We start from the raw sequence: 72089 nt of genomic DNA, 5'->3' as shown, positions 1-72089 counted from the left end.
TTTCAGCCCGGCAGTCTTCGTACTTAAGATAATTGGTTCTCAAACTTTTTCATGTCAAGGACCCCCAAATTGAGCACTTTGGTCAGACGTCGGCTGTTTTTAAATGTGCTTTATAAATAAAATTGACTTGACTTGACTTGAATAACTACAGCCCTAATGCTGCCATTACATAGCAGCAGGCTCAATGTATGGCAATAACTACAGCCCTAATGCTGCCATTACATACGTAGCAGCAGGCTCAATGTATGGCAGTATCTTTTGGTTTCTATAGCAGTCAATAGCAGATCTATAAACTCACAACATGTCAACATTGTGACCCGAGCTTGTAGATCAGTTAGGATTAAGTCATGGTTTTAACTGGTCACTTGCACAATTGCACTGACCTGATTACTGATTTACTACTGATGCCGGTCTTCTATCATTTTACAATGTTGTTTTCAGTGTGATTTTATGTGTTATAGGATATTTTGAGGCCTATGCAGAATATATTGTGTGTACTCTGCGGTATTTGAGACGTGTGTCTGGTGATAAACCACGCGCCATGGGACACTGTCTGTGTCATTCTATGCACATTGCATAGGATGCACATTGTTGGGCTCACACGTCCATCCGCGCAGGTCGGAGAATGGGACCGTGCTCAGGTATGGGTTTCCAGTACCCAGTTACCAAGGGGGGACTCGTTCGATAGCAGATATTTTTTTGGTATTGTGGGAAGGACATGCAAATTCATGATTCTCTAGAACCTAATTGGACCGGCGTGTGCGCACCTGTCATGGTCACCGGTCCGTTGTCAGTTCTGGTTTTGAGTACGAACTCGACTAGGCTTAGGAGGACGGCGGGTGATGAAGGTGGTGTACCGGACCTACTATACACTTGATGCAGCTGTGGAACTGGGCCCATTTGGTCCTATGAACATTCCATCTGAACATAGAGCTATGGCAGAGGAGGGGTTGCAGTTCAATCCTCTCTTCTATCCAGAAACAAATGGCCGCTGGATTAATTATTTGTGGTATAACCAGCAACGATTTATCAATTTCACTATTTCGGCCTTTCATTTTGTTAAGGAGCAGCTGCATGCCACATCCACATCCACTACAGAACAGGTATCTCCTAGATACGGTCTTTGCTGAGGAACAAGGGGCTTGCATGAGGATAGGTCCAGATTGCTGTACAGTGATTCCGATGCATACTGGTCCTGGTGGGAACATATCTCAGGCTATTCAAATGTTGAAGTCACTTGGGGCTGAGCATGTGGGCAAAACTAATCAGGCGGCGGCTGCTGATTGGCTGGGGTGGCTGCTGTCTACTTCATGGAAGGCTCTGTTAGCCAGGGTTGGGATGATTCTGGGCGTGGTGTTATTGTTGTTTGTGCTGTTGGCATGTTGTGTCGTCCCTCTACTTCAAGTGATGGTTAAACGGATGATGGGGGCGGTAGCCGGGCAACACTTTGTTTTGGCACCGCCTGTGCCCATTGGGGAAGTTGAGGGTGAGGGGCAGCACATGTTGGGGCAGGACAGTGACAAGAGGGGCTCTGAGGATGAGGATTCTTTTGCCGTATATATGGATTAATTTCATACTGTGTTGGGGTGTTAGTGCAGTGTTTTCGGATTGTTGAGCACCCTTGTGCTTGCTCCGATAGGACACTGTATATGCTCCAGTCAGTATTGTGGGTGGTTTATGTTTTATCTATGTATGTTTTGATTAACTACTGAGGTCTGGGCTTCACTCACACTTGTACGTCTGGCATGCAACAATGTTGCATGGTAGGTGTATGTTTCGGGCCGTGAGGCTCCCATTGGAAATTAATTTGTATGCTTGCGGTAATCAACAAGTCTTGTGCGTCAACTAGGTGACTTAGGCCATTTATGCCTGAGATTTTCACTACATTTTCGTGATTTTTCAGATCTATAAGCTTGTGTGAGCTTGTAGGTCTGCTGTTTTCAATTGCTAAAGCATAATAGTCCACCAAAAGGGGTTCCTGCCCAGTATGGGTTAGGTTCTGTTGTGACAGTGTGAGTGGAGCCTTGGGTTGAGGGTGTGGTTTGCAATAATGGTGTTATGTGTGTCATGAAATTAAGATTTTACAATGTGTTGTGTTATTTTGTGTGTATTTTGTTTGAACCGTAGATGTGATTTTGGATAAGTTAAGTGCCTAGATATAAGGGGAATCTAAGAGTTTTGTTTTGTTTTTTGTTGTTCATTTTAGTGTCTACGGTTGTCTTACTGTGGGTTGTGTGTATGCGATGAGTGAATGCATTTCCCTGTGTGGGCTAATAAAGTTGATCTGAAGTTTGAAGAGCAACATGCATGGCTGCCAGCTGACGAAGGCCACACAGGCCGAAACGCGTTCATTATCCACGAGGTAAATAAATTCATATAAAAAGGACATACAATGAGTGCTGGCTTTTTCTTCATTTCAACTTGTATATTCGAGCCTTGCACCGTAAGGACTTTATTCTAACCTGGAGTGCTGCGGGTTGTCTGCTTCGGCAGTACTTTCTGACTCAGAGTCATAGCCACTTAGAATATTATGTGGAATTGGGAGATTAATTTTAGGCATTACCTCAATCTTTCAGTAGGCCAAATGTTGGTGGCCTGAATGCCACTGGGAATTGTGTCAACGTCCAAAGTATGTATTGTATGACCTACAGCACATCACACCATCACTGTAGTATATAATAACTACATGACTTATAGGCCAAAAAACATAAAGCTGCCTTGCTGGTATTTGGCCTCCTCTGAAAAAAATGGGGTGGAGTATCTTTCTTGGCCTGCAATGTGCACATAAAGTTTCACACTGGTCGGTCCAGCGGCTTCTGAGACTAGGTGCACAGAGAGAGAGACAGAGAGAGAGAGACAGAGAGAGAGAGAGAGAGAGAGAGAGAGAGAGAGAGAGAGGAGAGAGAGAGAGAGACAGACAGACAGACAGACAGGCAGGCAGGCAGGCAGGCAGGCAGGCAGGCAGGCAGGCAGACAGACAGACAGACAGACAGACAGACAGACAGACAGACAGACAGACAGACAGACAGACAGACAGACAGACAGACAGACAGACAGACAGACAGACAGACAGACAGACAGACAGACAGACAGACAGACAGACAGACAGACAGACAGACAGACAGACAGACAGACAGACAGACAGACAGACAGACAGACAGACAGACAGACAGACAGACAGATTGCTGTATTGTCTAAAAAAGAAAAAGTGGATGAGAGTGGATGGCAGAGTCCACTTTACTCTAATGACGACAGTGATGAACAAATTATCAATTTGAACAACAAACGATCAGAAAAACCGACAGCAGACAGAAAATTCATCAAATTTTAGAGGGCGTCATCGTTCAACACACCTTGTTCACAGAACGTTCACCGGTGTGGATGTTCACACATTCTTTATTTATTAAATGTTTTGCTTCAAACTCTTTTTCAAATTAGTTGGCACCAGTTTGCCCGTTTTTGTCTGAGCCAACTATTTAAAACACTACGACCGGATGTGTAAAAAATAAATACAGCACGCCACTTCAGCTAGCGCACAGGTCTGCTTATTTAGATATTGTCGCTGTCAGGCAGAGACAACTTTTACACCACTTACAGAGTTGAAACAACACTACATTTGACTGTGAAATGGCCTACTTGTTGTAGGCAGTGGGGTTTCTTTTGGGGTTTTTGCCTGTATTTGTCTTTCTTACCAGATGTTGGCACGGCCCGAAACAGTTTGTACAGCATTTTGTTTTTTCTAAGAGGCGTGGTCGTGGCTAAGCTTCCGTTTTATGGCCATCGGATGAGTTGTTGGACTTAAGTGCTCATTTCTACTTAGGTCTTGAGAACTTAACGATGATGACAGGATGAACCACAAGCGAAATCCAATGTTACTCACTGTCATATATAGTCCAGTCCACACACAATAACAACCCATTGTGCACACAGCACTCAATGTATTGAACACAAAAAGTCTGTTTAACACAACCAATGGGACTGCAATGAGAATCAATCAAACTAAATCTCTGGCCTGGCGCAAGACAAAGTTTAAGATTTGTTCATTGTTTTTGTGTGTGTGCACGCGTGAGTGCGCGCGCGCACATGTGTGGTCACAGCCACGGAGAGCATGGAGGCCCATGCAGTCATGGCTTTAAGCCAGATCTAAACCAAGCAGAGAGAGATGGAGATAGGAGAGAGAGGAGAGAGAGAGAGAGAGAGGAGAGGGAGCTGCATGGGGACTTGCGAGGAGAGGTTCCCAGTGTAGTGCGTCAACGGCGGGTCGGCGAAAACTAAACGTATCCCTGCAGCAGCCATGGGCGTGCAGGCCGCACCGCACCACACCGCACCACACCACACCGCGTAACGTCCAAAATATCCACTCAGAGTTCACATTCCAACGGAGCAAATAACACGATGCATGCTGAGCCGGCCTCCCGAGACCACAAACAAAACAGAGCTTTTACATTTCTTACGCATTGTTAAAGCCCAGCGGAAGGAGCAGAATAGTCACTCAAGGCGTATATTTATCCCGGCGCACATTAAAGATAGAAACCTTGACCTACGGTGGCCCTCCGTGATGCCGCACGAACTGGGCGAAAAAGAAAATCCGGGGGCCTGCTGCGTCATTCTGCAGAGTGGTAAACAGAGGAACACTTCCATCACTGGAGGAGAGGCCCCACACAGGAAACGTACTCTATCACTCTCAGCCCGTCGGCAGTGATCTCAGAGCCATGTAATCCCTCACCAGAGAGCCTGTGTGAGGGGAACGCTGCCACGGCGAAGCCTCCCACCCGCGGCCCATGACAAAAGCCAGCTCTGCAGGAGCTGGTGGCGTTCCAGCAGCCGGTGAGACAAACGGAGACATGCAACCGCAAGGTATAATGGGCATTCCACTGAGCTGAGCGAAGAGCAAAGAGGGGCTTTGAAGACGCCATTAGCGCAACAGAGCAGACCTTCGGGGCGTGATCCAATCAGCCTATTTTTCAGAGGAAGAAACTGAACACACACACACACACACGTTTCCCTCCACACAAGACAATAACACCTCCTGTAACGGTCTTGTCGTCTGAATAAATCCTTGATACGTTATAGAATCGCTCACTGAACGTAAATAACGCGATTCGGTTTCAGGACGTGTGGTTTTCATTTGCCCAGACAAAGGATCTGATGTGTGTAGATATCTAAGTGGGGCTGTTTAGTCTGAGCGCCCGGCCGCCATGTGTAGAAACTTGGCTTGGACGTTAGGGAGGAGATGGGCTGGTGAGACGGTATGTCATCTTTTGTCAAACCAGGGCCACAGCTCAATGCTGGTTTGTAAGATTCCATTCTGTCCCATCGTCTGCGCTTGTCTCATCTACATTAACCCTACAAACATACTTCTGGGTATCCCTCCTCTAGCCCATTCTGACCGGGCACCCGTTTTGGTGTCGGCATCATGTTATGCTTTATCTATTGAAAAATAGCAGAACGACTGACATTTTTTAGAATCTGATCTCAGGTCAGAATGGGTTCATCAGACCAGTGTGTGTCCGGCGGAAACCTCGTATGAATCTGATCTCAGGTCAGAATGGGCTAGTCACCATGGCCAAACGACACTAAATATCCCTGTGTGTCTCCAGGATATAACTCCGGGGCGAACATTCGGCGGAAATAGCCAATCTACAGGTTGTAGATTTTTGCTGAAGAGATTTGGTGTAGAGGGTAAAAGGGATGGGTCAACCCAAGAATGAACAAGTGATGTGATAGTGATTAGAACACTAATTAATGGACACTTTGCTTCAATTATGGCTTCTTTGCTGGGATGGGGACTATAGGGTTGACTAAGTGCTAGAATCATGGAATGTTTATGTCAAGCTTGCATACAAATCATTTTCCTGGTATTCCATGGATGTATGCATAATTATGAAATAATAATAATGACATTTTTAAACTTGGCAGACAAAAACAAAGGAAAAAACAACAACATTGAACCCACTGAATGGGTTCCCAGATTGACTCGCGACCTATAAGAATGGGTCCCGGGACCCACTGTTTGGGAAACACTGTTAAAATCCTGAATTCTAGTAGTTTTACAGCTTTGCAGTCCGTAAACTTGTATGCATGTTCTACCTGAGATTGGAACTCGGGGTCTCCCGCACGAGAGGCCGAAATTATCCGTTGCCCCTGTCTTGAAAACAATAACAAAGACGATGTTGTGTTCTTTCAGTTATAGTTCCATGGATATATGTCTGCTTAGCGTCCCTCATGAGAAAATGACCACAGACAGCAGCCCTTGAGTTATTCCGATCATCTGATTTATGATCTGCTGCAACGCCCGCACATTGAGCGTGAGACAATGAAAACGCTCTCGGTCACACGCTGTCACTCCATCACTCGCATTTGTCACACAGAATCACAACTCTTTTGAAATTGCAAGCGTTTTTGCTTTATTCTGTGCAAAAATATATCCACTTGATTACTTGTTTGGACTCTGCTTTTAATTACATTGCCCCAGCAGCAGCAGCAGCATCAACAACAACGCAAGTCTGTTTCGTTATGCTGCTGCAATGTAGACAGTAGACACCCAACTGGTCTTGTCATCATAGACTGCAGAGGCAGGGGTTGGGATATTAGAATATCCCAATTTTCTTTTTCCTGGCTTATTCGTTTGTCTGTGGTAATGGCTTTTTTTTGTAATCTACTGCCCTTAGTTCTTTGGCTATATACGCAGCAACTTGCTACTAGCATTTGAGACGGCTAGAATCTTTGATAAGCCTGCATATATATATATATATATATATATATATATATATATATATATATATAAATCACATACAAATGTTAGCCTACTGTTTTACCACCATTAAGGAAACATCATCACACCTTCTTATGAGTAAATTAGGTTTAACTAGTCTTCTCAGCAACCTGGCGAGTGAAGCCATGGTCCTATAGGAGTGCTTGCAGAGTATTAAAATACACAGCATGTACAGTATATATGCAAACTGGAACACTGCGTATACTACTGTATGTTTCTTGGCTTCTGCCTTTCATAGTCAAGCATACTTGAAGTATACTCAAAAATTTACCAAAACTATTTTACAGACATTTCCCATACTTTTTGGGGTCGGCTTTTGACAACATGCTTTAGAAAGGAGGAGAAAAAAACCTAGATGGCCGACCACTGTCAATCGTTGCAGTATTTGATCAATATATGCATTCAGTTAAACATTTATACAGCATATATACAGTAACATATTATTTGCAGGCCCTGTGACTTGTCAATAATATTGAACAATACAGCTTCATTGCATTACGGTGGGCATGTTTGTCATTAGGCTCAAGCTGTAAAGACATGAATAGAAAGCGTCTCTAAACATTGAAAGTAAACGTGTATTAAAACTCTTTATGTTGCCGGTGCTAAAAATAGAGGCCTTGCCCACCTTTTCCACTTTAACACCTGCGTTGCCTCTGCCCCCACTTGGTTCATTTAGATTAGTTATTTTCATTGGGGAGTATTTATTTATGCGTACATGCTCAGTATGAAAGACATCACTATGTCCCAGTGAGCCAAAGTGACGACCAACGCAGACCACTGTGATAGGTCACAAACTCCCCCAGTCTCGCTGTGCCAGTGCAAAGGGGGCATGGGCAGTCGTGGAAGAGGTAGTCATATTTTTTAACCAAGTAAAATTACAAAGTACAAAAGCATTGGCATCGAAATACACAGTTACAGGACCAGAGTAAAAGTCCTGGCATTCTTCTAAATTTGTCCTACTTTTTGAGATCAGAGCTGTTGGATCATGACACATTGTGAGCAATGTAGATGCAAGTTTTGAATAGCCAAAGTATAACATGGGGCTATAATGCATGTTTTGTATTAAATCAGTCAGGCACAAAAGGATATACATGCCATATATGAGAAAGTACTGGTGATATCAGGGATCTCCATATATGGCTGACAGATACAGCGATACAAAACATATGTAGTGGAGTAGAAGTTTAAGTAGAGAAAGTAGAGAAAATGTACCTCAACCATTGTCAGTAAAAAAAGTGCAGTACTTGAGTAAATGTACTGAGTAAAGTTACTTCCCACCACTGGGTTTGGGTCTAGCGAAGCGGCTCTAGAAGGCATAGTGCATTAATAAGAAGTGAAGGTGTGTTGTGAGCAGCCTATGTGTGTTCCCTGCATGTCCGTCACGGTGTGTGCCCAAGGATGTGTGCAGCCGCCAGACAGTTTGCTAAACATGCTACGGTCTACATGAGCACATCTGATGGGGACGCATTTGGACCCGTCCAGCGTTAAACATCAGGCAGGCGTCATAATAAACAAACATAATCGACATAATCGTCGCTGTCGGGCCAGAAACCTTGTATCTCCGTAAGTTATGTTATTTCTTTTCCCATACATTTGTGCCCTACTTTGTTGCACAAGCGTGTCGCACAGACGTGAAAGTTGTTCATTCTGGCTGTAGGTTTTATGTATATTTAACCAATGGAAAGTATTAACGATGTAAATAATTGGATCATTGGAGCACAGTTAAGGTCATTACACACTGGCGAATTAGCGACGCGATATATTCGTGCGAATAATTCGCATTTAAAAATAAACTATTGAAGTCCATGCAAGCTTCCACATCAGTGGCGAATGTGCGAATGTGCGAAAATGCGACCGTTTTCGCTTTTATTTGTTCGCTCTGGTGTCGTATTTTGCAGAGATTCGCAGGCGAACTGCAACATGCAATATTTCGCATTTTCAGATCGCTTATTCGCATCGCGTCGCTAATTCGCCAGTGTGTAATGACCTTTATTTATTTATTTCATTTCCTGAAAGCTTTCTTCTAAAGAAGGAGGAGAGACCCACACACCGCCACTTGCTGGTTCAAGAGGTTTCTTTTGATAAGAGTCGTAGCAACGTTTCGGCCTTTCGGCCTTCTTCAGGCAGGCTGAAAGCTTTCTGGAATTTCTCCTGTGACACATCAACAGGAAGGAATGTATCCCCATCATCCTCCTCATCATAGCATGTTGCTGATAGCTATGTGTCTTCTGTGTGGAAAGCCAGAGGAGAACAAGGGCTCTGTTTTCGGTTTTACACCGTAATGCTTGAATTGTTATGCAGCAGATTCTTTATAATGGCTGATTTAGTCAATTTCCTGATTTCTAGCTGATTCACTGGCCTTGCATTGGGGTATGACATCGATAAGACCCAACAAGACAGCGTTGCGATGTTTCATAATTGCCGGGTTCCTGCTATTGTTTTTGGTTGTAATGTATACTACGACCAAGCAGTGGTTGTATTTTATTTTTCACTATACGCCTGTAGAATTTGGATTGGCAATACAGTAAAAATGAAATGAAATCAAGATTCATAAATGACGACGTTTGGAACGGAGTTGTACCGTCGGTCATCCTGGAGTGACCTCTCGCTCAGCGTTTCCTGGATGATGCATAGGGTTCCTCCGTCTGCGTGTACTGTGTCAACAACGTTTACCCAGAACTATTTCCATTTTCTTTATAACAGGAAAAATAATAGAAAGTCATAAGTAGGTGCTCCTTCCTTTCAACCGGGGCAACCTGGCCAGCCATCATCTCTGACATCTGTCTGAATTTCATGAGGCGGTTTGAATCCAAGAGCTGTAATTTCAGACCCAGGAAGATGAAACATAATTCTGCGCTCAGCCAGTAGGGCTGTTGGCTGCCAATTAAAAGGTTGTGTTTATTAGCATCGTCTGTTGCCCTTCCTGCAGACCCGATGATATGCACCACGTTATACCAACAGTATATCATTCTGTCTTGGTGACGCGTGTTGCTTTAATGAATAATGTCAGAATAAGCCCTCGGAAATTCAAATGAAGTCTCTATGCCCTAGTAAAGGAGCATTGGCGTATACTGTGGATGTGCCTAAACAGATGGGAATCAAATTGGACTGCGTATAGTTAGAGAACGGTCAGTCAGTTTAGCTTACAGGTGTATTGTCGAATGCGTTTGTGTTTTATGGATGCAGTCAGTGGTCTTTAGCTACAAGCTTGCAACAACACAACAATGGGTTGTGTTGTAGATGAACATAGGTGTGCCTTGAGATACTGGAACAAAAGGTTTGAAAACCACATAGATGTTAGACTGGGAAAAGACAATCCTTTACAGAGAAATAGAAGAGAAAAATTATTCACACCTCTCTGTTAAAGGAAGAGGGAGAGAGAGAGAGAGAGAGAGAGAGAGAGATGGGAATGAATGACACATTCATGCTAAAATTGGACCAGCGCTTTGCCCTCATGCCGTGACGGCCAGAGCATGCATCCGTTGATGTGTAAACCTAAACTGAATCGATATGACAGATCATTGTGCACTGGCACTGGGGAGAGTCGGTCTCGACTCCCCCCACTAGCGTAAACACGCACAGTTGCCAGACTGGGTTTTTTTTCTTTTCAAAACATCAAATGCAAGTGTTTGCAGCCACCAGCGCTTTTTCTCTTAAATGTTTGCATTCCCCTCATAAAATCTGTGAGAGGCGGGCTGTTTGTCCACGACATCAGTCGTTCTGAAAGTGAGGTGCAGGGACCCCGGACCCCTGGGGGTCCTTGAGGGGGTTCCAAGGCCAGGCAAAAGGTTTTTGCGACTGTACTGTAGGTCCGGTCGCAGATTACTATGAAAACCTGTCAGTCTGTCAGTCGATCTGTCACACCACCATGAATGGGTGAATGTAATTGATTGATTGATTGAAATATTTATTAACAGTTTGTAGAATTTACAGTACATTTTAAGCACAAACTCAATACAAAGACTGTCAACTGTGAGTGGACGACCCAATTAAGCATTACACTTGTTTACAACAGGGTCCACATTGTTCAATTCATCAAAACATTTAGAGACATACAAATAGACACTTCTATGTAGCTAAAGAACAGAACAGGAATTCATCATATAGGAAGCAAAAAGGGAAAATATACATATACAGTGAGGGGAAATGGGGTGGGGGGGGGATTCAGATTTTACAGAGGCCAGTTTCGAATTGCAGCCATCCGTAGGTGCCCTATGAGAGCGGTTTTGAAGGAGTCAAGGGATTCACATGTCTTAATGACTGTTGGTAGGGCATTCCACATTTTGGTGGAATAGGAGCGAAAATAATTTAGTCCCTTGTTTGTGCCGAATCTGGGTTGTACATGGTTTGTTGCACTCCCTCTGGTGTTGTGGGTGTGGACTAATTAATTGTAATCTACAGTATGTAAAGTGCTTTGGATAAAAGCAGTATATAAATGCACCATTTACCATTTTACCATTTATATAGGCCTATATGTGAATATTATAAAAGGGTTAGAATTATATCTTCCATTTATGTTCAACAACCAAAATCTTCTTTTATGGGGTTCCACTGCCTAATTTGGATCAAATTGGGATTCTTGACCAAAAATAACAGAACAAGAGGCTCACAACTTGACATGCTTAAGTATATCTATTTTTGGTGTGAGCTTGTAAGACAAAATCAGGCTTAAGAGGTCAAATCTCACACACACACACACACACTCACACACACACACACACACACACACACACACACACACACACACACACACACACACACACACACACACACACACACACACACACACACACACACACACACACACACACACACACACACACACACACTGTTTCCTGCAGGCCTGTAGTGTAGTGATCAAGGTATATACACAGAATTACACACTTGTGTGAAGTGAGGGAAACCTTTTAACATATGACTCATCATGTACTGTATGATGATGAAATCACCCACTTATGTCATTTATCTTCCATTGACTTGGCCATTGACTTTGAGGTAGAGAAGAAATTTCTCATGCTGGTTTAAACGCACATCTTTTTTCATTTTTTAGCATACATTTTAGGCCCGTCCCGGAAGTGTAGCGCCCAGGATTACATTAGACAATTGACACTGGGTGAAGAAAATGGGTTACAAAATCGTGGGATAGAAATAAATAAAAAAGTCTTACCACTCGCCTTCATATTTTAGCATTGGGGGAGTGTCCATATATTAATTAATGGCGCTTTGCACTATCTGCTATTATGCCCCTTGAACTAATAAGACTGTAAATGGCTCAACATGAGTATATTGTCATTGTTATTTATTTTGTACACCATTGTGCGTGGAAAAGAAATAGGCTATATACTTCATGCTTGCACGATATTAAGCAAAGCTGACTTTCAAAGGGAATGGCACCCAAAACACACCCATGACTAAGTCAGGGCAGTTTTACACACACAAATTACCGCACCTAAAAGAGCAAAATGACATTGGTCACGCCTCCATGTCTTAAATTATATATGATATGGCGGAAAATTCCGCCATCAAAATGGAGCCCTTTAGGGGCCCTATTGCGTGTCTTAAGTACCAGGTCTTATGCCTTAACTTAAGACCTGGAGGCGTGGCCAATGCTATTTGGCTGTTTTGAGTGGCCAAACAGCATTGGCCACACCTCCAGGTCTTAAGTTAAGGCATAAGACCGGGTACTTAAGATACGCAAATAGAGCCCTAATGAATTGGTCTCGACTTTGGTGCAGTCGTCGGATGCCTGGAAAACAAAAATGAGAGCATCAGCAGCAACAGCAGCGCGAGGAAGCAACAGTGCTAACGGGAGAGGGAGGCTCTGTTTATGAGAGACTGTGGTCGGACCGCGGTGCGGCTGGAGCCACGGGGAATTCCTAGCCCCTCTCGCACCCAATTGGTTCTCCCTGACTCATCCTGATGAAGTGTAAACTAGTCTAGAACGCTTTTCTTTTCATTCTTTCTTTCTTTTCTTTTTTTACCAGAGCTATTATCAATATTTTCTTTGGGGCAATGTAACAATTATTTGGTAACTTTTTTATTTACAAAACATTGCCATTTTTAGATGTGCATGGTGAACATGCTTTGGGAGTTTCCGCATAATCTGTCATTATTTGCAGAAACTGTTAGTAGGCTTAATGCAGTCTGTTATTATCAAACCTTTTCATGCCACAAACCCCCAAATTGATATGTTTTTGGCCGTGGAACCCCATTAGAAAATATCTTGTGCCATGGACCCCCATAAGAGACGATTTCCGGACCACACTGTGAGAACCCTAGTGATGTAAAGGAATAATGGTGTGCAATCTTGATTTCAGTACCTTGTTGTCAGTGGTCCAGGAATGCTTGAACTCTACTCTACCTTTCTAACCTGCATCATGCATCACCTTTTGCACAATCTGTCTGTCTGTCTGTCTGTCTGTCTGTCTGTCTGTCTGACTGTCTGTCTGTCTGTCTGTCTGTCTGTCTGTCTGTCTGTCTGACCTTGCAAAAACGTTTAAAAAAAAAATACAATGAAATTAGCTGGGGCATACTGCAACTTACATGACTGTGTGTGCGTGCGTGCGTGCGACTGTGCGTGCGACTGTGTGTGCGTGCGACTGTGTGTGCGTGCGACTGTGTGTGCGTGTGTTTGCCTTTTCTGAGTGGGATAAAACTGATGAAATCACTATTGAATGAGAGCTTTAAACTGGGATTACCTTGTCAGTCATGGAATTATTTGTGGAAATACCAGAGATAGTGTACACTCAAAGAAAGTAGGTACTTGATAAAGAAGAAGAGGAAGAAGAAGAAGAAGAAGAAGAAGAAGAAGAAGAAGAAGAAGAAGAAGAAGAAGAAGAAGAAGAAGGAGAAGAAGAAGATGAATCAATAAAGCAGGCTTTGATATTAACCAACCAAATTCACACATGAAGCTCTTTTCACACAGCGTGCATAACAGGAGGGCTCATGGACCACACATGGAGCATACACAGTTCACATTCATACACTGTAATTGAAAACAATCACCCTTCTTCATCTTTTGAATCTGCATGGTATGTGCAATGTTTGGTTTGGGCTCAGTATTAATACCGGTATGCAAATTATTATAGTGTGATCTCAAAGAGGTTGCGCAATTATTTAGACTTTTGGCAGAGAGCTGTAAAAATGTTCTGACTTGCAGTTTTAACTGTGACTGTTTTCTGGCATTGTAGTACTGCGTTCCATCTATGAGCACATGAAACAGATAAACAATCTGCAGGTCATGCTCTTTGATGCTGCTTCATGTGTTGATACTGTGGGGTCTATTAAGCAAGTGCAATAATATTACATATAATATTACAGTTTTAAGAGGTGGAGGCGTGGGCAATGTCATGTCATTACAATTATGGGCATGGTAATAAGCGCTTTCGGCACCCCGTGGCGTGCGCAAAACGGCCTGGAATTAGTCATGCGAGTGTTTAAGGAGTGTTTAAGACGTACCCAATCAACATGTCCGTACTATTCTCTTTACCAGTCAGCTGATGTCACATACGGAATGCGCCCTTTCCTGCGAGTTCTTTTCAACCTAACATCGTGTCTGTAGCATTGTGGACCATGAGAACAAGCTTAATTTATTTTGTGTCTAATCCAGGTTGGCGTTTTTGAATGGTGACACTGTTGTGATATTAAAATTGCCAATAAACTATAGCTACATTCACTGCATTGGGAAGTAAACTCACAATGCCAGGCTGCAGTGCTGTCTGACCAGCACTCTGCAAATCATTACTAGGTTTTTTACAACACACCAATATCAGGATTATTGTATGAGAAAAGAAAAAGATATGTGCTTAAGAGCTCCACCCTGCTGTAGGCTACAGTTATGTTCTTATCAGCTCACACACACACACACACACACACACACACACACACACACACACACACACACACACACACACACACACACACACACACACACACACACACACACACACACACACACACACACACACACACACACACACACACACACACACACACGGCTCAGTAACCCTAACCACTACAGATATTTCTTCCACAAGCATTCCATTACATGTCCTTTTTAAATCACTTTCATCTATCCACCTCTTGCACTGCCTTTTATTTCACCTAGAATTGACCCAGAATAATACATATTTTGCATTAGAATTTATTTAATTCTGATAAAAAATGATTTACTTACAAGTGCAGGTATGTGCAGGTTAACAGACGTATCATTGTAGAACTTTCTAATCCTGCTAAGAACTCTGTTAGTCTAAGCTATGGAGCCACTGTACCTGTATGTGCAGAGACAAGGCTGAATGTCCTGCCTATTTATGTCCACCTTGTTTGTTTGTTTATTGTCTCCACCAGGCCGAAGGCATGGGGAGAGAGTATGTTTTGCACTGTGCGCATGTGTGTGTGTGTCCTTCCTTCCGTCCGTTATCAGCTAATCTCCGGCACCGTTGGCCCGATCCATGCCAAACTGTGCACACACGCTCCCTGGATGCCAACGACAAACCTCTGCCCCAAATATTCCTCATCGGCCTGTTATAGCACCACCATGAGGCCGATTTAGGCAAAACACATTTCTGTAGATAACTCGTACACATTTTATCCATACGTCACACAATTCGGTATACTATACACTATCTCCATAGTCATGTGATCAACACAGATCTGCACAATTCCCCATCTTCCATCCTGATTGGCTAAGATTGGCTTCCAAAGCTCACATGATCCGTTTCGAACAAAACACATCACAAACTCAAGTGTCCAATTTCCATGAAATTATACACGCACATTTCCACTAGGCCGAGGACAACATGCCACTATGTTTTCCCAAAATCAGCCTCACGGTGGCGTTATAACAGGCCAATTCCTGTTTTTACCTATAACTGCATCGACAACTTATGTATGCACACTCCCTAGAGGCCATGGAAAAACATTGTCCCTGCATCCCTCCACATCTGCCGGTTATAGCGCCACCATGAGGCCGATTTCTGCAAAACACATTGTTTATGTTAGTCGCACAGATTTCATCCAAATCTCACGCAAATCGGTACACATGATCAAGACGAACCTGTTGGATTTCTCAGATTCTACACTGATTAGCTAAGATTGCCTTCCAAAGTTTTCAGGAGTAGCCCGTTTTGTACAAAATGCTGCACATGTCCTGCTCATCCAGAATTCTATCCTCAGAGATGCTATGAGTGATCTGGCTCTGCATTTCCTCAACAAAATGAAGAAAACTGTTGCAAGCAACACAAACAAACAAACAAAAAAACATGTTTATATTACTCCTAAACATTTTGCCAAACATCACACACACTCCTATCCTCCTGGTGGAGACCTGTGCCCAGAAGGGCACTTTTTCTAGTTGTATCTCTCTTTGTTTGCTACCCAGGTGAAAATCTGAAAATCATCTATACGAATACAGTCGCCCTTGTTGGGCGGATGGAAGCCGAGCAGGGAGGTTGATCTTTGCCTATCCTGCATGGGCTGGGAATGTTGTACAGGAGGAGTCAGACAGAATGTTGTACAGGAGGAGTCAGACAGAATGTTGTAGAGGAGGAGTCAGACAGAATGTTGTAGAGGAGGAGTCAGACAGAATGTTGTAGAGGAGGAGTCAGACAGAATGTTGTAGAGGAGGAGTCAGACAGAATGTTGTACAGGAGGAGTCAGACAGAATGTTGTAGAGGAGGAGTCAGACAGAATGTTGTAGAGGAGGAGTCAGACAGAATGTTGTAGAGGAGGAGTCAGACAGAATGTTGTAGAGGAGGAGTCAGACAGAATGTTGTAGAGGAGGAGTCAGACAGAATGTTGTACAGGAGGAGTCAGACAGAATGTTGTAGAGGAGGAGTCAGACAGAATGTTGTAGAGGAGGAGTCAGACAGAATGTTGTACAGGAGGAGTCAGACAGAATGTTGTAGAGGAGGAGTCAGACAGAATGTTGTAGAGGAGGAGTCAGACAGAATGTTGTACAGGAGGAGTCAGACAGAATGTTGTAGAGGAGGAGTCAGACAGAATGTTGTACAGGAGGAGTCAGACAGAATGTTGTAGAGGAGGAGTCAGACAGAATGTTGTACAGGAGGAGTCAGACAGAATGTTGTAGAGGAGGAGTCAGACAGAATGTTGTACAGGAGGAGTCAGACAGAAGATCTATTGTATCTCCTCCCGGTGAGGGCTCCTCGATGGCAAGTGAGCCAGCACTAGTAGTGTCGACACAGAAATGGGCGGGGAGGAATAAATTGGCATATATCGACTGTCTAAAGTGGGGCGAAAATAGAAGAGAGAGAGAGTACAGTATTGTTAGATTGATGCGCATGTGTTTGGAGGGTGAATGAGCGTGGAACCAGCTTGACTGAACTATCACGATGCTTTTTTGGTTTCATGTAATATTTGGCAAAAAATGTACACGGAACCCACTGTAGAAAGAGAATATTCCAGCACAGCACACTGTCTTCATGTATACACACATTAAAGCAAAGCTAAATTTCGACAAACTGGCCTTCATTTTGATTTCCAAGAGACTTCATAGTGCTAAATAGTGCAACGATGTATTATCAATGCCACTCTGGACTGACACATTTGAATGTGAATTCCACCTTCATTTGGGCTGTACAGTATTCTAGTTCTATTTCAGTTTGCAGTGTCAATATTTCGGTGAGTACCTGGCCAGGGATGTCTGTTCCCCTCCCTCCCTTTCCCTCTCTTGTCTCTCTGCACTAAATGAACCAACGTCTGCTTTTTAATTTTATAGACCTGGAAGTTATGTGTGTGTGTGTGTGTGTGTGTGTGTGTGTGTGTGTGTGTGTGTGTGTGTGTGTGTGCGTGCGTGCATGCGTGTGTCTGCACGTTAGACTGTGTTTCTTGGTTGTTGTGTTGAAAAAAAGAGTCAATATGACATCACGACGCCGCCCCATACAGTACGTGTGTATCTCCTGCCTATTGTACTCTTATTGGGATGCCTAGGACACATTCACAAAAATATCATACATAACATAGCTGTTGTTGACAGATTGGAAAGATAATCTGGGAGTGTCATCCTTGGCAGCATGCACAAAAGGTTTGGCTCTGAGCCTCTTAACAGTTCCAACCCTAACCCTAAACACACAGACAGACAGACAGACAGACAGACAGACAGACAGACAGACAGACAGACAGACAGACAGACAGACAGACAGACAGACAGAGACAGACAGACAGACAGACAGACAGACAGACAGACAGACAGACAGACAGACAGACAGACAGACAGACAGACAGACAGACAGACAGACAGACAGACAGACAGACAGACGCGCACGCACACGCACACGCACACGCACACGCACACGCACACGCACACGCACATGCACATGCACATGCACATGCACATGCACATGCACATGCACATGCACATGCACATGCACAATACCCAGCCACACATTGCTGTTGGCAGGGTAGTGAGTGAGTATTAAATAATGAACACAGATTAGAAGAAAAAAGCGATCCTACAATATATCACCACTCTCTTTACAGTATACATTCTCACCTCATTAATCTTAGCTCTGAAATTAAGGGTTATGTGAGGTGTATTCTAGGAATCAGGCCAAACAGCCTCTTATGAAGGGACACATTTTGTGTTCACGGTTCAATGCAGAAGAAAGTCCCAAACGCCTTAGTAATGACTTGGCAAGAGTCCTTCGTTTATTAGTTGCATGCCAACAATTTAAAGTGAGCACGCCGTGCTGCCTGCGGTTAACAATTAATCATAATGGACAGTAGGGTTGCTAACAGATACAAATCTGATAACATAAACTATAAAGAGCTCCCTCCACCCGGAGGATCTACAGTACATACGTAGCAAATATCCTGAGTGTGTATTTAACTCAACAGCAGTGGTGTAAAGTGACTAAGTACAGTTACTCAAGTACTGTAAAGTACAAGTTTGAGGTACTTTTACCGAGTATTTCCAATTTTCTGTACATTTACATCTCAGAGGCAAATATTTCCTCCACTGCAATGATTTGAAAACTTTAGTTACTAGTTACTTAGATTTTGATTATTATTACTGTGGTACCTGTTGTATTTGTACCTGGTACAAATCAGACAGGCAGAGAGTGGTTTGCAAGGTGTAAAACAGATGTAACTCGGCAGTGGTTCAGGGGTAGAGTGACCGGATGGCAACCGCAAGGTTCCCAGTTCGAACCCGGGCTCCACCAGAGTTAGTGTTGAAGTGTCTTTGAGCAAGACACTGAACCCCTAATTGCTCCGAATGTGCAGATGCGTGCTTTGCATGGTTTCCTCCAGCATCGGTGTGTGAATGTGTGTGTGTGTGAATGGGTGTTGTTCAAGTTACTTTAAAAAAGTAAAGAGTTATAGTTATAGTTACTTATCTAAAAAAGTAACTAATTACTTTACTAGTTATTAAATTATGAAAGTAACTAGTTACTAGTTACTTTACTTTAAAAAATAATAATTGTTCTGTCGCACAGTAAGAGAAAAGACAACTCCCTCTTATGAAATGTATTGGAACAATAAAACATGTTCAGAAATGTTGACTTTATTGTAGCCTCAACTTGCCTTCAAAACAAATGGTGCTGTGTAATATGCAAATAATAATAATACAATAAAAAATTAGCACACTCTTCTTACACCGTAAAGTTAACAATACTATTTTGGCAGTATTCAAGTAAATCAACTACACTCCTTTGGCAGACTGACATTACAGAAAAATAAGTTCAATCAACTGAAGACATCTTCAACATTGGCAAGCAAACAAACCTCAGCCTCACAAAGAGAAACTATCAGTACAATTATTTACCTCACATCTGGCCATTTTGAACAAAAAAAAGATGGATAAACCAAAGAATAAAGAGAGTGCTTTAATTTATCAAATGTATCATCTTCCATTTTAGAATATTCACTGTTCAGGTATTTGGACATTGGCCCTGCTTTCACTGGTATTGTTCTGACCAGTGCTCTGAAAGGAACAGACTCCACCGTTGAGAGGGGAAGCATTTCCTCAACAACATACCTGGCAATCATTTTGTCAAGTTGACTCATGGTGACATGCTGCTGTGGCGATTTAAAATTGATCTTTGTCTGTTTTGGTGGTGTTGGTCCATCTGACTGTGAGGCACTGCCCGCACCACATAATTTGCATTTCACCTTGATGTTTTTGTCGTCCTTTACCCGCAAGTACTCAAAATAATGCTTGTATTTCCAACCCGCAAAGCATCCGATCTCGCTGTCATCCGCATTTGCCATTGCCGTTGTAATAATGTTCATTCAACCAGCGTTTTCTGTGTATGCGTTACAAGGGTTTGTGTGTCTGTGTTTACCACAGCCATAACAGTAAGACCCGCCCTACTCTGTCAGACTGTCTCTGATTGGCTTACCCTCAAATCTTGAACTACGTTAGCCAATCAATGACCTCTTCTGCGACGTGCTTTGTTCATGTTAGAGTGAGAAGCCATATGGTCTCAGAGGCTTGTATGAGAGCACAAACTGTCAACAGAGTACAACACAGAGAGCGCTCCTCTCTCAGCACAGAGACGAGAGACGTCTGTATGACAGATAGACTCACGGCGCTGCATGGGGAGACTTTTCACTTGGCATCACATAAGTTGACATAACATAATAACGCCATAACGCGGGTAACGCACGCACAATAACTATAAGGCCTTTATGGAATGGGGAAATGTAAAGCGTTACGTTACAAGTTACTGCAAAAAGTAGTTTCGTTAGGTAATGTGATGTAAGGGCGTTAGTTACAACACTGAATGTAATGCACAATCTCTGTAAAGCGCCTTGGATAAAGGCGCTATATAAATGCACCATTTACCGTAACAGGCTCTTTTTATTTTAAACCAAAAAAAAAACAGCTGCAGAGAAATGTAGGGTTATGGAATTCAATATCACATCAACATCATCATCAATTGAGGAGCCTTCAGGTAGGTTGCGTCACTGCAGGAGGAGGAGACAGACTAATAGTGGCAAGGTCACAATAGTGGTGAATCACATCTTGATGATGTCATCAAGATGTGATTCACCATGTTAATGATTTTTTTCAGGCCTCCAGTTCTAGGAAACACAGAATGGGGGGGACTTATTTTTATTATTTCCACACAACAGCTCTAAGGTATATTAATGATATAGTAAAATGTTGAAAATGAGTGGAATGCCACTTTTTAAGTGTGCTTATTTCTAATTATTCTAATGGCTGCCATCATGAGTAAACCCTGCTGTATCATTCTGTGATAAATCATGATGTGAGGGATGAGTTACATCTATTTTTTACTGTTTGGCAGAGGCAATAAAACAATACTAAATAAACTATAGTGTATTTTTTCTATAGACACTGCTCGGGGTGACCCACAATACAATTTCCCAGGTGAGGGCTATGTGGTTGTCACAGTAGCAAGTTTTTCTTTTCACTCACACAGGATTCCAAGCCCCTATAACCTCTACAGTAACAACGCGACAAGATAAAATGTCCCGGGACCCCTTTAAGTGTTGAGCTACTACAAGTTATTTAACAAAGCCTTTGTAATGTTGAGGCACTGATTTATTATTGCAGTCAGCCGCATATGACTGACAGTGATTCTCCCACACTACAACATTAAGCTCCAGCCTGTACACATTTTAACTATCAGGCCCTAGTGTTTCAGGGAGGAAAAGTGAGAGGGGGTATAATTTGAGGGACCTCCATGCTGCCAATTACAAACGTCTGCCAAGCATGTCAACATCCCCATTAATGTGCCAGATGGCTGTGCTTTGATTCAACTTTATGTGCCTCACCTTCCCTGATTATCTCAGAACTTGGCAAGCCTGTCTTCCTGCCTGCCTGTCTCTCTCCATGTCTCCATGAATCTTCTTTGCCTGCATCGTCCTTGCGTCTCCCAGGCCCCCAGCCCCCCTCTCCAGTCCCAACAGCCCCTTACAACAACCCTTACATCTCCACATTGTACGTTTTCTGTTCTTTTGTCATTCATGCATCCAAAACAAAAGAGTAAAAATCAAGTATGCTGAAGTTTAAAGGGTCTGAAAGAGCCCCCTTCCTCTTCATCATAGTCCTGGAATATTCACTCAGGCAGGCCATCAGTGGACGAGAGCAGGATCTTGGCTTCACTCCAACACGTTGAGACGACACCCCACAGTAGTCCTGACAGGTCTGGACTATGCGGACAACATCAGCCTGCCTTCTGACAACATGCAACAAGCACTGGAACTCCGGACCAGAGTGGAGTCAGAGTGTGCCAAGGTGGGCCTTAGGTTAAATGCCAAGAAAACTGAGGTTATCACCTATAACATCTCATCGGAACATCCAGCAACAGTCAACTCAACCCACTTGCACGGAGTGCACTGAACGGCATGGCCAGTGTATGGAACTCCAACCTCTGCCGTCAAATCAAACTCAGCTTCTTCTATGCAACGTAGAGTCTGAGTCTGTTCTTCTGGACCCTGAAGCCAACTCTACAGAAGTCTCTAGACGGGTGTTTCACCAGAATGTTGGTGTAGTAATTAACATCAGCAGGAGTGTACATGTTACCAACAAGACCCTGTATGAGGGAATACCAAGGGTGAGCCAGAAAATAGCAGCCAGGAGAATGAGCAGGTGCACTGCCAAAGACATCAGGAACTGCCAGCCAGCAAATTGGCGCTGTGGGAACCAACACATGGGCATCGATCAAGAGGATCGATCCCACATTAACATATAGTAATGTACTCCAGAAAGACACAGGAGTGCAAAGTACCAACAAACTGGCCAGGTATAGTGTATAATATACAGTTCTCCATATTATGGAGAACTGGGATGATTGGAAGTGAAGATCTGGAAGTGAAGGCTCGTCTGAGGATGACCTAGATAGATACTGTAGCAATGCAACACGTTGTGAGCTTGACGTTTGGCTACTTTTGGTGTAGAGATTCGGTGTAGAGGGGAAAAAGTTTACCAAGTCTAGAGGGTTTACGTGGTTGATAAATCATATTATGACAAATTATGTTGGAACGATATCCATTACAACGACAGTTGGAAATACAGGTCAAATCAAATACTGCCAGCAGTCCATTAACCCTGGATGAAGCTCTGACTTTGATTGCATGAAATTATGTGAAACTAGAAAAAGTGCCCTTCTGGGCACAGGTAATATAAACATGTTTTTTTTGCAACAATTTTCTTCATTTTGTTGAGGAAATGCAGATCCAAATCACTCATAGCATCTCTGAGGATAGAATTCTGGATGAGCAGGACATGTGCAGCATTTTGTACAAAAAGGGCCACACACTAGGGCAATATTAGCCAATCAGTGTAGAATCTGAGAAAGCACATAAGCAATGTGTTTTGCAGAAATCGGCCTCATGGTGGCGCTATAACCAGCAGATGTGGAGGGATGCAGGGAAAATGTTTTTCCATGGCCTCTACGGAGTGCGCATACATAAATGTATACAGATCGATGCAGTTATAGCTAAAAACAGGAATTGGCCTATTATAGCGCCACCATGAGGCTGATTTGGAAAGAAAATAGTGGCATGTTGTCCTCGGCCTAGTGGAAACGTGCGTGTATAATTTCACGGAAATTGCACACTGTGTTTGTGATTTGTGGCATTTTGTTCGAAACGGACCAATCATACGGACCAACATACTCTCTCGTGCCTTCGGCCTGGTGGAGACAAATATCCTAACATCCCGAGATTTGTGATGTGCTGTATTTACCTGTTTATCTTTTATTTATTTTTTGCTGCATCACTTCTGGGGAAATTATTCTTCAAAACATAATTTTGCCAACGTGTGTTTCACTTCAACTATGTTTGTAAACAGGAGAGCGAGTGCACTGTCGTGCGTAACGTGGCACCCCACGTGGGACAAACTCCCACATCAGCACGGGCGTCACTGCCTAGTTGGGTCACTGCCATCTTTCCCTTGATCAAACACTGCAAAGAATGCCACCTTCTTCATAAAGGCCCCTTCCAAAGCGCCGTTGTTCCTTTATTTGCCATCCCAATTTGTTTTGGGGCCACTATGACATGTTTTTTGGTTTGCCTCAGTCGGGGCTGTTAACGCACAGCAGATTTTTACATGCCGTCATTAAAAGTGTACACCCTTTAAAAAGCCCCCTGATTTTATTTTTAGCATGTCTCCATTTAAAACGAAAGGAGGGAGAGAGAGGGAGAGGGGGAGGGAGGGAGGGGGGGGAGAGAGAGAGAGAGAGAGAGAGAGGAAAAGCACGCTTTCAATCCGGACTTGGGCGAACGCCGTCACCGAAACTCACCCCAACCCTCAGAGACACTGCCAGCGACACGAGGCGCAGTGGAGCTCTCTTTGATTGGGTGGATGCAGCGGCGAAGCCAAAACCACCACCTTTAACAGGGCAATCACCCGCTCTGTCTTGTTCCTCAGTCAGTAACGCTAATTTGGGACCACGCACTGCAGGTCGCCCACCCACCTCTCCCCCAGCTACACCCCCCCCCCCCCCCCCCCCCCAAAGTCATTACGAGAAAATGCTCACTAAAGAAAAAAACAAGAACTTAAAGCAGACTCTCTGGCACTGTGCCCCAAACTCCTTAAGGGTTGTGTGTTTTTTGTTTTTTTTGCATGCAGTGCGGCACACTAAGAGGCTCCATCCTGAGCCCTGGAACCAGGGGCAGATCCAGCCTCCAACCCACCCCAGAGCCATCACTCCGACACGCCTAAACTAACATACACACACACTCACAGGGGATCATATGTCATGGGATTAGTGACAAGTCCCTCCATAGACTAATACGCGGTGGAATGAGAATGCTGTTCTGGTGCCACAGGGTGTGTGTGGAGTACAGTTAACATGACAGTGTGTGTGGAGCTGAGCGACACACTGACATAACATGAGCCAAACAATTGCATGTAAAATATGTCTGAACAAACGGTCCCCCTGTGAGCAAAGTTTTCTATCTTTCTTTCATTAAGAGTTATAACAGGCAGTGGTTTTATTATGTTTTTCACCAAAGGGAAAACAAGATGCATGGTTTCCCATAGTTTTGTGTAGTGCGTGTGAGTGTGCAGCATGTGTGTGTGTGTGTGTGTGTGTGTGTGTGTGTGTGTGTGTGTGTGTGTGTGTGTGTGTGTGTGTGTGTGTGTGTGTGTAATGGAACTTGTGATATATGATCAAAAGCATTGAGTGTTAGTGATTTTTATGCCGAGGCTCTGCAAGAGCCAAGAGGGTGTGTGTGTGTGTGTGTGTGTGTGTGTGTGTGTGTGTGTGTGTGTGTGTGTGTGTGTGTGTGTGCGTGTGTGTGTGTGGGTGTGCATGCATATGTGAATGGCTCGTGCATGTGTGGGTGCAAATGTGTGTGTGTGTGCGTGCGTGCGTCCGGACCGTATTTCTCGCAATCCGCTAGACCGGTCATATTTCTTGTGCACACGAGGCAGTAGGCCACAGAAAGGACCTTGAGTAATTCCTTTGTAATTAACGATATAAAAGTAGAAATGTCGTAGCACTGTTCACGCTATTACGAAATTGATGATGTAGGGTTTGCGGATAAAAAGTGACCACAACATGAACTATGACTGAAAATACACGATTATTAAGAAAACATCACTACACAACACCACCACCACCACCACCACGGTTACGGCAGTGTTTCTGAATAAAATTATATGATTCACGTTACATCACCATTCATGTCCCTCTCTATCTGGAGACAATGGGCCATTTATTGATGTAAAATGCATAAACAGTGAGTCTGTCTGCAATAATACTTTGGGCTTGGATCTCACAGCGAGCCTGTTTGAGTGACTCATGGAAATAGCCCGAGCATGGATGGGAAAAATAACACACAACAAAGAGAGTAATTCACAATCGAGGAAAAAAAGGAAAAGGCTCGAAAACGCACACCAGATGGAAGCTGTAATCAATACTGCAGCAGAGGGTCACATCTGCATCAACCCCGCGGGTAATGGAAGCATCTTTCCATCTGACCAATCATCGCCTGCTGAGTAAAGCCAGAAGATCGGCACTTTGAGTCGTTATTTTGGTAGGGGCTGATGGACAGACGTTTGGAGATTGATCCACTGTTTGTTTATGGCGCACGGATATGAAGGTTAAGTCTACCCATTATTACTGTAGGATGTTAGCCTGCCTGGCGCAGCCAGCCTACATCTGCCTTTGCAATGCATATTGCCCCAGCAGGGATGGGCAACTTTGACAATGGATAGGGCCACTATATTTCCACACTCACTCCACAGGGCCACATTGCATATTACTGTCGTTGCGAAAATAGCAGACAATTTTTTTGATTTGGAATCCTGATTTGGAATCCTGAAATGAAACCTTTTTATTTCATTTCAAATGCATTTAGTTATAGTTAGGTTAATTTTACAAACTAAACCCAAACACACAAAAAGACAATAACATTTTAATACTAATTAAGCTACTAAGCTACTAATTTAGTAATTAAAGCGGGTCATGTTTGCATGATTGAAATTGTAACAGTTGAATTCAATAATATATCAGTATTCCAATATTAACCTGCGGGCCGCATTAAGTGAAGGTGAGGGCCGCATGTGGCCCACGGGCCGCCAGTTGCCCATGCATGCAGTATGGCAACGCGAGGCTAGTAGGATGTACTCCTGGAATCACATCTTCCTCAACTCTGATTAATCACATGAACCCTATAGCGTCGCTAATCTGGGGTGAAAATATCAAGCTCACGACGCGTCGAATAATCGTGGCAGCAATTCTTTGCTATACTTTTGTGTGACACTTGTCTGTCATAAAGTATAAAATAGGATATTAATTGATGGGGGGGAAAAAACAACAACATAAAAATATGAAATATGGAGATACAGGCTTTCTGCCTGACAGTGTACGATAAATACAAGCCTGGTAAAGCCTTTAAATGAAAGCATAAGAACAGAATGCAGTATGGCCAGTAGGTCTGGTGAAGGCTTTAAATGAAAGCATAAATGGGTGGCTATAGCTGAGTCGGTAAAGAGGCTGTCTGGGAAACAGAAGGTCCTCGGTTCACTCTTAAGCGATAACTGCTCCCTGCAGTGCTGTATTAATAGGACCCACTCAGGGCTGCCGCTGCATGGCCATTTGGGTGCCCTAAGCATAATAATGTTCGTGGGTCGTCTTAGAATCGTCTCATATAAGAATTGTGGTCCAAAAATAAACAAATTGTCCCGGCGATATTGTGGCTCTGCATCGTTTGTGATAGTCAGTCACTCATATTTGATACAGTCTCGTTTCTGGTTAAAGTGTAACAAATTCAAATTAACAGCAATAATAAATATGGAGGCTTAGGTTACTACACAGATGCAGATGTTTGATCGGAGATGATCCCCTTGAAACTTCTCAAAGAAACTTTCAAGGCAAATGTTTGTCTGGACTGCAGGTCGTGGCCAAGAGCCAAATAAAGCAAGACAGGCATTTGATCTGAGATTTAGACCATTTATAACCAAATTTAATTTGGAGGAAATGTAAGTAGTAGTAGGCAATCACCAAGAATGGCTTTAAAGATGAAAACATACCAATGATGCAGCCTGCGAGACGTCAATGAGAACCAACCAACTGCAGCATACAACATACATAAATATATATTTGACGCGATATTAAAGTGTATGGGAATTCAGAATGGAGGATAAAAAACGTGACCCAAGTAGGATGCGTAAATTATGTTACACTTCAGTGCGCTATATCCCAAAGGAGTAGTGAACATATTTATCATTCTATTGCCATTAATGGGGTCAGCATTTCTACAAGGATTTTATCCAAAGCCTTTTATATTCACCCATTCACACGCACGCACACGCACACGCATACGCATACGCATACGCATATGCATACGCACACGCACACACACACACACACACACACACACACACACTAGCACTTCAAGATTAAACTCATGCCAGAACAGTGTCTTTTCTAAGAACACCGACATGCACATTGATCTGCTGTGAGATTAGATGATTCCAGAACAGATTTGTGGTGCAACACGCAGGGGTTTATATATCCGTCAGTGGGATATGTATTGTACAGTACAATACAGAATATCTCGATCTCAGTACAAGTCACAACACTTCACAATGTGACATATTGTGAGCTTACAGATCGTTATATGTTGACTTAATGTTCTCCAATGGGGGTCCCTGACACCATTTATTTTAAAATGGGGTCTGCTACTAATACACATACATAAACACGTCCCCTTTAGTTGTTGTCACAGAGACTGCAGTGCCACACTGCTGCTCAAACACTGTTGTAGGGATGGGTTGATAATCTGTATTGTTTATCACAAAAAAGAAAGACGCTCACAGCAATCTCTTCACCAAAATGGCAGAAGCATGTCGCTTTGTGACACGTTGAGAGCTTATAGATTTATTTATTTTTGGCTAATGTTCCCCTCAGAATATGGATGCTGGGATGCAAGTGGATGTTTTTTACGTTTTAAGCACATTGTGATTCATTTTATAATATTGTACATATCGCAATTATTTTGGCCAGAATAATCAAGACATTTTCATATGGTCCCATCACTACACCGAGTTGTTCGACTGATGTTTGAAATATCCTTACTACTTGCTTTACTCAATCATTGCAATAATATGTTTGGGTTCTCACATATCCGGGAGACATATGGAAAAAAGCTGAACAAGCTACCTTACCCCCCCCCCCCCCCCCCCCCAAAAAGGAAACCTTTTATCGCACTCCCCTTACCCGAGACATTTTAAAACAATTTACAGCCGCAGAGTCACAACAAGGAAGTGCGCAACTTCACTTGCATATCTATTACACACCACAGCACGTGGGATGGTATAACCATTATAGCAAAGATGGCCCTACAATGACCTAACTCTCTCTCTCTACGTCGTCCTCAGACGAGCCCTCCACCGGCGTCTCCAGTCATCTCGGTTCTCCGTACATCTGGCCAGCTCATTTGTGCTTTCTGCACCAGCATCTTTCTTTAGTACGTCCACGTAGGTAGGTGTGGGACGTCCTCTCGATCGACCTGTGTGTTGGTTCCCACAGTACAAGCTTTTTGACCGGGAGTTCTTGGTGTCGGTGGCAGTGACCAGCTACTCTCATCCTCCTTACTGCTATCTTCTCTATTACACTTGGTAATGCCCCGTACAGACGCTTGTTGGTGATGTGCTCGTCCCTGTTTTTTTGCGGCTTCCGCCTTTAATTTGTATTTTTGTATAAAGGGACAGACAGTAGGCTGACAGGAAATGGGGAGAGAGATGGGGGGGGGGGGGGGTGACATGCAGTAAAGGCCGTCGTGATCGGGAGTCGAACCTGCGTCACACTGCCAGACTGGATTACCAGCCAAGGTGCCTGGACCGCTGAGCCACGGCCCAGGCCTTGCTGGTCCCTGTTGATGACCACACGTAACATTCTGGTGTAGCACCCGTCCAGGGATTTCTGTAGGGCTTGTGTTAGTGTCCAGCATTCACAGCCATAACTCAGTTAGAAGGTAGAACCGAGACTTCACATGGGTAAGACACACTGCTCACTCTTTGCATTCACTTCCTTTGGGGTTGGAGGTAGCCACACAAACCGTATAGCAGGGGTATTCAACTAGATTAGGTCAGGGGCCACACCTGTAGAATATTTGTGTGTGGAGGGCCGCACAGAGTGTGCGAAGGGCGCATTTTTTTGGATTCTACAAATGCATTTTGTGTTCAAACACAATGATTTATGTAGGCTAATACATTTGTGCACAGTATGAGCACAGGGTGATATGTCTATACAAGTACTGTATATGCTATACCTTAGAATAGACCTAGTTGACAGAAGGAGCGTCAATGAACACTAGCTGAAACTCTAATTTCTCTCCAAAAGCCCTTGAATACGATAGAAAATAATTTAGGATTACTGTCATTATGATAATGTAGCACTTTATATATCGCACACATCATACTTTCTCTCTTCAAAATAAAATTAAAACCTTTTTTTTTGGGGTGGGGGGGGGGGGGGGGGGGGGGTAGTGGACCAACTTTAGAGCCCTGGGGGACCACGGTAACTAAAATGCATAGGGTTGAAGTTGTTAAGCCTCTTCAAACGCACAGCCTTTTATGTAATACTGCATTTGTACATTATAATACCAAACGTCTTACACAAATGCAAGACACCAAGTACAGTTTGGTCACCTCAACCACATGAGCCACAGCGTCCCTATTCTGGGGCAAACATTTGCGACGCATTGTGAGCGTGTAAGCCTGCTATATCCACTGAAGAGCTGCAGAGGGGAATATTAACAGGGTATTTCTAGCATAGCCGGACACCGGGCAAGAACTAAGTATATATAGTTTGAGTGGTTTGAAATGCTATTATAGGATTAATTCGCTTAATTCCGTATATGGCCCGCTAATTATGAATTCATATTTCATAATAACGGCACAGAGTGATTTCCCCGTTGGTGATCTCAGGTTGGTTGTGCTGGGCGGAATCACAAATAAGGATAAGTACTTTCAGACCTCGTTGCAATGCAGTGTATTTTCCATACAGCTAAATCCACACAGCTAACCTATTGCAGGGGTTTGATAGATGTACCATAATCCACCGTAAATTGATACACAATGGAAAAGCGTTGGAATTCTCAACTGAAAATCAAATTAGGAAAATGTCATCAGGGAGGTACTGGTTTTGTAAATCACTCCTTCCCATTATAATAAATACTTTGAGTCTGTACAATTTGTGACTTTGGTAGAATTTACGGTAGGAAACACCGGGGAAAATAATACCATAATATCTGCACGTCAAAAAGGGCTCTGAATAGACTAAAAATAGGAAACTCCACGAACACACTGCCAGTTAAGCTCCAATGTACTGTATTATAAGTTCAAGCGAATTTAAATTAAAATTTAAAAACTAAACACACACACGCACACACATAAATATTTATTTTGTATTATTATTATTTTTACACTGTACCGTATATACACAGGCATGTACAAACACGCACGCACTGGGGCTCTTATGCATCTTATTTTGAAGATTTTTCTTTGCATTTTATGACTTATCTTTAGATAGAAGAGTGTAGAGAGACAGGAAAGAGTTATGCGAAGCAGGGGCATAGTGCACTGAGCCGATAGCCCTGAACAAGCGTCCTTGTGTTGAAGCCTTTGGATCATTGCTTTGCTATAGCTGTAGCTGTCTCGCAATTCCTGATTTATGCCTTTTTATACCTGATGTGCCTGATTTTATGCCTATACATTTTAGTCACCTGGAATGTTTTAGTGTTAGTCTAGTTTTAGTCGACTAAATGTCATAAGATAAGATTTAGTCAACTAAAATCTACAGTTGATTTAGTCGACAAAAATGATTTTTTTTGGTGGTGCCTTGATGCCGTCAAAATGGCTGATTTTACTCTTGTCCACTAGTCCCTTCCTAACATTTTAGTCTAGTTTTTATTTGTTGACGAAATTGTCAATACATTTAGTCTTAGTTTTAGTCATCCTAGCTTAGTTTTCATTTAGTTTCCATTTAGTTTTCGTCAGTGAAAAAAGGTAGTCGACGAACATTTTTCGTCTTAGTTTTAGTCGACGAAAACAACACTGCTGTGTCGTGCACCGACTATAGCAGATCTACAAGCTCACCATGCGTCACGATGCCAACATGATGCAGTCATCTCAGTCATCAGTGCCAATAGGTGGGGTTGGCAAAAGGGCCTTTCTGTGTGGAGTTTGCATGTTCTCCCGTGTCCCCTATAGGGTATAGGTATGGCTAGCCGGGCTGCCTGATGGAGGGGAAAGGAACTGGTTGGAATAACGTGTTCCTTCCAACCGGGGAAACCCCCCCTTGCCAGGTGAAAAGAAGCAGCTTGGACAAAATAAAGCCCCCTTGCATCTTAACCATTTAAACTTTATACATAGTTGACCGAGGTCCACCAGCAGGGCTCTATAATACTGTGGTATTTCCCTCTACATCAAATTCACCGAAAATACCTGATCTAGCCTACAAGCTTCAAGACTAGGGTTGGAATCCTTCAAGATTGTAACCATTCTGGTTATTAACGGTTCGCCTAAATGGACCCTTACAGGTCTGTAACTCTGAGCGTGTAGGAATACTCTACAGTTATGGTAGTCAATTACAAAGTTTGAAAACCACCTGCATTGTAATCGTATAACCGGAACCGGATGTTGGATGCGGTTTCTCCGGTTCCGGATCGCAACCCTATATACGATGCTTTTTCAGCTTAGATCAGCCAAATGTTCACCCCCTTCCCCACACACACACACACACCGATTCCCAGGCCTCTACACACACACACACACACACACACCATCAATCGAGAGGCTGGACAGAATGGGAGGCGATGACCTGCTGAGAGAGGAATCAAGCCTGTTCTACATGAGCTCGGGGGCCGGCATGCAGTCAGGATGTTGGCCGGTGCCCCTGTGAGTCCAGAGCGCCCCGGCTCAGTTCAGGCGAGGACGCAGACAGGGGCACTGCTGTTTCTCAGCACCATATGCAAACACGGCAAAGGAAAACAGAGTCGGGGCTGGTTACGGCACGCTGAGACAAGAAACAGTGATAAATAATTAGAGTGTTGCCGGTCGTGCCGCGTCGTCCCCTGGACAGGCGGAGGAGGAGGATTAGAGAGAGGAGGTGATGCCACGAGGGCTTCATTCATCCTTTTAATGACTCAGTCTGCACGCGCTGCTAAACTAACTGGGACTCGTTTGAGACATCCGGGATACAGTACAACACATGAACACGCGCACGCACGCACGCACAGTTTTTTTGTTTTTGTCTATTTTATAGGCTACTTTCATTGTTGCATGCAAATGTAGCGAAAGAATCCAAACAACCATCAGTGTGTGCCACTATCAAATACTTCAGCAATTGTTTTATTTAAACCTTCTCCTAAATTTGACTATTACAATATACATCATGCCCAAAACAGGGACGCCAGGTTGAAAAATGGCTAAGTCGTCTGTGGGGTTTTATACATATTTAACCAATGACCGACGTATTAACAAGAGCTTTGTGACTAAATAAGGACTACATTGTTGGATCCGTTGGAACACAGGTTCATCCCCCCCCCCCCCCCCCCCCCGCCCCATTTCCTGAAAATAAAGGGTTTTGGACGTGCAAGGTTTCCATCCGACAGCTGGCGATATCCTTCCCTGCCTACGCAGAGGGCCGGGGAAGATTTACAGGCCCTCCTAAAAGCTGCATTATTCACCACTTATACGCCATTGTCCTGTTCCCTCGGCCTCCTCCTATCACTTTTTAACGTTTCACAGGGACTGACATGTGACACCGTGATGGCTTTGGAAGAGACCGCATGAATGCAAATGTCAAAACCATTCCGACGCTCTTTGACTTTTAGTGCGTCTGAAAAGGAAGGCAGAAAAGGCTAAATGTCTAAATTGAACAGTCAGGCCAATAATCCTGCAGCAATGAAGGCTTTCAAGAGGTCATGTTAATGGTCAGTGGTGGAATAAGTACTCTGATTTTTTTTTTTACGTGAAAGTAGCAATAGCAAGTTAAAGTCCCTTTATTATTTTTTGAGTGGTGCACATAGCTCCATTACGGAGCTATGTGTGTCCGTCCGTATGTCTAAATGTCTGTCTCTGTGTCTGTATGTCCGAGCATGGAAAGCTAAAGTGGCCAGTAGAGTACAGCACAGAGTAAAGTGGCACAGAGTACACTACAGTACGAGCCCTGTGCCGTTCCTGGGGCTCTGGGTGTTCAGGGGACCCCCCACACGGAAATAATTGAATATATCCTTTCAGTAATCATTATGCAAAATGTCCCATCTCACAATTTAAAAAACAAACTTTGACCAAAGGATTTCAAAAATACTAGATACCGTACTCACAGTATGGAGCAGAAGTGAAAAGACATTTTTGGATACACTACTAAACTAAAGTACCTCAAAATTGAGTACACTTCAGTAAATGTACTTTCCACCAGTGATCTGGGGAATGTCTAAATTGAACGGTCGGGCCAATAATCCATCAATAAAGGCTTCATGTTAATGGTGTGATGTGGTGCCAGCGGCGTCCTGCTGGGACTGATTGATTTTCCAACCCCTCATGTTGCTTGACGTGTGTCCCTTACAATGCAGTGGAAATACATATCCCCATAAATGTAATTGTCACACCTATAATTACACTGCTTTGTATCTACTTTGGAAACAGTATATCTATAAATCCTGGGTGTTAACTCTGAGATTGTAAGAAATTGACTTACAACATAATTTACGGATCCAGTTTTACGCTCTGAGTTAAATTAACACTCGGGCTCTTGCAACGTAGTGCTATTACTAAAGTTTCAGCCAAATCCGAACGACCATCATTGGAAAAAAAATGTATGTTTTAAAATGATAAATTTTTCATAAAGTATACAGTAAATGTGTTAAATATAGATTTAGATCCCACGGTACTGATCGGCCCCGGAGTTTGCGAGATTAGCCCCAGATAGACACAAAGACACAAGTGCACACATATACTCACACACGCATCACGCACACACTGTATCTGTCCCTAATTCACGTCTCGGCCCCGGTATAATGTGTCGAAGTCTCCATGAGCAACACATTTAACCTCCTAAAGGCTCAACAGGGGCTGTAATGTAGGATGGGTTAAATGGAGAGGACAATTATCACATGACATAATGTGCAAATGCACTGACAAAAATGCCCCCCTGTCCCACACGCATATTGGATTATTGACACTAAAACAATAAAATACAATGACGGTCATTACAAAAGAGAAAGCGACGCATGGTAAACGAGACCAAGCTGCTGCCTAGCAGTTTAGCAGCAGCTTACAAGTGAAGACCATTCAGTATCAGCTGCAGAAAGCTGACTTGTGAGTAAGTGAGCGCCAGTGGTCAGCCAGGAGGGTCAAGGTTCCTCTGCTATACACTTCTACTAAAGATGTTCTGGCTATACTCCTCTGAGAGGAGGGGACTTTTAAAGGGGAGAGTGACAGAGAGAGACAGAGACAGAGAGAGACAGACAGAGAGAGAGAGACAGAGAGAGACAGAGATACAGAGAGAGACAGAGATACAGAGAGAGAGAGAGAGAGAGAGAGAGAGGACAGTTCCCCAGTAAATCCTCACTAGGCTTCTTTATTTTTTATTTTTTAACGGCATCCTTTTCTTAGAGGAAAAATGACACAGAACTTCCATTACCGTCTTGGCAAATCAGGCCCCGCCAATAAAGAAGGAAATGAGACTAATTATTTCCTGAGTGTAAGTCAAAACTTTTTCTCTTTGCGTTCAGAGGAGCTCGGCTCCAGGGGCTCCGGAGAGACAGGAGTCTAATGGGTCTGTACAAACACACCCACCTGTGATCTGGAACTACCTGCAGCCAACCACTAATGTTATCATAACACGCCTTTTCTGCAGCGCCATGATTACTTTGTACTTCGCTTGTTCTAAACCCGGATTTGTACTTGGCTGCACGCTTGGTGTCTTGCACGAAAATAGCCGATATACGAGATACGACGAGTTGTCGAGCTTGTTGATCTGCTATCTTCGGTGTGTGACAACTGCGCACAACGAATTGTTATGAAGCCATTGATGTGAATGTGGCTGCATGTACCGTACGGACGCCACTGACCGGATACCTCCACCTCGCCCGTGGAGGGATTCACTGCAGTGTCCATTTCCGCTCAATCATCTCCCCGCTCTACCGGCTGGCCCGGCTCTCTGGCTGGAGGAAATCAGCAAATCTCAGCTGGAATTCCCTCTGTGCGAAAGACAAAAGTCTGCAAGAAATTACTGGTCTGGTCTGCAATCACTAACGCACTGTGAATTAAAGTGGGCCATTAAGGCACACCTTCACCCACATTTTATTTTCTAAAGAAATGAAGCTCACATGCTTAAATCAATAACATCGCAAAGGGAAAAAGATTACGGCTTGTGCAACAGCTAGATTTGGTTTTAGCCTATATTAAATTAGCCATGGCCAATGACAGGTCAAATTGATCAGCGGTAAACTCCTGATTATAATTCCCATCAAGCAACAGTGAAATCTTGGTACTTTGTTAAGTTATCAAATATCCCTGTTTTATTGTATATCTTTGTATGCAAAAAAACCAAACAAGTGCATGCAAAGAGGGAAAAATTAAAAATAAATACTAAACTATTCAATCCTACGGAATGCAGCGGAGCAGAGTGTGCACAACCTGCACACATAGCATTTCCATGCACCCTGCAGATGCAGCAACAGAACGACAACAGCTCTTTTCCTAAAGAGGATCAGATCAGAGGCTGGTGCAGCGACAGAGCGTGCAGTCCCTACTGTGTAAGTTCGTTTTTACAGGATTTTCCTCTGTGCGTTGCCCTCACTAGGAGTTGGGAGTTGCTCTCGATTTGGCACGGCGGACTTGCCTGTCAACACACCCCGTCAACAAAGTCAGTTTCCATGGATACCCCTAAATAAGAAAAGGAAGAAACGCACGACGGGCTGAGGCCAAATTGCATATTTTTCTCCTCTCGGGTCAATTGGTTAAAGGAGTCGATACTTTAAACATGTCATATAGTGTTAAACCGAAGGAATCAAATGTAATTTGCTTGCTAACATAAACCCCTTTACAGAATAAGGGTTAGTCACAACTAGGCTGTTGTCTCTCTGAACTCTACCTCATTCCCTCCCACGTAAAAGATCAACAATATGCTTGTAAAATAAATACATTTTAAATTGCTCTCTCACATATGGTAACAGCCTTAGCCTGAATCAAAACAATTGCCACAGAGCAGGTCTCTACAGGACAGGGCAGAGGGGTGGGTTTCCACTGCTATGCCAACATTAACCCCAAAAAACCCCATCCGCTTTTGGAATTGAATGATGACACAAATCCAAGCAATAACAACGACATGTGCTTGGTCAAGTTTACACGGTTTCACCCCTGTGGAAACATGACTATTCAGCGTACCGCAACTGATCTTGTGAGCTCTGTCTGTGTGTGTGTGTGTGTTTGGAGCTATTCTCCTATTAAACATGTAGGTGTGATGGCCGCATATAGCGGCCGGAACCCCTGGTATTCAAAACTTGCCCAATTTGGAGTCATACATCAGAGATATGTCATAGCCATCATAGATGACAGACGTCACAGGGTGGCAACATGGATTCCGAGACAGATCGGTCTGGACGGACGGACGGACGGACAGACAGACCCTCTTCTAGACTACCCATGCACCTCTGATGAGCTACGATAAACAAATTAAACCATTTGGACCCCCCTGTATGCTCACAATGCTTTGTGATGTGAGCTGCATGGGTACAGTAACGTACAGTTTACAGGTCTTCCAGTCTTCAGTGGTTAAGGGCTAGACTCTGGGAAGTGAATTGGGGCTCGAGGTGGGACAGAGAACGCTGAAGGGTAGCCAAAACATGCAGGGAACCTGACCTGTAGGTAGGTCAACATTGAGAGCAGGATGAGGATGTAATCAATCGACCACATCATAACGGACATATCCCCCTGACCTGGTTGAACCATCTATACCTGCCTCGAACCAACTACTATGCACCCTTTTTGTCGAGCCTGTCAATCTTTTACTTCAGCTTCACCTCACGTACGTTTCTTTTTTCTACCCACAGTTTATCCAGTAGCAAACCATCTGTCAGTCTCCTTCTCTCCCCCTGTTCATTCCTTCCTCTGTAGATTAAACATGTGATCGTTTATTGCTGTATATAAAGCATGCAGTATAAAGCTGCTGTGATTGTGTGTCAGTATCAATGAACTGACTGAAACAGTACAGGGCAAATACATGTTCAACATCTTGCGACATTGTAGATTAGCTATTTCTTTCTGGCAAGGAGATTTGGGGCTCCATCTTGCGCCACCCCTTACCCCTAAACTTATTTGCCATGTTTTACTATTTTAAAACATTTAAAAATAGCCAATCTACATGGATACGTTGTTAGCTTGTAGATCAGCTATTTGTACTAATTTTTAATGTTTTAAAATAGTAAAAATAAGTTTAGGGATAAGGGTTAAGGGGTGGCGCGAGATCTAGGGCTCTGTGTAGAGGGAAAAAAGGAAGGGGCTAAGTACAGTCCCTAGGCCTACGGTACACCAGCCACCAAAGTATAGGGTATAAGTCAGGGATATTCAATTGGCGGCCCGCGGGCCACATGCGGCCCGCGGAGCGCCCCCTTGTGGCCCCTGGAAGAATTTTGAAAAAAAAAAAAAAAAAAAAAACTTTTTTTTTTTTTTTTTTTTTGAGAATAATAAGAGGGATAATAAAAGTTACAGGTATGGTGTGTGCGATATTAATTGTTTGATTACCATAATGACGGTAATCATTAAAGGACCACTTTTCAACCTATCTTCATATAATAGGTCCTCACTAATAATCATGATAAAATGACACGTTTTTTTCTACTCGGTCTGTGTCACATAGGAGGGCTGTGGGCAGTTCAGAAACCCACCCAACAGTGACATCAATGGAGAATCCAAGCTAATAGAAACTGCAGGCTTTCTAGTCCTGAAAAGTTGCAATGCGAAAATGGAAGCCATCATTCTCACAATAATAAACCCTGTTAGGGTCCATTTGGTTCCATTTGTACACAGTTACAGTTACAGACCCATAAGGGTCCATTTGGTTCCAAACCATCATTTCCCTGGGGACCCCCTGGAACTGCCTCCAGGACCCTGGGGGTCCCCGGACCCCGAACCCCACTTTGGGAATCACTGCTCTATGTAATCTGATCTTTATAGTCTGATAAACTATTCTCACGTGAATAAATCTTGTTTAAAAAACAATCTGCCTAACGATGATGTCACTGGTGGTCGTGGACGGGTTTCTGAACTGCCCACAGCAGAGTGAGTGTGTGTGTGTGTGTGTGTGTGTGTGTTTGTGTGTGTGTGTGTGTGTGTGTGTGTGTGTCCGTCCAGTCGTTAATGTCAAAGCAATGCTGTTTATGCACTGTCAAATAGGTCTAGGCCTACATCTATTCTAAGGTGGCATATACCTGTATAGACATATTATCCTGCTCATTACTGTGCGGAAATATACATAAATCTTCGTGTTTGAGCACAAAAAGCATTTTGAGAACCCACAAATTTCCGCGCTTCGCGCGCACACTGTGCGGCCCCCCACACACAATACTTCTACAGTTGTGGCCCCCGGCCTAATCTAATTGAATACCCCTGGTATAAGTGGTTAAATTAATGCAGTATTCAGAGACGACACAGCTGCAAAAGGAAAAGAAAAACAATAAAGTAGTGCCACTTGGGGCACAGGTATTCACCAGGATTGATATTTGAACCAAACCTGATAGACTAATATTTAACGCATTCTGACCGGGCACCCATTTTCGTGTCAGCATCATGTTATGCTTTAGCTATTTAAAAATAGCAGATCTACAAGCTCATATCGGTGGCGCGATACGAGCTTGTAGGTCTGCTATTTTTTGAAAAATCGAAGAACGACTGACATTTTTTTAATCTGATCTCAGGTCAGAATGGGTTGATCAGACCAGTGTGTGTCCGGCAGAAACCTCGTATGAATCTGATCTCAGGTCAGAATGGGTTAAAAAAGTGTTGCACATAAGTGGGCCTCCTGGTGGCGCTCGAAAAGACAGAATTGAACTAGAAAAAGTGCCCTTCTGGGCACAGGTCTCCACCAGGTTATCCACAGATCCGTGCAGTTAGAGGTAAAAACACTTTTCGGCCAGTTATAGCGCCACCTTGAGGCTGAGTTGAAATTGTTCATGTGGCATTTCGTCCTCGGCCTAGTGGGAATGTGGGTGCACAATTTCACGGAAATCACGCGATGTGTTCATGATTTGCAGCATTTTGTTTGAAACTGAGCACTCCTGTGAACTTTGGAAGCCAATCTTAACCAATCAGGATGGAGTCTGATAAATCTGAAAGACCCGTTTCGTTGAATGGCTCTAGAGAGACTGTGTACCAATTTGCGTGATGTTTGGACAAAATCTGTAGGTGTACTGTGCAAAAACTTGTTTTGCACAAAGCGGCCTCCTGGTGGCGCTATAACAGGCCGTTCTGGAAGGTTTGGGGCAGAGGTTCATGGTTGGCATCCAGGGAGTGTGTGTGCAAAATTTGGCATCGACCGGGTTAACGGTGGCCGAGATTAGCTGTTCACGGACACACGGACACACGGACACACGGACGGACGGACACACGGACGGACGCAGTGCAAAACATACTCTCCCCACATGCCTTCGGCCTGGTGGAGACAAAAATGCATGTAGGGATGTGTACAAAGGTTTTACACAGATCGGTGCAGTTATATGTAAAGACGTGACTCTGCCTGTTATGAGGCTGATTTGAAAAAATGTCAAGTGGCATTTCTTCCTCCTAGCCTAGTGGGAATATGCGTACACAGTTTCACCACTCCTGCAAACTTTGGAAGCCAATCTTAGCCAATCAGGATGGAATAGAATATGAGAAATCAAACAAACCCATCTTGATCACATGACTATAGAGATCATGTGTATACCGATTAGGCATGTAAGGGTTCACTCAACTCACGATACGATTCGTATCACGATACGATTGTTCACGATATTTTAAACAAAAAATATTTTCCAGAAAAAATACAGTTTTTTAATTTTATATAATTTATCTTCTCCCCCGAGCTTTTTCACATTTTTTATTTAACTACATTGCGAAAGAAGTAGCATTACTTTTGACAGTGCAGAAACATAATTGCCTTCCTTGATGAGCATCAACGACCATCATCACCTGGGCACAGACACACACAGCTCCCCTCTACAGTGCTCTACTACTGAAAGTGACTCTCATTTCTCTCCAAAAGCACGTAAATATGATGGAATATGACTAAAGCTCACATTTCACATCATCACACACCATAATTCACTAGCCCCCCCTTTTTTATCGATTTTTGTATTTCAATAAATCGATTCATATCGTCGGGATTAATATCGATATACGATATATCGTTACATGCCTAGTACCGATTTGCGTGAGATTTGGATACAATCTGAAGGAGTAATATAAAAATATGTGTTTTACATAATGTCGGCCTCCTGGTGGCGCTATAAAGAGCAGATGTGAAAAATACCGGGCATAAGATTTAGCTTAGTCTCTAGGGAGTGTGCAATGTGCATACAAGGTTTTACACAGATTGGTGCAGTTATAGGTAAAAACACGAATCGGCCAGTTATAAAGTGTATAAGTATAAAGTTATAAGTGTTTTGCTAAAAGCGGCCTCCTGGTGGCACTATAACAGGCCAATGTGGAACATTTGGGGCAGAGGTTCAGCTATGGCATCAAGGGAGTGTGTGTGTACAGAGTGTGGCTGCGATCAAACCAACGGTGCCAGAGATTAGCTGTCCACAGACGGACGGACGGACACACGGACGGACGGAGTGCAAAACATACTCTCCCCATGCCTTCGTCCAATCAGCGTGTGATTTAACATGATCACGGAAATTGTTTTTGAAAATTACAAACCCATGCACACTTCTTCTCGCTGTCTGAGAATGTTTAATTATTTAATTCCTATTTAATCTCAAGAAATCCTTTAATATCCAGAATGCAGATATTACAAAATGGGCTCCGCATGACTCTGAGGCGGGTCTCGTTGGATTCTAAAGACATGAGACATCAAAGCAGAGGCGACGGGAAGGCTGCACGAGGCCACACACAGCTCTCATTTCCCCACGTTTCATTGACACATTAGAGATTTATTAGACGGCGGTGAATAAAAGCCAGTGGCAATCAAGTTTGCAAGTCCACCGCTTCAGAAACTTGGAATAAATGAGTGCAGATTTACAAGGTTGATTAAATGACTTTACCAATATTGCCATGCATCCTGAATCTTGATATCCAAATTGGATTCAGATTCCCTTTCTTCTTGTTGTTGCTGTGTTTAATTGAAGCACCCCTTTTTAATCCCAGGGCTCTATAGTAGCCGGTCCCCCTCCTGTTTTTGCTCTACAATTAATATTGTAACGGAAAATAGTCCTGACCTTGTAGGCTCGCTATTTTTGCCAAATGTTTGCCCCAGAACAGGGGGTTCAGTTCATGTGGTTAACACACTAAAACCCTATACTATATTGACGGGTCCCCCCAGGGGTCTATCCTTGGCCCCTTTCATTTTCTCCCTCTACACCAACTCACTTTGGCAAAATGATCCGCAAGCTCACAATGCGTTGTGGTGTAACTCATTGTTACAGCTGGTCTTCTTTCAGTGAATGATGATCGCCTATCACGATATGCCCAGAATAGGCACGCTAAAGGTTCAAATTAAGACATGGTTGCGACAGCGAGCCAGGCCAGGCAAGGAGCTCAAAACAAACTCAAAAGAGGGTATTGTGGGATGGTGGTAGTAGAGGGGACTCTGAAAGTGACTCATATATTCCATGGTGGAGAACCAAAGTGCCACTATATGATCCCACTTATATTTAGGGGTGACGTGTGTGTGTGTGTGTGTGTGTGTGTGTGTGGGGGGGGGGGGGGTCTCAGCATCAGGGTGCACCAAGCTAAACAACTTCAACTGTTTGCCCGTTTTTGTTTCTCTTCTTGTGTAAAGATTAAGAATGTCGCCTCGCATTCCAGACGACCCCCCCTCCAGAGACGCCGGCCACCAGACCTGCGTCTGCTAGGGGGATTTTCAAATCAAGAGAGGCACTCGCTCGCTGCACCCCAGGATTACTCCTTCTTCTCTTTTAACTGTGCGGTTGTGTAACTCAAACCTAGCCCAGGAACAAGACAGGGCCTAATAAGTGGCGGCCTCTACAGTAGCACCTACTGTAAGTTTACAACCGGCAGGCCTCTGCACCACCGCTCTCCCTGTAGCCGTTAACAGATCCAGATGTTTTGGTGATGCTTGCAGTTGAGGTCTGGATAAATATAGACCCTGTCAGGGGCTGTGAAGTCCCGAATCTGTTCTCTAAACATTTTCCTTACCATAATTTGATTTTTATTATAAACTGGGCTGTCTAACATTGCCAGCGAGAGAAAAAAAATGTGTGTAAAAAAAAAAAAAGAAAAAAAAATGTAGGCGCTTCAGTGGTAAACAGAAGAGTGACTACAGAACACAAGAGCTTTCAGCTCAGCATGTGGCTTAACTTTTAGACTGCACTAAAGTACAAGGAGAATACTGTACGGTATGCCAAAGGCATTCACAAATACTGTACACTCATATGCGTGCTGTGCTGTGAGACACGTGTGGGCGCACGCACACACACACACACACACACACACACACACACGGTACGGCGCGTACAGTAGTAAGCACAAAGTACTCAACACTTATAAGGCCCTTCTACTGACTTGAATTGAGTTAGTTAATTCAAGTCGATGCTTAACGCTAAACCCTCACCACTATATGTACAATTTACCTCTTTACCCTAAGCTTAACCCAACCTTAGTTCTAATCCAAACCATAAGTGTAAACACTAACTTAACTCTTTGGAAAGTGAGGACAGCTAAAATGTCCCAACTTTGCAGTACTGTTATTTTTCTGTCCTTGTGCTCGACAAGTACAGGAGCAGCATAGTACACAACGTGCATCGAACCACGCGCAGGAGCGTGAGCGAGCACACACACGAGCGTGCGCGGGCACACACACACACACACACACACACACACACACACACACACACACACACACACACACACACACACACACAGGAACAGACTTTCCTAAAAAAAAGATGTCAGGTGAGGTCAGGCCAGATGATGGGGACTGTCTGAAATGGCTTCTGGACAGACTGTGAATTCCTCCTCCACAGTTTAAGAGCTGTCTGACTTTTACAACCTGAAGTGATGAGCCTGGAATCATATAACCAGGTTTTGGCCATTAATGAATCTCATGGTGTTGGTGGTGGAAAAAAAACATAGAGGCAACGGAGGTCACGTTGTTAAACCAACTCCTGTACTGGTTATTATCTGCCGTCAGACACTCTGTGTTTTGCACAAGGTGTGGACATGGGAGCATTTATGAGCTTTGCTTTTAATACACTATTCCATGGCACTTTAATGAATGTCTCTTATTATATTGCCACCATAATTGCCATATAGCTACACCGATGACTAATGGCAATTTGTGTATTTTGTGTATTTTGTAGTTCAGTGTTTCGCGACCCCTTTCATTTCAAGGACACCCAGTCTGAAATGCATTAGCCATCAATACAATGTTTTGTCTTTGGCACCCCAATCAGTGTTAATTTGAACCCAATGTGTATGCCTACTGTGCCTACACATTTTCTACACTGTCCGAGTTAAAGACCTGGCTGTAAGGGTCCATTTGGTTCCTTTAATCCTTTAGTCATTTAGTCGGGTATCCCCTGAAACCCCCCTTCAAGCACCCTTGGTGGTCCCCGGACCTATAGTTCAAAGTTTTGCACTTATCTCCAAACATGATGACAAAAACTCCCTTTTTTATAGGGTCAGAGCCCATGCATGTCCAAACAGCAGAACTCATGGCATCCTTTTACTCAACCCTCAAATGCAGGTATCCCAATCAAATAGCTGGAAAGGTGAATAAATAAAGAGTATTCTAACAACTGGGCACTTCTCATGACACCCAAGCTCCTCAATGGGCTCAGAACGCTGCGAGGGGAGAAGAACATGAAGGACTTGGAATGAGGAATAGGAAAGTTCAGGTTCATGCTAAGGTTTTGGAAGCTCTAGCTGTTGAACAGACAAGGCTGAAAGAATTTTTGAGGAGATGCTTGTGTTTTTAGTTAATTTTCCACAATCTTGATTTTGGAAGTATACTAAAGGACTCTGTTAAAATGAAACACCATCTTTTTTACACAGACAAAAAAAAAGTGCCCACAACTACCTGGAGCGATACATTGGCTGAGCTTTTACTCTGGCTCGCGGCAGCCCTGATATTGACTGCCATGTACAGTACACTATATCCAACTATTATAATATTAAATGTTTGTCCATAAAAAAAAAGAAAAGAAAAAGCTGTTTGCAAATATTGGAACTCTGAGCTAAAAAAAAATAGACATTTCTTAAGCTCAGAAGCCCAGGTAAATCACTCTTAGTTTATGTCGCCATGAGATCATGCTAGTAATCTCGACAGAAACGTACAAATGGTTCACAACAGAAGTGAAGGCAAATTTGCAGAGTACAAAATATGGTAGAGCATTGCGGAGTGAGAGAGCTATAATACCCTGCTTAATTAGCGCACAGCTTTTTTTCTCCTTCCAAATCTAGGGCCTATATTTTAAGGCATGGCAAGGAAAACTTGCAAAGGTCATAGCAATTATTTCACAAATGAATAGCACCAGTGTAGGTATGGCATGGAGTTCAAACATAGCCCTCTGGAGTCAGCCATAGGGGTGGCCAGGCTGCTTGGCATGGAGGCCGATGACGTGACACGTCAAATAAACGTCCACAAACGACTCGGTCCACCTAAGAAAAATGTACTTGCTTTTCAATTAAATAAGTCCCACTCTTTTGCTTGGTTGTCCTCTGCAGTGCTGAAGAGAGCAATGAGCTTAAGAGCCCTGCTGTCCTGCCTTGTGCTTTTTGGCAGCTCCGAGTGCAAAAGTGTCACAGGCTGTAACTGTCCGAGCGCTCGGGCTCACGGTGCGTGTCGGAACGTGGTGAAATCATTGTCATTTCAGGGGAAACGAGCCACCGTAATTCTACCAAAATTGGGCATGCCGGGAGCCGGGACATCATCAGAGTCCTTCAGGAAGCATCACTAGCAGGTTATCTGAGGACAGTAACATCAGTAGTGACCTTACAGAAGGCAGCTATAGGGCTGACCCATGGCATGCTGTGTGTGAAAAATCTGACATGCAAGCAATATAGGCCAGCGAAGAAGCACTCCACACTAGAGTTTCCTTTGAGAAATGGCGTCATTAAGTCCCAATTTCTGAGATGCAACCGTGGAAGGATAGTTATTCCCCCCAGAGCTTATTGAAATCACAGCTAATCACAGCTGTCTGCTGACAGCTGCAGTCGTGTTGTCTCCTGGCCCTTGGGCCCAGTGTATTTCCCTAATATGTAGCTTCTAAACGCACGCCTGATCTGTAGCTTCTAAACGCACGCCTCAGTTGGTCACTGATGTGCTTAAACCTCGCCAAATAATAAAATGAAAATACAAAAAAATAAATATACTTTTCTTCACGGTCCACCACCCACTCACTGGGGTCAGTCGTTAGCGTGGTCATCGTATAAAACGTAGACATGGGTCAATCAGTGGGCTGATTCACCTCATCTGGAAAGCCAGCGCTTGAGGACATGGGACCAGTGCCTCCAGAGAGGGAGACGCCCTACGGGGGAGATACTGCCTCTCACGTCCAAGGAACGAGGGTCATTTTTTCCCCTCACCCCCCCCCCCCACCCCCTCCCCCCTAAACGTAAAGCTAACACAATTATTGAGAGCTTGAGAGACCTGTGAATGCCAGGGTTCTACAGAACCTACAGTGCAGCACGGTGGAAAGGATCCAGCCCGTGAAAATCAACACACTTAATGACACCCTTACTCAGGGTCATTCGTTGCCTGAACCTCTGGAAAACCATGCTCTACGGTGAGCCCCCACTAATTAAACTAACTTTAAACCATGCTCTACGGTGAGCCCCCACTAATTAAACTAACTTTAAACCATGCTCTACGGTGAGCCCCCACTAATTAAACTAACTTTAAACCATGCTCTACGGTGAGCCCCCACTAATTAAACTAACTTTAAACCATGCTCTACGGTGAGCCCCCACTAATTAAACTAACTGAAACCATGCTCTACGGTGAGCCCCCACTAATTAAACTAACTGAAACCATGCTCTACGGTGAGCCCCCACTAATTAAACTAACTGAAACCATGCTCTACGGTGAGCCCCCACTAATTAAACTAACTGAAACCATGCTCTACGGTGAGCCCCCACTAATTAAACTAACTAAAACCATGCTCTACGGTGAGCCCCCACTAATTAAACTAACTGAAACCATGCTCTACGGTGAGCCCCCACTAATTAAACTAACTAAAACCATGCTCTACGGTGAGCCCCCACTAATTAAACTAACTTTAAACCATGCTCTACGGTGAGCCCCCACTAATTAAACTAACTGAAACCATGCTCTACGGTGAGCCCCCACTAATTAAACTAACTTTAAACCATGCTCTACGGTGAGCCCCCACTAATTAAACTAACTAAAACCATGCTCTACGGTGAGCCCCCACTAATTAAACTAACTTTAAACCATGCTCTACGGTGAGCCCCCACTAATTAAACTAACTTTAAACCATGCTCTACGGTGAGCCCCCACTAATTAAACTAACTAAAACCATGCTCTACGGTGAGCCCCCACTAATTAAACTAACTGAAACCATGCTCTACGGTGAGCCCCCACTAATTAAACTAACTAAAACCATGCTCTACGGTGAGCCCCCACTAATTAAACTAACTTTAAACCATGCTCTACGGTGAGCCCCCACTAATTAAACTAACTAAAACCATGCTCTACGGTGAGCCCCCACTAATTAAACTAACTAAAACCATGCTCTACGGTGAGCCCCCACTAATTAAACTAACTTTAAACCATGCTCTACGGTGAGCCCCCACTAATTAAACTAACTAAAACCATGCTCTACGGTGAGCCCCCACTAATTAAACTAACTAAAACCATGCTCTACGGTGAGCCCCCACTAATTAAACTAACTTTAAACCATGCTCTACGGTGAGCCCCCACTAATTCATTAAAACCATGCTCTACGGTGAGCCCCCACTAATTCATTAAAACCATGCTCTACAGTGAGCCCCCACTAATTCACGTCTACAAAAAGAAACAAAATAACCCATAGAGGGTCCATTTCAGTTCCATTTGTACACTCGTCGGACTAACATAAAAACTGAGGATGGTCGCAGTGAGCCATTGGTGAAGGACTATGATAAAAAACAACCAAAAGCACCCATACGCCAAGGTCTACCTGCTGGGCCAGGGAGAATCCGCTGCCTGTGAAAATCAACAGGCATAATGACACCCTCATTAGTCATACGGTCAGACACCCCCGGTGGCAAAGCTCTCCTCCCCATTGAGCGCTGGAAACTGTGGATCACCGTGGTCCGGGTGACTAACGCTCTGTTTGCATACCAGAGAGGGCCAACACCGGGGGTTAGCGCGCTCAGCGAGACCTGTGACCGCGGCTGCCCAGAGAGAGCGAGCGGGCGGGCGCTGCAGAAGGCTTATACGCAGCGGGGCCAACCGTAACACGGCTTCGCTTTGCGCCACCAAGGCGTATTCACTGGTGAAATGCATGGGGGAAGGCTTAATGTTGATGTTTTGTCATTGTTGTCGTTGTTGTCGTTGTTCTTCTTCTTTAAACTGTGCATTGCAATTGAAGATTTATTTATCAGTGACATTTCAAACCTTTTTTTGGGAGGAGGTTGTGTTTCATGAAACAACATTTCCAACTCTGCAGTCATGATGCATTACGAATTAGTGTGGCAGTAGAACTTTTGACAGAGAATAATAACATACGGGTCATGGGAGTTATGGAAATGTAACATTAAAAAAATAATATATATATATATAATACTGTGTTCCTGTTAAGTTGCCATAATAGCGCCATGCAGAAACAAAGCCCTCACATGGTATCCATGAAGCAAGCCTTCCCGTCTGCACAGAGGGAATACACGACCTCGCTTTGTTTATAGCAGCCTCTGCAGGCACAGCGCTGGCTGGCCCCCGTGCAACCAGCCTCTGGACTCCAACGAGCAATCAGCACCGAAAGGCAAGCGAAGCCGGCAGCCAAGTTACACGTTTATAAGCAATTAAAAAGCGATTCATCATGCCTTTGCTTAAAAGGTGTCTAACCACAGCCACACAGCCGCCCGCCCGCCTGCGTCTGCGGTGGAACTTCTAAATCTGCCCTCCAAACTGGTTCACTTTCTAATGAAGAGAAGAAGAAAAATAAGCAGCAGCACCACCCTTGGAGGGGATGTGCTCCTGATGTCATGCCCCCCCCCCCCCCCCCAAGAGACTGTAAGGACTAAGGAACTGATTCCATTACAAAAGCAAAACATTGTTATTTGTGAAAAGGCTGGTACCCAGAGGATGTCTGACACTGACAAATGAAGGAGTAGTCGAGGACGGACTTCGAAAGTATGCCGTTTCTTAAACCGTGAGAGAGAGAAGTGACTGGTAAGTTGTGTTAGTATTAGCGTATCCAGTGATCTCAACCGTATTCAGTCTGGATGGGGTGAGTGAGTTCGGTATAGTAATTGACAGACTGCCTCCCCTATATTCCACTCTCCTCTCCATCCCTCCATCATCCCTCCCTTCCATCCCAGTAGCCATCAGCAGCGGGCAGCGGTTTTGCTAGCCAGCTCATTTAGTGTTTTACACACAAGCTTTAAATGACTTAAGCTGGCCCGGCGTTCTCTGAGCTTCCAAACACACCCATGGAGGCGACAGCTTCTGACCACAACAACAGCAAGAAGGACTGACAGACAAGTTGTCATGGACATGAATTCACCATAATAGTGATTAGGGGGAATTCAGTCTTAAACAATAAACTATATTTTTCAATAACCTTATGGTATTGGTGTATTCATGTAATATGCATATGTAGGCCATAAATGAAAACGTAAAATACAATGAGTAAAAGCCTATGTGCTTAGAAGACAATGGACTGTATAGGACACTGGTTCTCAACATGGGAAACAAGGAAACAAATGGACCCCTGCTTATATGATTCCATTTACACTCTCAAAGTGAAAATGTACAGTGTAGATTGGAGTTACAGAGATCAGATGGGGGTACGTGGCCAAATGCATATCAAACTGAGGGTCCTTTTTTATAAGGCTTATAATATTGTACTAGGATATAATATGGTCGCGAAACGACCAGATGCGCGATCCACTAACTCAAAACTCAACCATACTGAATAACTCTGTCTGTCTGTCTGTCTGTCTGTCTGTGCGTGCGTGCGTGCGTGCGTGCGTATCGGCCATGATAGTTCAGGTAGGCTGGTATAGAGCATCAGGATAGTCTAAGCATAGAGCTTCCTGTTTAAAGCGTAGGATCATTGGAGCGACCAGCGTCCGTCCCCACGGGGAACGTTTGCACGTGTCGTGCCGGCCCACCAGGGCTGTATACCCCCCCCCCCCCCCCCACACACACACACACACACACACACACACACACACCTTCACATGGACCAAGACGGCTAATCACATGTGATCAAACGCAAGCGGTATAGTTTCACACCGCGTGCACACAAACACCATGCATGGGTGTTTTTTTGTTCACACCCTCCAGTTCTTGCCAAGGGCCATATGTCCTGCCAAGACAGAGCAACAGCCTATGACCGGGGACGGCATGAGTTCATGTTTGTATTGGGCTGACTGTCACATTCAAACACATGGACACATGATCCCTACTTTTAGATATATGTCGAACATATCTAAAAGCTGATTTGATAGGCTATTTTTGGGAGATTCCCTGCAGATAGTGAAAAAGGAGGGGGCCAAGTATAGACCCCTGGGGACCCCGGTCAGAACTCAGAATATAGATTTTATGAGGTTAAGTGATTCACAGTGGACTGAAATATTGGAATAAAAATGGTATACTTTACAAAGAAAAGGCGTTTCTCTTGGTCATGCTTGGTCAATGATGAAGAATAAAACTCAATTCCGATAAGCTAATATAAGTTAATGCATATCTCTGCAGAATGGACCATTCATTTATAGGAAAAAGAGTTGAAATCTTAAGCCTATACATATAACATATACTCTGTTGCTCTACGGAAAACAACAGATTCTCAAGCTAGCTTGAAAGCAGAAACAAGCGACACTGTCGCAAGACGGAGCACCAATCTGGGCCTTGCACCTCTACCAGACGTCAGTTTACGCGCCGGGCTCTAGATCTGCTCACGGTAGCCTACAGCATTATGATTTCATTGCAGGTGCACCAGCCATGCATGCATACAGTACACGAGGACCTTCGGCACTGTGCTATTTGTTTCGGCAACTGGGAAAGCGGGAAATGCCCCATTTGTAAAGTGGCCATCAGTCATAGTGACAGGCCTGAGATCAGTGCAGTGGGAGCTGAGTGAGGGCATTCAGGAGGCTGCGAGGAGAGCGAGAGTCTGCCATCACAGACGGCCCATTCAGCCCCGTCACAACCATCTCTGTCTGAATCGGTTAAGCATAAACAAGTCAGGGACTTTGCCAAGCACTGCCGGTTGACCACTTCAGACCTCACACACTAACTGATGCAAACATGCACACTCGGGGGGCTTCGCACAAATTTACATGCGAGATACACCGCATGGGCAGCAGAGCAGCGAACACGCGCAGATCTCCAATAACCAGACAAATATACATCCGAAAGTTCATGGTAATAGAGCAATGCACAGAGAGGGAACACATACTGTATGCGTGCGTGTGCTTATACACGAGCGCGCGCTCGCGCGCACGCTCGCTCGCACGCACGCACGCACGCACACACACCCTCACAAGCGCAGAGTGATGGTGGCTTGCCAAGCTTGTTTGCTGTGGTGGCACGCCATGCTCACAGCCCTCATTAAGGCACATGGATTCTGCTCTTCACTTAGACTAACAGACCGGGCCGCCCCAGCCCCGTCATTAAATTGTCAAGTCTGATGAGTGTGTGGCCAGAGACTGAGAACGCCTTCACATCAGGCACAAACCCACTGGCCTGGCCAGAGCCGCAGAGCAAACTGACGGTGGCCCAGGCTAGAAGACCCCAAAAACCACACTGGGGTTTCACCCTCCTCTGACGGGAATCCGCCAGCACCTGCCACTGGCACACTAGGAAAAACTAGGACTAGCCTATATGTACAAATAAACAAATACACACATATACAAATATACACAGGCACGCAGACAAACATTAAATGTGTACTTTATACATGTGCATACAGCCACGCATGCGCACGCACGCACGCATGCACGCACGCACGCACGCACAAGCATGCGAGGACACACACACACACATACTGTACACATACTGTGTGCGCACGCACACACACACACACACACACACACACACACACACACACACACACACACACACACACACACACACACACACAGGAATATTTATGAGACAGGACCAAAGAACTAAAGCGAGGCAATTACAATCACGCACTTCACCAAAGACCAAGCAAATGTCACTAATGGGGGAAGGAAAACCCGATATTATTAAAGCCCATTTGCACAAATCAGGGACTCGCAACTCATAATCCATGGCAAGGCTAAGAGAGGTTCGGGTTACAGTATTGACGGAGTGGTGCCTCTCACTTACCCGCAGTAGCCGCACTTAGCGCTGGTTTCATGGGCGAAGCATTCTGCCCGCTGGAGTGAGAGGAAATAGGTTAACAGGATTCAATCACACACCATAGCCAATCCAATTATGTAGTTAGGGCCCAAGCTCAGGTGCAAGAAGCTACAGCAACCTTGGGCTGCCTCGTCTCGCCGTTTGGGGTAATGGAAAAGAGCTAAGTGAAATAGGGCACCTGTATTGTGGTTTTACATGCGTATGAACCACAACATGGGCTTTGATGTGGCCATGAGAACGGTACAGCTGGGTGAGAGAGGACTGGCACCCAGATCACAGCCGCACTGCTTCAATAAACAGCCCGCCTTAGGAAACGCTCCGGGTGTAATTGTGAGCGTGCAGCACGAAAACAAACAGTGTTGCACTCAAATTCTGTTCCTCTGGCCCGCAGGAGTAGCCTTGAGGTTTTTCACAGGTAAAGCCCTCTGAAATGGCCTGGAATAATAAGCATTTGTTTCTGGTTCCACCGCCTCACAGAGGTTGAGTAACGCTTGAGAGATGCGCTGGCTCTGTGACACCTGCCCTTTCACCTCCCGTTCAGAGGTCACCTCCAGGACGGTGACCTATAATGTGGCGCTCAGAATAAATGAATAGAATTTCTACATGAAGACAAGAAATTAAAAAGAAAAAATGTAATCCCTCTCCTGGACAAATAAATGCATTACATAAAACATTAAAACTGCATTTCTGAAAGAAGTCTGTTCTAGAAGCATCGTGTTTTGTCAAGTTTTTAAAGCACAAACATCCCACTAAGATTGTGGAAGTAGCATAAACTTCTGAGCATCATAAATCTTATGATGCTCCGTTTCAAATGCATTCTTTGTTTGGAATGCGTTAACTACGGCAATCCGAAAGCAGAACTGTATAGTACAGTATACTGTATAGTACAGTATAGCTGCCGTGAGTTCACCAAAGAAGCTGGAAAAACACTCCGGGATGAACGTCATCCTCATGGCGTCGATCACACTTCGTGACTCCGTGAGCACTTGGAGCGCGATGGCTCGGAAAGTATCCACTCACAGGATGAGTTGTAATGTCACTCCTCAGCTCCTCTGTTAAAGGAATTAACCCACATTATAGGAACAAATAAAATGGATCATATTTTAACGAGCATGAGCATCGTGTGTATTTTAAGACCACAGTCTGAGCTAATCATGACAGCCAGAGGTCCTGGGGCAGGGCCTTTGTAGACGCAGAGAGTCTATTGGATTCATAGGGTTCAAGATAAAGGTAGGCCTTCAACAGAGCCACAGGGAGCCAACGGCCTACGTACATGGAAACAAAGGAGCGGACTAAAGAGAAAGCAGGGATAAAATATGTCTCTTGCAGACCTAAGAAGACATAAGGACTGGAGACTTAAGCTAAAAATCTCTCCCGTCTTATTTAGTTGTTAAATACGGGGCCTGCACACTGCCATGGAACCCTGTAACATCCATATGTGCTGAGCAAAAGACAACAGTCTGAGGCAGACCTTACAAATGTCAATCCTTTTAATATATTAGCGAACATATATATATAAATATATATATATATATATATATATATATATATATATATATATATATACACACACACACACACACACACACACACACACACACACACACACACACACACAGTACTAGGTACTTTGTCTAAAATATCTACTATACTGTATCTATCTACTGTAAAGAGTACCCACCCACCAGGGAACCCGATCCCGGAGAACAATCTGCATTTTAACCGGCCTGTATGTTGGAAACCAAACATCTAGCGCTCACAGAAAGGACAATCCCCTGTGGATGCTGGGCTTCAGTCAGGCCTACTCTGTAACAGTTATGCGTTATTTATTTATTCTGCCATAGTGCTGAAAATGAAGGCCAAAGCTAAGCTGAAGTACTGTTATACAAGTGTGCACTGTGCATCAGTCGCTTTAAGCCTTTAACCAAAAGCCCTGGCAAAACCCTTTTTGCAATGTGAACCTCGGCGGGGTCCAATGCAAGGGTTTTCCCCTCTATTTCTCTGTCACTAAGGGATCAGAATGTACTGTAGGTTGTTTTGGATGCCCCGTTTTGAGACCCAGCCCCTGAGGCGGTGGATAGCTTGGATCATCCATCCCTCCTTAACCAAGTTCATGGAAAGTAGAAGTGCCACATGCATGCAGTCTGATCCTGCTCGGACCAGCTTGATGGAAAATTAATTATGATGTCATGGTATGCATCTCAGGCCCGAGTGGCTGTTGATTTGTGGTGCTGAATGTGATTATTGCCATTATCATCCCAAACACTGCCTCAATGACGTTAGTCCAAGGGTGGGGTCGCAGCTCAGAAATGACCCTGAGCATGTTTATTAATCATTCACTTAGCTGAGCATCATCTTGTCACAGTGTGATATATGCACCATGATTATGGTTAGCTGACACTGGTGAGGGACGTGACGAGGTATTCCTTTCCTCAAACCGAACTGTGAAACCACTCACCCAGATAGCATCCTCCAGGCCCTGCAGTGTCCCAATCACCATGTGTGGATGGCTGGAAGATTTCCTCTGTGAGGTTGAGATAATTGGCTTCCCTTTATCATTCCAGTGGCAAAATCAGCTACTCCCAAAGTCATGTGCTGGTCAAGAGCAAGCAGCATGCATGATTCTTTCCCCTGACATAGACAACTCAATCTTATCTCCTCCACTTCTTGTTATGGGTCTCTCTCTCTGAACGGCATTTTTACAACATTTATGGCAGCAACAGCAATCGAGAGGCCCTATGCGAGAAGGTCTACATAGTTGTGGATCAGAGTAGCACACAACATTGTGACTGAGAGCTGTGAGCTGCGAGCATTAACTGGAATCATCATAATTTGACTAACCACTCAGCTCAAGCTCTCAAACTGGGTACAGCATAGGGCTGCAATTATCTCATTAGCGATTATTCCATTGATTACTTTTTGGATTCATCAAATAATTGACAAGCATGATTTTTTTTGTGGAGGTTGTGGCCTCCTGGTGGTGCTATAATAGGCCAATGTGAAAAGGGTGCCATTTCTTCTTACACCTTGGATGGCAATTGGATGATTTGAGGCATTTTGTTCCAAAAATGTGTTTTGCAAAAAACCACCTGGCCAACAGGCCAATGTGAAAAGGGTGGGATTTATTCCTCAACCTAGTAGGACAGTTGCTCCTGTTGTTTAAAACGGGCCAATCCTGCAAACTTTGAAAGCCAATGTTTGCCAATTAGGATGGAATATGAAATATCGGACAGATCCGTCTTGTGCACATGACTATAGAGATAGTGTGTAGCGATTTGCGGGATTTTTGGTCAGAATTTGGAGGAGTAAATGTGCTTTTCAAAAGTCGGCCTCCTGGTGGCGCTATAACAGGCTGTTCTGGAAATTTGGCATCAACCGGGTTAACGGTGCCGGAGATTAGCTGATAACAGACGGACGGACACACGGACTCACACACGGACTCACGGCCTGGTGGAGACAATAATAGGAGATAACAGTGTCACAGAAATATTGTGGTAACTGGTAAGTATTTACGTATAAGCTTGTGTCGTTTCCTGATGCATTGTGAGCTTGTTAGTCTCACGTAGCCAGACAACTAATCTCAGTCTGAATGCCGGAACGACATCCGAGGCAGGAAGCTGGCATCCGTTCGTCATTTCCATTTACGAAAATATATTTTAAAGTATCCTAATTTAAAGCTATATAATGATGATTTTGATTTATATTAGGATACATTTTCACAACTGTAAAGACGAAACGGATGCGCAGGGCCTCCGCTCTCTCCCATACTCTTCCGAGCTTCCGTTGCTCCAGACTGTATGACCGGAAGCGTTTGGAAATTGTGGGAAACAACATTGTGGCCATGCAAGAGCTTTGCAGATCAGCTATAGTATGTTCGGTTCAATCGATTACATTATCGATTATTTGTTACTTTTTGTATCAATTAATATGATTAGTTTGATTAACGGTTACACATCCACTGCAGTAGGCTTTCGTCACCCATTAAAGTAATGGTTAGTGTGCCCCAAAAGGGAGAGAGAGAGTGAGTGCGAGGGGAGACAGACAGGCAGAGAGAAAAAACAGGCAGATTGGCCGTAGATCAATAGTAACATAATTCGCAGAGCACCAAGTGTTGAAAGGAGGGGGAAAATAGTGGTTTTAGGGTCTCTTTTAAGATAAGCAATTTGAACATTAGACAGAATGTCTACAGTATATATTCTCTTCGTTTCAGGAATGTCTGTGCAGCAAAAACACCATAACACTTGCACGCACTGTCGTTAGCACTCCCTTGCCGTGCACATCCAAGTCTAAGGGCAACCTTGAGATGGTTCCAGAGCTCTGGTATGCATTATCCTATTGTCTGGGATCAAGGAGGTTTTAATAGAACGTGACATTTTTACCAAGTGGTTATTTAACCAAAAACCCGCAAAACAACTGATGTTAAAATGATGAGCAAACATATTTTCAGAATTTGTTGTATATGTGAACAAGAAACGTGCACGAGTAAAAAAAAGCATAGATGTATTTTAATGTAAATTCAGTTTTGTTTTGTTATGACATGTCCTGCACTTATTGAAGTGAATCTGAATAACAACCCTAACACACACAACCAAGTTGGAAATCAAGTTGGAATCAAAGAGTCAAGAAGCAAACATCTGAAGAATTCACTTCATTGTCAAATCACAGGTTTAAAAGCTCTAAAGAAGTGGGTAAAAGTTGTGTTTGTTTTCAGAAAGGGAGAAGAAGAAAAAAGAGGGGCCACAGGGAGAGCGATGGGAGAAAAGGCAGCAGTAGAGTAAAGAAACAACAGAGAACCCACAATCTAAGATATCTGATATAAACTAATTACCCATGGCATAAATCCAGCAGATAAGAGTATACACATAACATATGGTGCAAGAGTGGTAACACGTCCACGTAGCAGCAGGACATGAGATTAGACTGCTGGCATTGGCAGATCCACATAGAATGGTACTGTAGTTCACAGGGCAATACACTGATCAGGCCTTGTTCAACAGTCTGATGGACCCCAATTTGATCAGAATTACAATCTCACAATACTAGATTGGCGATTCCATGAGCTATAAAATAAAATACGGCTTAAGTTTTTAAACTGTTACTCATTTAGTATACAAGTATGACAATGGATTATTAACAATACTCATGCTCACAGGAAATTTTAATGGAACTGGCTCAAAGGAATGATACGCGCACCAGATTAATATACCGTAAACCGGGAGATAAGCTTGTTGGAAAGTACGGTGAAAAAAAAGGGGGAATTCATACTACAGCCGTCAAAAAATAAACAGGGGATTATATTTTATGGTCCTTTTGTGCATGTTAGCGATTTTATTGTGTGGTTTCGGGGGGAACACTGTGTGTTGCAAAAAGCTGCAGTTGCCATAGTGCTCTGAACAGAGGCTGTGGTGGATGATGAGTACAACTGCTTATGGGTAAGTTAACACAGGCGGGAAAATGTAGGCAATTAGGTTAATTAGTCACAGCCAAGAAACAAAGTCACATTGCAGCACACTTTAATTTCCTCCTTACAGACTAAAGAGGAAACAGTTTATTGTAGTAGACTCTCCCAATGAATAATACTGGCGTCAAGCAGGGACATTTTATGTGTGCACTTTAAACAACTTCATTGGTGTTAAAGAAAATACTACTTCCAGTGAAAATTGATTATTTTAAAAACATCAAGAAAAGACAACCCAGTTAATTTGGGAAAAATAGATGCAAGGTTTATAATTACTAACTGCATTGTTGCTCCTAAACTTACAGTAGCATACCACACCAGCTGTCGTCTGCCGATGGCCTGACTGAAACAAATCATGTTCTCTTTTAACAATAGTGAGGATTTTCAATTCTTATTGTTCTTGAAGCTGTGTTTATGTAACCTTTTTTATTGGTGATTAAATGTTGTCCATTCTGAATGGTAGAGTATTGGTGCAATATAACAATTGGGGAGGTTATATTTGGTCTCCCTGCTCTTCTATTGAGACATTCAGATCATGTGTCTGGTTTAACACTATCTTTGAAATGATCATGCTTCTGGTTTGACACAAAGTTTCTATTTCTATTCTATTTCTCCGCTGAACAAGCAGGCAGCCTCTATTAGTTCAGTGGTAAACATTTCAGCACCTGTGTTGCAGGAGACCTGGGTTCAAATTAAGCGATATTACACTCGAGGGCGTTTTCTTTATTGCCATTAATGAACGCCTGCGATGCTGCCGGAAGTTCCGAAAGGCAGCACGGAAGTGCATTAATGACGATAAAGAACACCCTCGAGTGTAATATGGCAATTATACAGTTACCCTTAAAACTAAGATAATCACTTTTTTTTTTTTTACGGATGTAGCCACTACGACCACAAATGTTCCAAGAAACTTGCTAGCCTAGCAACCCAGTCCACTGCACTCTGGGAGAACAGAGCTGCTGTTTTCTATGTTTTGTTTAGGTGTTCCTTTACGCTTGATTCTTTAAGGCACGGCTAGAAGGCTGTTTCAACCAATCAGATCCTCGAAACGACCTGTACAATCTGGGATAGAACAGGAAAGTTACAAGTTGCCAATATGTCCTTTGGGAAATTCTTATCACTGTATATTTGCACTAGGGTTGTGTACAATATTAGGAAAACATGCAATTTATACTGTACGATAATGTTGTTCAATATTGCTATGACGATATGACTCGCAAAAGTTAATATTGAAGTATACAGTTTGAACTTGAACATTTGGTTTGCTGCTAATATACAGTAGTTGTAGTATAGTATAAATATTGGCTACAGCTGAGCTGCTATTGACAATGAATAATATAGAATCCGAATTTTCTATACCAACGACGGCAATTCCATTTCTCACTGCTCGCCTTACAACTTTTTCTTATGATGCAAACAAAAACATCCTTTATTTTAAATGTGTTACTTATTTCTGCCATGTTTTTAACTTCTCTCTGTTCCAGGTGACTCATCCGTCACACAACTGGAGGTGGCACAAACATGGAGCAAAGAATCTTGATTTGAAAATCCTGGTTAAGTTGGGTTAGGGCCCTAACCCTATAGCCTAACATCTGTAGTGGTGAGATGTTGCAGTGGGTTAGGGTTAGGGCCGTAGGGCTGCCCTAACCCTATAGCCTAACATCTGTAGTGGTGAGATGTTGCAGTGGGTTAGGGTTAGGGCCGTAGGGCTGCCCTAACCCTAGAGCCTAAAATCTGTAGTGGTGAGATGTTGCAGTGGGTTAGGGTTAGGGCCGTAGGGCTATACCCTAACCCTAGAGCCTAACATCTGTAGTGGTGAGATGTTGCAGTGGGTTAGGGTTAGGGCCGTAGGGCTATACCCTAACCCTAACATCTGTAGTGGTGAGATGTTGCAGTGGGTTAGGGTTAGGGCCGTAGGGCTATACCCTAACCCTAACATCTGTAGTGGTGAGATGTTGCAGTGGCTTAGGGTTAGGGCCGTAGGGCTATACCCTAACCCTAACATCTGTAGTGGTGAGACGTTGCAGTGGGTTAGGGTTAGGGCCGTAGGGCTATACCCTAACCCTAACATCTGTAGTGGTGAGACGTTGCAGTGGGTTAGGGTTAGGGCCGTAGGGCTATACCCTAACCCTAACATCTGTAGTGGTGAGACGTTGCAGTGGGTTAGGGTTAGGGCCGTAGGGCTATACCCTAACCCTAACATCTGTAGTGGTGAGACGTTGCAGTGGGTTAGGGTTAGGGCCGTAGGGCTATACCCTAACCCTAACATCTGTAGTGGTGAGACGTTGCAGTGGGTTAGGGTTAGGGCCGTAGGGCTATACCCTAACCCTAACATCTGTAGTGGTGAGATGTTGCAGTGGGTTAGGGTTAGGGCCGTAGGGCTATACCCTAACCCTAACATCTGTAGTGGTGAGATGTTGCAGTGGGTTAGGGTTAGGGCCGTAGGGCTATACCCTAACCCTAACATCTGTAGTGGTGAGATGTTGCAGTGGGTTAGGGTTAGGGCCGTAGGGCTATACCCTAACCCTAACATCTGTAGTGGTGAGATGTTGCAGTGGGTGCTACAGCACTCAGAGAGAAGTTTACGTGTCTAGCTCCAGGACGCTTCAACCCCTCATTGACTCCTTTATCTCATTGGCTCTGAGCCTCTGGCACTGAATACAGCACTGTTTATTTTCATCAATCTCTGACATGTTTTGGTATAATTTGTCACATTGTACAGTAATGACACAGCTGAGACTAGTGCTACAATAGACTGTTCATTTTCTGACAGTGGTGCCAGTGTGGAAGATCAATGAGGGACACTACAGACTCAATAGAGGGCTCACAGAGGCTAGAGGGATTATCCATAGCCATTCTTTACTCAAAACACTCCATGGCACGTAGCTGACAAATTGAGGAAATGTTAAACAATGTTCTTTCATGTTCCATCAAAGCTTTGTTCGGATAGTCAGAAGGTGCAAGAACAGCTGAACAAAGTTCTGAACTTCTGACAGTTCAGAATGATGTCATGTTGTTGCCCACCCAGCTTCAAAATCCACTGACACATTTAAAACAGGTGAATCCTCTGTTCATAAACAGTATTCAAGCTGGGGGGTAAAGGTTAGGAGGTAAACCCAACGTTCCAGCACGGTATACAGTGCAAGAACATTCAGAAATCAAGCCCTCCTGCCAGAGCCCAACATCTACTTTGGAGTATGCTGCCAGCTAAAATAAATACGCCTCCTCAATGGATCCAATTAACAAACCAGAGATAAAGAGAAATAATCCTTTGCAATAACCCAATAACTTTCCAGATTGAAAATGTCATTTTACTGTCTCAAGAAGGCACTGTATTTACATAGAGATCTTTTTTCTTTTTCTTTTTTTTTTTTTACTGTACTCGGCAGCACAGTTGAACAGCTATGCCTCCCTCACCCCATCGTTCACAGAATTAAATTAAGAACTCTAAATCTTCCTTTTGGACAGACATGCTGGACGCTGGCGCGGTACTCGGCACAGATCAAAAGTAGTGAGAAGCCGTCAGAAGCCGCCAGCAGTGAGCACCCGCCGCTGTCAATTCCGACTGTTCTCGGCACATGATCAATGGCAGCCCAGTGGGCAGGCCGCGTCACGGAAAGCAACATGTCAGTCAATATGGCGTCACCCTAATGAGTTGTCTCTGGGTGGAGCTGCTTTGCTGTCTCTTTTGCCCCCTTCACCATCTGAGAACCGCCGTCCACCACCCACACGCCGGCAGCATAGCATACAAGCAAATTTCATTTTCATTTCAAACCTTTTTTTAAGCTCACAAATGCACTCACTCACGCTCAACAGACATACTATGTACACACACACACACACACACACACACACACACACATGCGCACACACACACACATGCGCACACACACACACACACACACACACACACACACACACACACACACACACACACACACACACACACACACACACACACAGTCACACACGCATGCATGCACGCACGCACACACAATGTCATTCCTTCTGTTTGATGTCAAAGAGCAGAATCGTGTCGGGCTTGTGTGTAAACAATTCCAATACAAATCCAACATCAATACGTGGCAATGTCGACAGTGATACTGATCTCTCTCTCACACACACGCGCACACACGCACGCACGCACGTACGCGCGCACACAAACAAACACACACACACACAGCACTTCCACCTATTATCCGTCTCAGAAAACAGACATGGACGTATGGACGTGTACAACTTCTTAGAATCTTGGCCGGGATCATAACAAACCACCGGGTCAAAGGGTCCCCAGACAGCGATCCACCCAGAGATAGGGGGGCTGGCGGCAGCCTCCTTGGGTGGGAGGACACACTGTTGAAGGAGGATGTTTCCGCACACAAAAAGAAAGCACGAAAGAAAAATCTTGCCGTTGACAGCGCTGGGCTCTCTTGGCTCGCCGAGTTGTTGGGGAGGGGAGGGGGTGAGATTTTTCAGCCTCCCCCGAAGATGCAATTGAATACAGCTGCCTGGGATTGCCAGAGCCTCTCCCTCGTGGTTGTCTGGGGGGTCCATATGCTGCACACAACATGCAGGCAGGTCTACTTGACACCAACACACTCTTGGAATACTCACACCCATCTTAATATTGCCAGAGCTGAGAGTTTACAGTGTCGTACAGAGTTTACACGTTTAGAAGAATGCTGGCAACTGCATCAATCTCTCTGCTTCTATGACATTCAGTCTGAAAGTCTAATTTCAAGGACCCCCAGTTTGATGCCCATTTTATACCATTATCTATGGGACCTGTCCCCAGTGTTACATTAACTTTGTTACACATATGAAATCTGTGGTCTGACCAGACTTCATCATCATTAAGTCAAGTTAAAGGTAGCTATGTTTATTTGTATAATTATTTTGTGAAAAGGCCAAAGTTCTTTATTCTGGCCCGGACCACTGGCATAGCGTTCCGGGCACCTAGGCTACAAAGCCTGACAGCGTGTCACGGATTTGAGTCCCAATCCCGACGACCTTTGCTGCGCGTCACTCCCCAGGCCCCATCTCTCTCCCCTCTTTCCTGTGAGCCTACTGTCTCTCTATAGCCAGCGATCTGCTATTTTCAAACAATCTTGAAAAAACATTTTAACAATACGATTCTTGTATTGGGTCCCTGGCACCATTTGTTTTTTTAGATGGGGGTACACCATCAAATACATACACCATACAAATAATTTACGCATCCTTGAGATGGAAAAGTTTGAGAACCACTGTTCTACGGGAGCTATACTTCAGTCAGTTGGCATAGTTCAGTAAAACCAACCCCATAATATCTTAATACAGTATTTGTAGCCATAACTAAAAACAAATGTGAGTTGACCTTCTGACTATCCGAACAAAGTTTTGATGGAACATGAAAGAACATTGTTTTACATTTCCTCAATTTGTCAGCTACGTACCATGGAGCCTTTGCTCTCATGACACCCACCCCCTCAACCCGTTATAATATTATCAAACAGCCTCAGGGAGGCTAATTTAAACTCAAATAAAGTCCATTTAATTACCAATAGCCTTCTCTTAATGTGTCTTGTAAAACGCTATGCTATGCATGTTGTGAATATCCTGTTTTCATTCCACATTGTTTTATTTGACTTTAAGTTAATCATTTTCAAGCCTGTTTTCAAATGAAATTGTTTTTAAACATGTTATATACATTATATGCAAATAATAAAGGGTTAGTTACTTATTTCATTTATTTGTTTTGAAAGTGTATAACAACTAAGTGCTTGACTTTTTTTATTGAGACCGTAGGTCACAGTTTACTATCAAAACCTGCACCCTGCGTCTGTCACGCCTTGTGACACGCTCCATATATGGCCAATACAGAATTAATTTCATATGTTGATCTGACCTCATCAAACCCTGTACACTCAAGCCACGCTCCATATATGGCCAGTACAGAATTCATTCCATATGTTGATCTGACCTAATCAAACCCTTAGATCTCCATATACGGAGCTGACCTGTTCTGACATTCCATATGTTGATCTGACCTCATCAAACCCCTAGATCTCCATATATGGAGCTGGACAATTCTGACATGATTGATTGATTGATTGAATATAGTTTATATTGAACATAAATGTAAAAACAGCAACAGAGTACAGTCAAACATTCAGTTCAAAAGGGATAGCACCCCTAGGCCCTATGCAATCAATTCATAGACATGACATGAATAATCAGATCTATCCTAGTATAAATGTGCCACCTCTCTGTGTGTGTGTGTGTGTGTGTGTGTGTGTGTGTGTGTACGGTTGTAATGCACGTAACTCGAGAACCGTTTGACCCACCGACTTCATATTCGACACACACGTTCCACACCCTCGCAGGGAGTGCAGTGCCAGGTATCGAGTCGGTCAGACCTAGCCGGGTTAATAAACCAGAATAAAATCGCACGGACCGCGGGATATTAGTCTGGGGAGGCTCAGCTTGGATTTCATTTCCAGGGGGGCGGGTTGAAACATTTTCTCTTTGACGCAATTGGTCAGAGCTACTGTCAGTCAAAGGTCTCAAGCATTGAAAGTCACTGTACCAAAGCCCGCCCATATTGCATACCGTGTCCCGATTGGCCGCCCCATTTCTCTGGTGTAGGAAATGGGCGTACAATTGAGCCTCTCCAGACCATAATCCGCCGGCAGGCAAATTCTTTTTTTGCCAACGGCTGATTCGGTCTGGTTTATTAACCAGGCTAGGTCAGACCCACGGTTCTCCAGAACCACCACAAAAGGCTCTGGTCAGGCTCTGCCAGTGGTCCTAATGAGGGCAACTCCTTGGCTTTCACCTGTGCAATTTCCAGCCTCTGCCTCAGCCAATTGAGGCTCAACCAGTCAGGTTCTGCCAGTGGGCCCAATTGATTGCCAAGTAAACTTTTCAGTTTGCAGTCTTCACACACACACACACACACACACACACACACACACACACACACACACACACACACACACACACACACACACACACACACACATGCACATACACAGATCACCATGTGGGACAGCGGCTGACAGTTAAAACGGGTGCTATGGCAATGTATATCATTAGGTTCCCAAGTTGCATCGTTGCATCGTGCCCGTGCGACGGTGTACTGTTGTAATCTGTTCGCACCACTGACTTTAAATTCGACACACGTGTTCCACACCACCACAGGGAGTGCAGTGCCCGGTGACCCACGGTTGTCCAGAACCGCCCCAAAAAGGCCTCTGCCCGGGCTCTGGACAGGGCCTCTGCCCAGTGTCCATATATGGAGCTGGCCTGTTCTGACATCATTCTGACGTCTGCATAGACTCCATATTTGGGCATGCCTGAGAAAGAACTCTATATATGGGCATAAAAGGGACACAGACATAATATCTGGGTGAGGCACCCAAGTTAATGAGGACAATCAACACATTTTGTGAGCTTGTCTGAGGTTGATAATACTGAACTGAGATTCTTCTAGCTTAGAACCCAAATATGTAGGTCTGTGGGGCAGGGGCTACAGGCCTAATGAAAACTCTGAGTAGAAGACTTAGAAAACCGTTATTATGAATAATGACCTTGACCTTTTTGCACTAGTCTGTAATAACTGTGAACATAGTGTTGATCTGTTGTTGATGCTTCAGTCAGCTAATCTGAAATGTGTTACTGTAAGTGCAGACGACAGTATGAGCCAGCCGTATTTCTGATAATACTGTAAGTTTGCTATAAGGCCGCAGGGCCCCTCTTGGCAGACTCTCTGACAGTGTTGGTAAGAACGGGCTTACTCTGAGGCCTGTGACGCGATTCAGACATGTGTTGCTTTCTACTTTCGTATCATAACAAGTGAAAACCTACGGTTTCAAACCACCAACCACAGACCTTCTCCACAACACAGGGCTGCACTACGCCCACTGCTGCTTTTAATAGCCCGCCTGTCACATGCGTATGCTCAACAGCAAAAGCCCCCACACACGGCACGAGTAGATTCCCCCTCTCCGAGTCCCCACTGGCTTAAAGGACAATCAGGAACATTCGGAAAGACAAGTGAAAATCATGTGATCAAGACTGAGAATAATTCAGGCAAATGAGAGCTGCTGGATGTTTCATAAATCAATTAAAAATATGATGTTGGTGCGTTGAGTGGAGTGGAGTGTGTCATATTTGTAAACTGAAGTGAAACGTCTGTTGTGTCTGCGAAGCCGGGTATGGACGTGATGGATGGCTGCGTGATTCAACATGGAGAATGGGACGTGGTAATCCATGCGGCGCTTTGCATGGGCTCCGTCCCAGAGTTATGACACTGCGGCCCGCGCCGAACTCCACTCTGACTCCCGCCCACGCCGTCAGCCAGCTATCGCATCGACCGTGCCCACAGTCTGACACCGTGGCTGGCCGCCGCCGCTCCACAGACACATGGATGACATCACTGCTGCCTCAAAAACAGAAAAAACTGGGGCGGATTTAGCAGCGTGCGGAATCCCGCCTTCGTCAAACAATGCGCCGCCCCCGCTGACTTTACAACTGAGCTATGTTTACCAGGGCACTGTGAGGAGAGTCAAAAATAAGAGCTCAGACTGGGAGTTTTGAGCTGTGTGTTTGTTGGCAAGGAAGCAAGTCGTTTGTGGCAATGCCTGGGGTTTAGGGAGCCATGGGCGCTGGGGCAAGTAGTGAAAGAGAGAGAGGGACAGTTAGAGAGAGGGCAGGCCCCTGGTGGAGTCTGTGTAGACCTTAGCCCTGCTCCAGCTGGCCGAGACTTCATGCCCAGAAGAGAGTAGACTAGGTGGTATGGGGAGCCGCGGTCACAGAACCACACTGAAGCCCCCAGGAGTCCCAAACCAACCACTGTAGCTGGGATGAAGGCAGGGGCAGAGGTGTGCTCTACCCAAAAAAATAAGTATTATACCCACCTTGTAAGGGTGGAGAAGGTTCTTGGTCACAAGAGCAGGGTGTGCTGACCAGCTGGTATAATCCGAAGTTAGGTCTTGGCTATATCTTTACCTTCACGGGCAAGTTGATAACTTAAACTGAAAGGCTTAGTTTAGACTCTCAAACTGACTAGATTGAAGATGATAATCCGACAGTGAATGATGCTGGCGAGATGCCTTATAAAAGGAGGGGATGACGTCACAACTAGGTAGGCGTGACATCAGCCCTGACACACCTAATGCCACCTGATCAGAGACCCAAATCATGGGTAAAAAGCAGCGGCTTATAGTCCGGAAATTACGGTAATCCACAAAAGTTGTTAAGAATTAAGAATCCACCTGAAAGTGTAAACTCTGCCCACACCAATGCCCAGTGTCGTAAATTTACTTTATTCTGCATGGGTTTTCAGATCAAAAGGGCCCGCTGTGAGCGCGTGCAACAAGGCGGGTAGGGGCGGGTTAAATAATGTATAAATGGATTTTACACATGAATGTTGTTGCCACTGTTGCCAGCCTATGGGAGTTGCGCTGGGCTTGACCACTAATTTGCATTAGTGCAGTGCAAAGTCGTTGATCTCCTCCTTTCATCAATACATCCCAAAACAGTGTGACTGTGAATACTTCCACGCAATCCACAGCCTTACTAAAAGCCAAGGTAACCTCCGTCTTCCCTCAATCTGCCATGTCGCTGTCACTCGCACATGTGCGACAAATGAATGTGTCCAGCCCATCTCTCGTGTGTGACACCAAATGTGGTGACCCCATTGAATACGGTGTATGATTACGCAACTACCACAGACTGCAAGGCATCATTGATAGGTCACTGGTTTTCGTGTAACACTCGGGCCCAAAAAGTCTCAAATAATACAAATAGAATCCTCACCAGTCGGGGGCCCCCGCTGTGAAATCCTGCATATGGGTAACATAACCCAGCAACCCTAGGTAAATTACGCCACTGCCAATGCCTGTCCACTCCATTCCTGAGATATGTTGATTATGTCATTTCAATGGTTAATCTCTTCAGAGCAGCCAACTGATCTTTCCCACCAAGTTTCATGAAAATATGCCCATCAATTCTTCATTTTTACATTGATCGTGACCTTGAACTTTGACCTATTCGACTTAATTGGGAGCCTATTGGTAATTTCTACCGTGTTTAATGAAAATCTGTACATACATTTTCAAGTAATTAAAATTTGTTCACAGACACAAACAGACACATGCAGCCTGGACAATTCACTGCCACACAAGCAAGCGGGCAAAGTAATGGGCACTTTAATAAATATAGGATTAGTCTGCTGATGATATGATATGATATGCACATACATTATCCACTTAAGGTGCAATTATGTTTTTTATTTTATTATTATACATTTTTTTAATAAGTCTTAAATAGCTCTTTCTTCAGATAATAAGTAATCGTTGCTAGTATTTGTTCAGTAACATGGATCTCCCCATCTCTAGCTCTTTAGTAAAGAGAACATTTTCAGGTTGGGATTTCAATTTCATCCAATCATGAGAGAAAACTCATACGAGCAGACATAATTGGAACCAAAGACCAGAACACAGAACGAGAACCGAGCCGGGTCAAAATATTGACTTGTCTCTCGGGCAAGCGAAATTTAAGAAAATATTTGAATTATGTTTTGATATCGGTTCGATATCGGTATTGCATATTTTTTATTAAATAACGGCCGATATCGATATGCTACCAATGAAATAACGGACGTTATTTTAAACGACCGATTGAAAAGCAGCCAATCTCAAGCGCTGCACTGCTGCTGGATGGATGATAACATGGATGGTGTTGGTGAAACAAACAAATGTCACCGGGAAGATCTAATTTGGAACGTAATCTGTGTGGAGCACGTTTATGAACATTATTTGAGGGGGCAGGCGGTATAATGTCGGCAAAAATGTTCTCCGTCTGTCTGCAACACAGAGCCGAACGCACACGACACAGCTTGTCTGTGATTACTCTGTTGGGGCAGGGGGGAGCACCGGAGCAGGAGGTGACTGACACATGGCTAATATGAATACCACAGTGATTTTAGCATTAAATGAGCTCCGGGTCCAATACGAGTCTAGAGACCCTGGTCCAAAATACATTTGAATTATCCTCGGTTCTTTTCGGACCAGGTCAAGGTTTTCCTCTGTCCCGTTTCGGGCCGGGTCCACTTATCCACAGGTCACAGGTTTTCGGACATGGTCCAGTCACTTTGAATGTTTTCTCGGTTCCGTTTAGACCGGTCCAATTATCAACAGGTCCATTTCGGTCCCACTTTTTGGAGCCGTGCTACCCTGTGAGCCTTTTACAACCATAGGAGTGTGTCCATCGAGACACTGTTCCCCTCGGGGTGTACTGTACCATGACACAACAGAGTGACTCACTGGACATTGATCGCACGGCCCATGGAGGGTGAGCGGCTTTGGAAAGGCATCAAAGCAACGTACGTGTCACAGGAAAGGACAAAACTAAAGCCAGCTGTGAAATGACTCCACTCAAATAAGCTGTGGCTGAGCAATAGGAATGGTGCAATACGTTATTGACACTTGCAATGTTATATGTTATAACTAATCGTACTGAACTGACTTTGAGCAACTTGCAACAACAAATGAAGCATGACATTTCCGATGTTACCGACCGTAAGGAGTATAAAGGTATCAGGGTGCATTCCTATCAATTTAGATTGATTGATTCGGCTGTTGCTGGACTAGCATCCCCGCTAGTCCAGTGTGATAGCGTGCATCTTTCTTTATGGTGTCAGGTGTAAAAAAGCGGTTGGCAACTCCATGTGTGTCAGAGGCGTCATATGATTGACTACACCACCCCGGGGACCAAACTGAAGGGGCTGGGACTATGGGGAATTGGAAATTGGCATTCACGACAACATTGGGTGAACTAAATATGCTGAAAAGACTTTATATATATATATTTGGGAGAATTCCACGCCCACATATTTGTGGCCATTAATCGCAACAACTTTGTGCGCCAGTTCAGGTGGCCAACTCATACGCCATTCACGCCTGTGTTTTGTCGCCGTGATATGTCACTGGCTTGACCTCTGCGTCTTCAACCCATGCGTTGTGGGGTCTGCGACTATTATGGGCCAATCACAACACGGCTTTCCTACACCCAGCTTTTACAGTTCTCTCGCTTGCTCACTCGTTGAAAGTTAAAGTGTGAGAGAGACGGTCAGTGGCCAACTTTGCGAGCGCCCACACAACCTGCCGAGCATGGACAAAAGATACACGGTCAGTGGCCAAATGTACGGTTTGTGTGTGTCTCACTCTGACATGATATTCACGGAGAAACAACAAACACAGACCGTGTATATAGTGTATATATATACAACGGTATATAATCCAGAATTATAGTGTAAGAAATGTCAGAGCATGCCATAGGACACAAGAGTTGGGGCAGAAAAGTGAAAAAGAAGGGTCATAGTTTTGTTTTCACTGGCTATCTATCACAGACAAGATGCTACCATGGTCCATTCAATTCTCATATCAGGGTAGGATTCATCATCGTTGGATCATTAATTTGATTCCGAGACATTATACACAGTCTCCTTTCTCATCTCACATTGCATATGCCAGTGATGACAAATTAACCAGTTTGCGTGGGACAAGATTTATGTTGGATAAGAATGTGGTTAAAGAAAAATGTTGTTGAGCGCCCACCCCCCCCAGCCCCACCCGGGTAAATTTCCCTCCCACTCTCTTAAGTCAACAACAATAGGATATTCTGACTCCAAAGATAAAGACTACCTTCCCAATGACAACAAAATAAACCCAGCAATTGAGGAGCGCTTCACATTTCATTGCAGTCACGAGGCTATATATTGTGCCACCCCTTACCCCTTTGTCCCCAAACTTATTTGCCATTTTTTACGATGTTAAAATACTTCAAATAGCCAATGTACAAGCTCACAACGTATTGATGTAGATCGGCTAGTTTAACTATTTTAAAATGTTTTTCAAAATAGCAAATGGCAAATAAGTTTAGGGATAAGGGGTAAGGGGTGGTGCAAGATAGGGCCTACGGTGTCCACATGGGGTGGCTTACTGGCTTCTAACAAACCCCTGCTCATAGAATAGTTCCCAATAGAATAGTGTGAGAATCGCATCATGCATCAGGATTACAAATATACTTTCACTTATCAGCTCGTTTTTCAAGTTGACACAAATTACTTCTCTCGTAGTACATTAACAGCCTCTAAGATCAGCCAACAGAAGTGTAACTACTTAGCCCCCTTTATTCCATGATTCCCCCCTCTCTCCCTCAAGCACGCACGCACGCATGCACACACACACACACACACACACACACACACACACACACACACACACACACACACACACACACACGGACTGTGTGCTCAAGGTCTTTTGGCAATTCATCTACGAGCTGAAACACTTTTAAGGGCTATGGGGACAAGGGTTGTTATGAATAATGAACGACACATACACACTCACATCCATCCAGAGAGTCGTTTCCATCCACACGTCTCTCTCACCCGCCATAACACATCTCACCAGAGACTCTTTGTATGTAATGATTACGCAACACACCTGCGCGCGGGGCCCCGAGCCTAACAATATACAATTGTCAGGGCAGAGTCTCCAGAGCTGTGCAGCCTACCGTGAGCTGCCATACCGAATAAAATATGCAAGCGCTCACCACAGCTCCACCAACAGAGTTTTTCAGAGCCTATTTATTACCTATCATCGACCATTACAAATAAAATTGTCTGAAAAGTAACTTTTGGTCAAGTAAATGACTTGTAACAGAGGGGGGCCTACATGGCTGGACCCTGAACAAGCATTAGGTCATGCTCACAGTGTTTGCCATGTTGAAAGTAGCTGAAAGGTTTTCACTACAGCGTTAGTGTACAGTACACTGTGTGGACCTTTTTAGACGAGTGCCGGTACTGGATCCCGGTGGCCCTAATTCATATTCATACATGTGAGAAAGCAGAGAAAAATGTCTAACCTTGACATGTTTATACAGTCGCTTGCTGGATCTCCATTCTAAATGAATTATACGGACCCGTCATATCATTGAACTAAAAGCAGCCCAAAGTCGTGGAACTCTTTGGAGAAAAGGAAAACACAAAATACAGCTTAGGAAAGTCTTAAGGCTACTACGACACCGTGGTAACTTCTAGACATAAACAGGATCTTAAAATAGCAGGCCGGTCTCTATCTCCGGACCCCACTGACATTTGGTATCCCGTTTTATCCAGGGAGTAGGGAGCAGAAATAAAGTCGAGGAGATCCGCAAAAGGCAACACGCGTGCGTCAGTGTGGGGGCACCGTTACTCATACATGGGCGGAGAGCATATCCCAGAGAGTGAGGCTGTCAAACGCTCTTGAGCTGTGAAGAGACAAAACCACAGTGGTCACTGGGCACAGATAAAACTCGCTGGTTCTCCCCGCGTCGGTTGGACCCACAGATTAGTCTGACTGAGGCGGTGCGGTGTCCCTCCACTGTGACTCGCAGTCTGCTGTGTTATTATAGCATTATCCAATCAGCTCTGTCTGGCCCAGAGGGATTACCCCCGTTTTACACAGCTTGTTCTGCTCCCCCCACATCACAAGAGGTCACAATCGTAGACAAGCTAACAGGGTGTAATGTAGACCTGCAGTGCATTAATGAGGGCGCTGCGTGCACATTTACAGGAACCCCACTTTCCAGTGGAGACATGTGTCACTAATGACACGTTAGCAAAAGCAATCCTAATATCCTAATACGCCCTTTACAA

Source organism: Protomyctophum parallelum, assembly GCF_964188405.1.
Source record: "Protomyctophum parallelum genome assembly, chromosome: 22".
In the NCBI taxonomy this organism is placed as follows: domain Eukaryota; kingdom Metazoa; phylum Chordata; class Actinopteri; order Myctophiformes; family Myctophidae; genus Protomyctophum; species Protomyctophum parallelum.
Note: the sequence above shows the minus strand (reverse complement) of the source record.